The sequence below is a fragment of the Camellia sinensis genome, chromosome 12 (assembly GCF_055761805.1).
Source record: "Camellia sinensis isolate YWXY chromosome 12, ASM5576180v1, whole genome shotgun sequence".
Classification (NCBI taxonomy): Eukaryota; Viridiplantae; Streptophyta; class Magnoliopsida; order Ericales; family Theaceae; genus Camellia; species Camellia sinensis.
Genome location: NC_138972.1, coordinates 41,556,896 through 41,628,984, shown reverse-complemented (window position 1 = coordinate 41,628,984; position 72,089 = coordinate 41,556,896). Strand labels below are relative to the sequence as shown.

The 72,089-nt window shown below is 34.7% G+C and overlaps 1 protein-coding gene and 1 long non-coding RNA gene across 3 annotated transcripts; both read right to left on the bottom strand.

Moving 5' to 3' along the window:
• Window positions 1–13,693: 13,693 nt before the first annotated feature.
• On the bottom strand, window positions 13,694–21,485 carry LOC145804468 (uncharacterized). The gene is made up of 2 exons (XR_014346236.1): window positions 14,535–21,485; window positions 13,694–14,007 (listed from the first exon to the last, which is right to left on the bottom strand). It is a non-coding gene; the product is annotated as an uncharacterized LOC145804468 (long non-coding RNA).
• Window positions 21,486–22,989: 1,504 nt separating this feature from the next.
• SFGH (S-formylglutathione hydrolase) lies at window positions 22,990–40,001 on the bottom strand. Of its 2 annotated transcripts, XM_028215282.2 has the most exons (7): window positions 39,640–40,001; window positions 38,734–38,851; window positions 35,687–35,734; window positions 27,003–27,199; window positions 26,019–26,117; window positions 25,879–25,944; window positions 22,990–23,342 (listed from the first exon to the last, which is right to left on the bottom strand). In XM_028215282.2, the coding sequence occupies exons 1-7, from the start codon at window positions 39,781–39,783 to the stop codon at window positions 23,163–23,165; spliced, it is 852 nt and encodes a 283-aa protein (XP_028071083.2). In that variant the 5' UTR covers window positions 39,784–40,001; the 3' UTR covers window positions 22,990–23,162. The 2 variants fall into 2 exon arrangements, with proteins under 2 accessions (XP_028071083.2, XP_028071084.2); XM_028215283.2 differs by lacking the exon at window positions 26,019–26,117 and having other exon boundaries at window positions 39,640–39,970.
• Window positions 40,002–72,089: the final 32,088 nt, after the last annotated feature.

Sequence of the window (72,089 nt, the reverse complement as noted above, 5' to 3'; positions counted from 1 at the left end):
TCCTGGGCTGGATCTTCTAGTTCTTGACTATTAGTAACAGATTTCATGGATGTGTCATCACTGGAAATAGTCTGGAGGAATTGTTCTTTCATAAAATCCATACTTTTAATGACTAATTCTGTTTCTAACAAGTTCGGATATCTTTGGCGTAATTTTGTTTGAATTTGTAAAAAATGATTTTGAATAACTGGTTGACTAGGAATTGTTTTAGGAATAGTATCCCAGCAGGCTTGAGTATGGGTCTTAATTTTCTGGTAAAGTGGGATTCATCCCCTTATCCCACCATCTCATAAAGAAAACTCTTTTGAGATGTGGAATCTTATTCTGATAATCACACTGAAAATCTCATTTCCATATCCATGGAATACTGAAATGGATAGTAAAATGAACCAAAGATTTGGTCATAGAAATATCCTTTTGTCCTGGTAAATGAGAATAAGCAATTTGCCATTCATTAAAAGCTTCACGGATAAATACTGGTAAAACTTCAAGTTGTAACCCAAATTTATCCCACCAAACGAGAAACTAATTTGGTAAATCATTTTTGAGGACGTCGGGACAAATGCGGATAAATCAAGAATGATTACGGATAGGATTCTGGTAATAAAATGCATTGGTAAATGCATCGATATAGTCCCAATAACCGGTGTTTTGAAGGATAATATCTGAGTGTGCTCTCTCTGCCTTGTAAAATTTCTCAGTTTATGATATATAAATTAAGAGTTACAGAATTATGCTATTTTGAAGACTCTGATTGTAAGTATTTCCTTCTTTATTATGTATGCTTGTAAATTTACTTGTTGATTTGATTAATGTTTTAGAATTTTATCTTGATAGTAGAAATATATATTTACAACAGTTTCAAGCAAACGACCTGTATTTACAACCATATCTTTCTAACTAGTTAGAATTTTGTAATCAACAAATAATCAAGATCCAACAGCAGATCCAGGAGCAAATTTGCCAGTGGGCAGCCGCTGTCCGGTCTCCACCTCAATAGTAAATCATGAGACCATATATGTAAGAATTTAAATCTAATATAATAATAATATAAATGATAATGTTCTTGGGTTTGTGCATAATAAGGGTAGAACATATTAAGGGTAAGTGGGATGTCATCCAAGTCGCGTATAGGTTAGAAGACCATAGTTACAGTGATTATGTATAGGTCTGTTCCCTAGTAAAATGTTGACAGACGTGCTTAGCTCTAACCCTGTTCAAGCACCTTAAATGGAATCAGAGCCAAGTTTATTATCATTGGTATTATTATTATATTCTATTTAAATTATGCATATATGGTCACAGTACATTCATTATGTCTTCCACCGAACCTTCAGATATAACAACAATAGCCAATACAGTAGCTTTACTATTTGTCAAAAAATATTTTAAAAAATTAATAAATACACAAAAATATGGAAAACGTATTGAATTTTCATATATCTATATATATTTGTATTTTTAGTATTTAATGAATTGTTTAAAGATTTTTGCACAAATATTATATTTTTTAAGTATATTTATGCTAGGTGTGTCTAAAAATTAAAAAAATTGCTTAAAATATTAAAAAAATTTAATTGAAAAAAAAAAATACAGAGAATAAAAAAATAGAATTTTCTAAAAAATATTTTCTGAAAATCAAAACCAAACAAGCAAGTAATTAATCACACCAAATCTTGACTAGTGATTCTCCCATTTTCGTTTCTCTCACATGCTCTCATCTTCTTGTTGTAGTATCAAATAATGTTTCATATTACTCCTTAACTCTCTCTCTTTCTCTAAGACTCGTTGATCTCCACTTTTCGGATTCATTGATCACTTGCTCTCATCTCTCGGTGGTTTGGGTTGATCTTTCATGCTTTTTTTTTTTTTTTTTGGTGTTGTGTTTCGCTTTTATGTGTTTCATTTGTGGCATAAAATAATGTCTCATACTTAATTTTTAACTCTATCTATGATACTCTTTGATCTCTCATTAATAAATTATATCAATAATGTCAATAATTTCTTACGAATTCTAGTTTAGTTCTTCTAATTTTGCACATTTTATATTTCCTTCCAAAATATTAATGACAATTATAGAAAAACCATATTAACACCAAATTGAAAACGAGAGAGAAATGAATAAATTATATCAATAATCTCAATAACTTCTTGATCTCTCATTTTTCAGATTCTCATCTCCCGGTAATTCAGATTGATCTCCTTCACCAACCACTTCAGAAGCTGCTCTCTCGCTACCATTTTGGTGAGGGATTTTGTGTTTTTTCTTTGTTATGTGCCTTGTTTGTAGTCGAAAATAATGTCTCATATTTCTTAACTTTATCTCTCATTTTGTAGATTCTTATCTCTCAGCGGTTCGAATAGATCTCCTCCACTAACCACTTTAGAAGCAGTTTTCTCGCTTCCATTTTGGTGAGAGATTTGATGCTTTTTTAATTGTTACGTGCTTTGTTTGCAGTAGAAAATTGTTAGCTTTTGATAAAACTCTCTCTAGATTGAACTATTATTTTGTATTGAATTTAACTTGTATTGATCTTGAATTTTCCTCTTATTTGATTTCTTTGTCCATAGGCTTGGGGAAATGGCTTTAATATCAAATTCTATGAACCCAAGAGAAAATCCTATCCATTGTGTGGCATTGAACCTAAATCATCATGAACACAAACCTCTCCTAATAGGGAAAAACTAAGATATGAAGGCCATAGGGGTATGGCCATTGTTTCAATGTGAACCCAAAATGGTATAACTAGAAAGGTAGTGCAACCTAATAATGGTTTTCAAGATTTCTCCTTCTATAAACACTATTACCATATCCATACTAGAACTCAAATGGCAACATATTTGGAATAGTGGAATTTGCATTTGAAAATGGAATTTGATTTGGAGGGATTTGGAATTTATAAAATCTTATCTAGTCTTATTACCCAAACTACACTCCACATGTTTCGTTTTGATCTAATCTTATCTAGTCTGATTGCTTCTTGAAGTGAAGCAAAAGCAGGCACTGAGGAACAGGGAAGTGGGATGCAATAAAACTGACATGCAATAATAATCACGCATCATGATGGAATAGAGTGAATAAAAACTGACATAAAAAGAAATAATAACAATAATAATAATAATAATAATAATAATAATAATAATAATAATAATATTTGATTTTAGATTTTTGAATTCAGTTTTTTAAAAATTAATTTTTTATTTTTTTGTTTTTAATGAATATTTTTAAAATTTTAAACAATTTTTTTACTTTTTTAGATGCACCTTACTTAGATGTATGAAAATAGTAAAATATTTGTGGGCAAATTACATATACACCCCTCCAGGTTTGACAAAATTACAGATACCCCCCTGAGGTTTGAGAAATTACGAATTCCCCCCTGAATGCTATATTTGCATAAGAAATTAGGGGGTAATTTGTTATGAAATATAAACCTCAGGGGGTAAATTGTTATGAAAATACAAACCTCAGGGGGCGGGATGTAATTTCCGAAACCTCAGGGGGGTATCTGTAATTTAACCAAACCTGGAGGGGTGTATATGTAATTTGCCCAATATTTGTCAAAAAATATTTTAAAAAATTAATAAATACACAAAAATACGAAAAACGTATTGAATTTTCATTTTTTTTTTTTGTATTTTTAGTATTTAATGAATTGTTTAAAGATTTTTTCACAAATAACTTTTTAAGTATATTTATGTCAGTCACAAAGTACTAGATTGAGCAATTTCAACAAAGAATATGGCCTTTTGTTTTATGAATAACAGCCAGATTGTGCGACTTTTTAACTATTATGAACTGACCAAAATATGAGTATTGAATCAAGGGGTGCTATGATATTTATTTATAAGAAAAAAAGGACTTTTTTTTATTAGAACCACAAAATCTTTAATGAATTGAAGTGTGGGTCCTTGTAGTCGTAAGGTGTAAATTCCACAATTTACCATGATAAAGTTTGTAGCTGAGTCAAATTGTCAATGCTCAATCTGTTTCTATGTTATTTCACTTATATAAATACTGTATGTGGTGGGTTGTTGACCTACATCTTAGTTTTCTTTAAATGAAGCGTGGTTGCTCTAAAACTTTTTTCATTCCGATGCATATATACTATCGCTATTCAATTTACATTGCCTGTCTTTCTAATTCATGTGTCTCTTAGTATTCTATAGTAGTTGCTCTACATGTATTGCTGTGTCTAGTATTAATTTCTAATCCCAGTTGTTTTCATGACGGTCTTTTGCTGTTGTATTGATTGTTTGGAGGGGTTTTGTTTCCCCACTGATGTACTCAATTGAAGATTGTGCTACATCCACTACAGGAAATAAGGGTTTTTGCGGCGTTTTTTTAACGGCGTTTTTTAAATGTCATTTTTGTTAATATTTAACGGCGCTTTAAAAACGTCGTATATTTCTATAATTAAAACGGCACCGTTTTATAATAAAGGGCGTTTAAAAGCGCCTTCAATTGCGGTACCCCACACGCGCTATTTGGAATCTGAGAATATAAGCCTTTTGTAAACCCTCAAGCCTTCAGAGATAAACAAACATTGAATCTTCGCCTCGCCTCGCCTCTCTCTCTCTCAATCCTCTCTAAACCCTTATTTTGAATCTCACCTTCAAATCTCACAGATTCACCGATTTCGAAGCTCCACCGCCACCACCATCTTCACCCGTGACGTAGCGAGATTCACCGATTCAAATCTCATAGATATCTAACAAGGACAGATCAAATGCCATCATTAAAAATGAAGACCAAGTCAACCGTGGGGCATTTAAGAGAAAAAAATGGTACCCATGTATGCCAGAAGTTAAACATGATATGGAAGAATTCTTGCTTTAATGTCCAGATTTCTCATCAAACAACATAATTTGATTCTATTATTCAAAATAGTGAGAATGGTAAGTGATGTATCTTAGTAATTACATGAAAACTTTTAGATAAGATCTCTTGGTGGTGTCAATAAAGGCCATATATTTTTATTTTTCAGATTAGTTTTTATGGTTATGTGGTACAATTTGTGTCAAGTTTTTCATCTATTGTGAGATATCGCATATTAATCTCTAGTTTTTATGTATCATAGTCGTATGACAACAGACTTCAGATTTTTAAGCAAGTTTCTATAAAATGCACTGAAAATATTGTAATAGTCATAGCTTAAAATATATTGTAACTACTTGGATTTTTTAAACAAATATAAATAAAATGCATGGATAAATTAGAAGCTTAATAGTCACAGTTTGAAATATATAAACCACTGTTCAATTTCATGAAGTTTTCTAGTGAAAGACTGTCACTCTCTATTATATCTGAATTTGGATATCTGGTTTTAGATACAAGAATTCATTAAAACTATGTGTTTCTATTAGATATTCGGACTATGCTACTTCTATTTGTTTGGTCAATCACTCAAAGTTTGAACTCTAGTTTCTCCTTCTCAACTTCACGTGTTTATGTTTATTCAGACTTTGCTTTCAATGGGCATTTCTTGATTTCAAATTTTTCACATGGTTGCAGTTTTTTGGTGTGCAAAAAGAAAATCTGATCTTTTGGATTTCCAGGATACAGGAAAAAAACTCAGTTTCTTGATGTTTCCAAAAACTTATGTGTGGTTGGTCTCTATTTTTACATTGAAAAAGCTAAAAGTAAAAAAGTTTTGAATTTTTTGTGTAGTAGAAACAAATATTATTTTAGAAACCAATGATAATGAACCCTGAAAGCTCAAAACCTTTTAAAAAAGACAAACTGCGACATTATATATTTTCATAATCCTTGATTTACAATAAAATGCCTGTTAGAATTAAGGTATATATTACCTTCTTGTGTCTGCACAACCTGTTCAATGGTTTGTTTAATGATTGGTCTAGTTGGAACAACATTTGGAATATGCCATGTTTATGGAAAGGTAATGTTTAGCCAAGGAATCATTCTTGGAACAGCTACCTGGCTGCTGAAAAGATTAGTGTCAATTAGGAAAGTATGTCCCAATTCACTATGTTTTCGGGTATAAGGATTTAAGGTTGTGAGAACCTTAACCTTTAAGTGGATTCTAAAAATTGCAGATAAAGGAGGTGTTCCTGGTAAATACTGATAACCATGGATAAGAACTCATAGTTCTAATACTTCTGATAAATTTGGATCCATGAGTGCTACACTCAGGTTAGGATAAATGTTAAAATATATTGGTCCATGTGATAAACTGCTTTCAATAGCTCCTATAAGGGAAGCTTTCCAATCAAGACATCTACCATCTTGTAAGGTACACTGAATACTGGTATTTTTCCCTAATAAGGTCAAAGGTTTAAAAGCTATCTATACTAATCCTGTATGGATATATTTATATTTCCTGAAAAAAGGTGCTAAGTCCTGAACATTAAGTAGTTTAATTATTTCATCATTATTCCGTAGGGGAACTGCATGTTCAAATGTCTTTATTATCTTTTTACTGGAGAAATCAAATGTTCCAATTTTATAAATTGTATGTGGTTTTACATTTGGGATAGTCCATTTATCTAGGGCTTCCTTGACATCCTGATATGCAACAAGTTCTGCTGCTCTTGGTGTAGAAGTTACTGTATTGGCTACTGTTGTTATATCTAAAGGTTCGGTGGAAGACATAATGAATGTACTGTGACCATATATGCATAATTTAAATATAGTATAATAATAATACCAATGATAATAAACTTTGCTCTGATACCATTTAAGGTTCTTGAATAGGGTTAGAGCTAAGCATGTCTGTCAACGCTTTACTAGGGAACAGACCTATACGCAATCACTGTAACTACGGTCTTCTAACCTGTACGTGACTTAGATGACGTCCCATTTACCCTTACTCTGTTCTACCCTTATTAAGCGCAAACCCCGAAATATTATCATTTATATTATTATTATATTAGATTTAAATTCTTACATATATGGTCTCATGATTTACTGTTGAGGTGGAGGCCGGACAGTGGCCGCCCACTGGCAAATCTACTCCTAGATCTACTGTTGGATCTTGATTATTTGTTGATTACAAAACTCTAACTGGTTAGAAAGATATGGTTGTAAATATGGGTCGTTTGCTTGAAGCTGTTGTAAATATATATTTCTACTATCAAGATAAAATTCTAAAACATTAATCAAATCAACAAGTAAATTTACAGGCATACATAATAAAGAAGAAAACACTTACAATCGGAGTCTTCAAAACAACATAATTCTGTAACACTTAAGTTAAATATCATAAACTGAGAAATTTTACAAGGGAGAGAGAGCACACCCAGATATTATGCTTCAAAGAAAACACTCTTGAAATAAAACTTGAAAGAAAAACTCTACCTCAACAAGGGTGAGGACATCCCTTTTATAGACAGAGGAAAAGAAAAGATAAGATAAGGTGAAGACAGGTGGTGTGTCCTTGTTGGTTGGAGTTGATCGTCCTTATCCTCAAAGTTGAGTGGGAATCTTCTTTTTGACTCAGCATCCCTATCTGCTTTGGACAGGAGTGACAATAATCCGTCTCTGTACTGGACGGCAGACAAGGAATCTGCTTTTGCAGAAAATGGGTGTACTGTTAATTGTCGTTTTATGCCGACGCTTCAGATGAATGATGTTGGTAGAAGACATAAACTCATGCTTTGTCATTTCCTCTGTTTTTTTTTTTTTTAAAATCTTTTCAGCAATCATGCTAGTGAGTGAATCCCAAAAGTCACCAAAGTTGGGTTCATCTTCTGCTGGATCCTGTGATTCACCGGCTAAAACAACAAATTCATTTTCATCCTGGCCTTGACTGCTAGTAATGGATTTCATGGAGGTGTCATCACTGGAAATAGTCTGGAGGAATTGTTCCTTCATAAAATCCATACTTTTAATGACTAATTCTGTTTCTGACAAATTCGGATATTTTTGGTGTAATTCTGTTTGAATTTGCAAAAAAAGGATTTTGAATAACTGGTTGACTTGGAATTGTTTTAGGAATAGTATCCTAGCAAGCTTGACAGTTTCTGGTAAAGTGGGATTCATCTCCTTATCCCACTATCTCACAAAGAAAACTCTTTTGAGACGTGGAATCTTATACTGATAATCACACTGAAAATCCCATTTCCATATCCATGGAATACTGAAACGGATAGTAAAATGAACCAAAGATTTGGTCATAGAAATATCCTGTTGTCCTGGTAAATGAGAATAAGCAATTTGCCATTCATTAAAAGCTTCACAGACATATACTGGTAAAACTTCAAGTTGTAACCGAAATTTATCCTACCAAACGAGAAACCAATTTGGTAAATCATTTTTGAGGATGTTGGGACTAATGCGGATAAACCAGGAATGATTGCGAATAGGATTCTATTAATAAAATGCATAGGTAAATGCCTCGATATAGTCACAATAACCGTATCAAGTTTCTATGTTGCGAATGTCAAGTTGACGAGTAGTATGCGGATGAATGCCCCATGTAGCAATGGGCATAATATTGCAGATGGTAGTTTTACTGAATTGAATCAGACTGGCAGCCTTGGAGGGATCATGCAAAATATGCTTGATTTCCATGGCAGCAGCCTCAATGAGTATCTGTTTGTAAATATAACGGTATTGGTCAAAGTAGGGGGGAATTGTTGAGTTTGTAAGATAGCAACGTTTAATTTCCCATGGATCTGACATCCATTTTTCATTTACTGGTTCAATGTAAAGAACTGTTTCTTCAGTAATGCTGTTAGAAGTGTACTATTCAGGAGTAAGGAGGACATCTTTGGTGGATTGGCCAGAGGATTCCTCTTGATTACTGATGGAGGCTTGTAACGCCGGGAATTTTGTTATATATGGATTCTGGTAATAGTTGCCCCTGCCCCGGCCCCGGCCCCTACGACCCGGGCCACGACCACCTCTATTGTTCATGAGCCCTGCAAATATTCACGGGTGAGAAAGTCTGGTAAAGAATTCTATTCTCCTTTGATATAATCAATATCAAAGTCAAATGTAGATAAAGCACTTTGCCAACAGACAAATATCTGTTTGTGAGCAAGATTAAGAACATCTTTTTTAAATATCTATTTAGCTGCTGAACAATACGAATTACAATTTTTTGGTTTAGCAAATCATCCTAAAATTTTAAAACACATTTAACAATAGCTAAACACTCTTTTTTAATTGTTGGATAATTTAAAGTAGCTTTAGTCCAATTTCCTGATGTAAATCTTAATAATTCTTCTTGTTTACAGGTAGGATTAACCTATTTTAAAATACCTCCATAACCATAATTAGAGGCATCAATTTCTACAATTTTTTGCCATTCCGGATTTGGTAAAGCAAGACATGGCAGTTGTTTTACTTTAGTCTTAATTTTTGTACAACAGTTGTGTGTGCTTCGGTCTATAGAGACGGCTTTTTCAGTAATCTGGTATAAAGGATAGCAGCATCTTGTGATAACTGATGATAGTAATCCCTGATATAATTTAAACTACCAAGAAATCTCTGTAATTGAGTTTTATCTTTTATTTCATCGGGAAATCTAGAAACAAACTCAATACTTCTGTTAATTGGTATAACAGTACCGTTATGAATATTATGACCAAGAACACATACTATTGTTTGAAAGAGTCTCATTTTTGGTGCAGATATTATTAGACCATTTTTGATAATAACATGCTTAAATATATTAAGATGCTTTATATGCTGATCAATGGATGATGAAAAAATAAGAACATCATCAATATAACAAATAGCAAATTCTGTATAAGGAGTAAATATATCATTCATGATATGCTGGAATTTTGATGAAGTATTTTTTAGACCAAATGGCATAACATTCCATTCATAATGCCCAAAGGGTACTATAAAAGCAGTTTTATATCGATCTTGTTTAGCTATTTGTACCTGCCAATATCCCTGATTTTAAGTCAAACTTAGAAAATAAGACTGCTTCCTGTAATCGATCAAGTAAATTTTTTGTATTCAGGATTGGATATCTGATCCATTTCAACACATCATTAAGAGGTTTATAATTAAGGACTAATCTTGGCACAACTCTTTCTATTTTTTCATTTTTAATGTTGTACAACTCCATGGAGAATGACTAGTTCTGATTAACGTCTTTTGGAGAAGATTTTGAATTTCAGTTTTACACATTTCTAAATATTCTTTTTTTATTTGACTAGGGCGAGCTCTGGTTGGGATGAATTTCTCATCAAAGTCTGGTTTATAAGGAAGATAAACTATCTACTTATTTCTTTCCCAGAAAGCATTGCGAATATCACTACAAATTTATGTTTGAAATTCTTTTTCAATTATTTTAATTTTAGTCTGTAAAGATGACTGTTGTAATTTTTTCTCAATAATGAGAAAATTGATTTCTGTTTAAAGAAAATTGATTTGTTTTTCTTTAAAATTAACTAGATCTTTGATTTGATCTAATTGTTTAGTATAAGGTTCTGTTATGAATTCAAAAATAATTGGTTGATTGCTGATTGTTGTGTGAATGCCTATGGAATCTATTTTTGTAATAGGCATTAATAAGCATAAAAATGGAGTCCCTAAGATAATACTTTGAGACATGTTTCTGATAAGAACAAAATCTGTGAAAAATCATATACCTTGATTACAGATAAGAGCTTATGGCATTTTGTATTTAATTTTCGTAGAATTACCACTTGCACTGGTTAATGATTGAGTAGTTTTTTGGAAATATTTGGTAGGAATTAATCCTTCTTGAATACAGTTCATATCAGCATCGCTATCAATCAGGGTGATGGCATCTTTGATAATAAAATCAGATTTTATTATAAAAGTGATTCTAATATACCATTTCTGAAAAGTAATCTGGTTCATAAGCATTAAATATTGATCTTCTGATTTTTCTTGATTTTCCTTCTATTTAGAGGTTTGCCCTTTATCTTTAAGGTGACTGTTAATTTTCTTGATGTCATTAAAAATAGATTAGTTAGCTATTTGAAGATGTTTTACTTCTGTTTTGAGAACATTAATTTCCATTTTAAGATCTTGGATGGTTATGGTTTTTTCAAGTAAGGGTGGCGACTGTATTCTACTGGGGACTTCTTTCATATTGTAGTGCTCTAAAGGAATAGCTTCTTCAGTTTTCTGATTGTGATAACATAATTCTAAAAATTTTAATTTCATTTCTGGATCCTTAATTAGGTTTGCTAATTCTAGCATAGATTTCTGGTCATCAGTTAAGACATTGAGGCTGGGTCCTCCTAAGTCTAAACCATTCATTTCAACTATTGCTTTCCAATAATTTACTTCTGTAAGAGCATTAATATTACTGGTTTTACAAGAACATTGTTCTGGAGTATCTGAGTCAGAAGAAGGTTCAGATGGAGAATAAATTTCGGCTAGACCATCGTCATCTAAATTGGATATACTATCATCACTAGATAGGGTTTGTAAAATCTGTTGTTGAAGATGTTCATCCATAGACATCTCATTAAGTTTCTGTTTTAATTTAGCTTTGCATCTATTCGCATAATGTCCTATTTTTCCACATTTATAACAAGTGAGTTGTGATTTGTCTTTCTTCGGATAAGATTTCTATTTTCTTTTAACTGATTTCCTAGGCTTTGGGTAAGACTGTTGGAGATTATATTTATTCCTTTTGGAATATGATTTCCTAATATGATTTCCTAAAAAATCTTTTATATTGTCTCTGTTTCTTTGATTTAGAAGGATACTGAATTTTGGTGTCATAAGCAAATTGATCACAAAATTCGCCTAGTTCTTTTATGCCTGTTAAATTCTGTTTTTTCATGGGATATTGGAGTTTAAGGTCATTACAAAGAGAAAGATCTTCTATAATAATGCCAACAAGTTGGCCATAAGTATACTGGTCATAAGGAATTTGCAAGCCATTATGGCGGTCTCGAAGCTTTTTTCTGATTTTGTCGGCAAAAAGGTTGGGAAGACCATCAAGGAATTTGGCTTTCCAATGCTCACTGTTTGCATCACTACGTTGCATAACCTTAAGCAGGAAAACATTTTTGTGCCATCTAAAATGGGTTAAAGATGGACGTCTAAGATTCTATAAAAGCTCACGTTTACAATCGCTATTACCCATTTCGGGTCCAACAAAGTGGCGTAAGATAGTTTGAATGAGAGTATAAATAGCATCTTCATTCTGTCTAGCAGTATGGGGTGATGGGGTCAGTTTCAATCTTAAAAGAATTAAGTATTTCATTTTGTTGAGCGATAGTGAGAACATTATCCCACCATCCTCGAAGAATTCCGGTGAAGCCATTAGCAATAAAGCAGGTAACCAGATGATTAGTATTATCATTTTGTTTACAAATAGTACCACACATTAACATTTGATGTACAATTTCAAAAATTTAGTATTCAGTTTTCCCATCGATATTCCATTCATAAATGGTTTTGCCAGGGAAGGATTTATGGGTATGAAGAAAATCTTCCTTATATAAAATATCCTGAGGTGTAGGTCTGGAATAATAATACCTACTAAGTCCTATTAAAGCCATTTTGGAAGTCTGTTCAGGAAAATGGGTTTTATTTACAGACTGAATATCCTGAAAATTATTTTGTATTTCTAAAATGTGTGAAGGAGAAAGATCATCTTCCTCACCATTACGGTTGTCTGGTTGTTGAGCAAAAACCATATTTATTTGAGAGCTGGATGATTGTCCTATATTAATGTTTTTCATTTTTTGAATAAGAGCATCCATAAATTCATTATCCTGTTTAGTGGATCTAAGTTTAAAATTAGTCACCTCTAAGGGAGGTTTAACATTTACTGGTTGAATAGGAGGAGTTGATGTAGATCTTATCTTTTGATTGTGTACCAATTCTCTTATTGATTCTTCAATTCTGGTCAATTGTTGGCCTACATTTTGAAAATGAAGATTTGTATAATTATTTTGTTTAATTATCGAAATGAGATCTTTGACTTGGGCAAATTCTCGTTTTTCAGCTGAGGTGTCAAATGGTTTAACAAAAGCTATTATGACTGAAGGATTACTGGAGAAAGAGTCCACAATTGGAGATAATTCTAATGATTGTGGAGGCAGATGTATGGATTTAATACTTTGACCATCGGTTGCTAACCATGACTTCTGGAGGTCATCTAAAACATGAAGTTGAGATTCTGGAAGAATGTCCATAATAGTGTCAAATTCAAAATACCATTCTGGAAAAGACCTAAGAATCTTATGTTTGTTTAAATGAAAATAATTCTATTGCTTAAGCGTTTCTAGTTGTTGTGAGGTATGGTAGTTAAAATACCATATCCTAAATTCCTAGTATTGAGACTGCATGAAATCCTGGTTTAAATATTTTCTAAGTTCACTTCCTGGAGAAAAATTCATTAAACTTTAAAATTCATATCACTAGCTGTTGGGCTATAAGGCCTTCTAGTTTCATAAACTCCATGAGATATTTGGTTTTCTGATATGTGAATACCCTGAATGACTGGATCTGCAAGTGGATCACTAGGTGTCCTACTAGGTGGTCTGGAAGGCATTCCTTGTATTAATGATTCAATAGGATCTGAAATAGATCGTCGAGATGATTCTGGTAACTCTACTCGATAAGGAGAAGTAGTTCTAAAGCTGGTATTAGACATGCTTTGTCACGACCCGAACCCGCCTCTATAGGTTAAGGCCATAACCGGCCAGTAATCACGAGATTACCTACGGCCTCAAACCAGATCAGACATAACTCATCAGAGTAAAGGGGCCAAACGGAAGCAATTTCAAAAAACTGTCCATAGAGCTGTGCTTACATGGCACATCATAACAAACCATACATATGCATATTGATAACTCACAACAAAATATATACTACACAAGGTTCTGTACATACAAGATCATATAAGTCTAAGTCAACCCAAGAAAACTGTATACAACATATTCAAAGACTTCGCCCACATGACAAAATAAAACAGAATGACAAAAGGCGAAGACGGGTCTCGTGCATGAGACGCAAGGGCTGACTCTTCAAAACCTTTGTTGTTCCTCACAGACTTCACTGGGGCTGGGTTTGGACTTCTCTTGGCTCACCTACAAACATATGAATAAGCGTGAGCGAAAGCCCAGTGAATAATATCAAATAAAGGAGGTATACAAACGGTATGTAGAACAACATGCTTCAAACGGCCTTGGGCCCAATTCATATTTTCATTTATGTCAGACTGGCTTTTGGCCCATTCATTTATTCGTATCAACTGGCCTTTGGCCCATTCATTTATTCATGTCGAAACGGCCTCTGGCCCATTCATTCATTCGTGTCAAAATGGCCTCTGGCCCATCCATTCATGTCAAAACGGCCTCTGGCCCATCCATTCATGTCAAAACGGCCTCTGGCCCATTCATTCATGTCAAAACGGCCTTTGGCCCATCCATTCATTCTTGTCAAAACGGCCTCCGGCCCATTCACTCTATCGATCAGATCAAACTGGCCTCTGGCCCATTCATTTGGCATAGCAACATCGTCCACCAGTCGTATCAACGAACTTATAAAACTTACATAGAAGTAAGTAATTTGGACAACAACATATTTCAGATATCTTTGTTAAGATATTACTCACAGTGATCGGTTGGTTGGTTTGCCCTGGAGCTCGACCCTACACATTCCCTGAACACAAAAGGGTCACAAACAATTCAATCCGTTCTAAATTCACATTTTCCTCTTTAGGCTTCATTTTTATCTCTTTAACTCAATTACAATGCTCAATGCATGCCTAAGAGTACTTAGAAGTGAAAGAGGACGGAAAACGAAACTCAGAATGCCTTTTCAAAATTTCAGAAAATAGAGTCCCCGTTCGAGCGTGGACTTCCCTGCTCGAGCGGACCCAAGAGGCTTGCAAAAGTGCTGGATGCATCAAAATTACGCTCGAGCGTGAAGTCTGGCGCTCGAGCTGAAGGTCTGTCTACATAGCTCCCCGCTCAAGCGTGAACTTCCCCCCTCTAGCGGACATCCAAGTCTGCAAAAATACTGGGAGCATGAAATTCATGCTCGAGCGGCGGTTTCCTCACTCGAGCAGACATCAAATTTTCTGGGTTTTTCCAGAACATGTTCTTGAGCTCCAATTCGACATTCAATGGTTCTAGATGTATGCTTTTGGCCCAAACTTCACATAATCATATACTAACATGGTACCAACACCAAATTACAACACAATGGAGCTCAATTTCACAAATTAATCACATGCATGTCCCAATCTACACCAAATTCACTTTCAACATAACAATTTCATGCATTCAAGCTCATACTTCTTATGGATGGTACATGCATGTGAGATATAACTTCCATTTCAACTCAAATTGTACAAATGGTGGTCACAAGCATGGATTCTAGCCACAATTCTACATAGATCATATTTTTCATGCTCAACTATACAAATTCACGGCTATTATGCACATGCATGCATTCCATGACTTCAAATACAACAAAATCAACTCAATTTCCTTATAATGAAACTAATTCATGCTCTTGACCATTATTCAAACTTGAATTCAAGATCAATTACCTACCTAGAGGCTCAATTTCTCCAATCAATAGCAAATTCTTGAGTATAGCTTCAAAGTTTTCAAGCTTCAAGGCCAAAATTGCACAATTCTCCCCTCTCTCTCTCTCTCTCTATAGCCGGCCTTCTCACCCTCTCAAATATATATCTCAGATTTTGAGCTCAAAAAAAAACCATGAGAGTGTATATGGCCCTTTATATAAAGCCCCACTAATTCCAATTTAATAATAATAAATAATTGGGCACTAATTTATCAATTAAATCAATTAACTCTGATCTGAATCAATTTCCAATTAAATTTCACTGTAGGCTCTAAAAATTATGCCAATCGCAATGGCGTAGTCAATTTCAGTTTCTATGGCCGATAAGGCCTTCAATTTAATTTCCAAAGCAGACAATCAAACAGATATTCCTACGATGAACAGATAGAAATTCAAAACCACATATTTTCACATAATGGCATACAAAATCATAATAAACACATAATCACATTCATGTTAAGGACCAATTAACATATTACGGAACAGGGATATCACATGCTTCTAGATTGTGGCCTCCTAAAATTAAGCTATATATTACCTTCTTGTGTCTGCACAACCTGGTCAATGGGTTGTCTAATGACTGGTCTAGCTAGAACAACATTTGGAATATGCCATGTTTCTGGAAAGGTAATGTTTTGCCCAGAGATCATTCTTGGAACAGCTATCTGGTTCCTGAAAAGATTAGTGTTATAGACACCCCATTTTTGACCGACCTTAAGACTCAAACGTCACCAGTTGAGCGCTCGGTGATATTGCATATTGTGCTCATTCAGAAGTTTCAGAGTCCCGACTGCAAGCCTTGCCTCGGGACTTCCGGACTCTTTCGTGCCTTGCCTCGGTTTGCGAACCAGGCTCTGTTTTCTCCGTTTTCTCTTCCCAAAGGGAGGGAGAGGTCTCGTAGATCATCTCTCAGTGGCCGTAGGCTACGTTTCGTGGTCGTAGGCCATTTTTCCCGTTTGGAGCCCGGTTTCTGATTTTTCAGAGTCGACGGCCGTGTGCCTCGGTTCGGGACTGCCTAACCACCTCTGTTTGCTCTGGTTTTTGGCACACATCTTATTTCCTCCCTTTTGAGGAACATTGTGGCCTGAGAGACTAACTTCGTGGTCAAACGCCACCTCCGGTGCTTAATAGTCAGTTTTCAGGGCCCCAGGCCGCGCGTTTTGGCCCCCGAACCTCCGTTTTGCATCCGTTTTGGTTCATTTTTGGTGGAGACCTTATTTTCATTGTTAGGAAGCTTGTAGGAGGGTGAGAGGCCAGCAATTGTTCTGAAAAGCCAGCTTTATTTCTTCATCGCTCTCCGTCGCCCGTTTTCCTCACTAAAAAGCTAATGTTGACCATCCCGGGGCCACTTTCTTTAGCCCTAAACCCCATATTTGTGTTGTACACACCTGGGAGGCCACCAATATGTATAGGCCGGCCAGTAATTGTCCTTGACCCTTTTGAACTCCTCTAAAAAGTTGGATTTTCTCTCTCCTAGTTCACATTTTCTGGGTTTTAACCACATAGTTGTGCTGTGCACACATGGGAGGCCACCTTTTTGAGGTGGCCGGCTAGCAATTCTAGTTGACCCTTTTGACCTCTGGCCGGCCGGCCACCTGAACCTTTTGAACCTGGCCGGCCAGAATCTCCTCTCCAAATGCCTTCCAACTGTACCCTCTGTTTCCCCCCAGATTTTGTATCCGGGGGGGTGCCTTTTGGGGGGGAAATTTGAATTGGTTTTTCCCCCCCTTTTCCTCCACTCCTCCCTCTATAAAACCAGACCCCCCAGTTCCATTTTTGAGGGTTACAAATTCTTGTTTAGAGCCTTGCTTACATCTCTCCCTCTCCCTCTCTTCCAAGCCTCAAAACCCTAAAAGCCTTGCACCATTTACACACCAACCCATAGCTCCACACATCCACTCTCTTCTTGGTCCAAAGGCTGCTGGTTCATTGCTCTTCAAGGGTAAGCATACTTTTCCCCTAAACTAGTCTTTTCTTGCTTCATTCATAAGCCTTGCTTGCAAGCAATTTTGGGCTCCGACCCGAACTGTAAATAGTCATATTTTGTGCTCATCTCCATGTTTGATTAAGGGTCTTTCTCTGTTTGAGGTCTCCTCCTCACCCTTTATGCTTAAACTCTCTTTTAGGCCTATTTTTGCATGATATTTTAGGCTTATTTGTGAGCTGTTTCGGATTTGGTCATAAACTGTGAAATGTCTTGTTTTGAGCCCCTCTTCAACTTTGTTGAAGGGCTCTTTTCCATTTGAGGTCAGCTGCTACCACTTGTCTCTTTATCTCTCTTTTAGGCCTTTTTCTTGCATGATAGTTTAGCCCTATTTGTGATTATTTTCGAGACTTGATATAAACTATAAAGTGCTTCATTTTGAGCCCCTATTCAACTTTGTTGAAGGGCTCTTCACTGTTTGGGGCCAGCTGCTGTCCCTTGTTTCTATTCTCTCTTTTAGGGCCATTTTTGCATGATAGATTAGCCCTACTTTTGTTTGTTTTTGAGAGTTGTCATAAACTGAAAAATATCTTGTTTTAATCTCATCTTCAAGTTTGTTTAAGGTTCAATTTTTGTTTGAGGTCATATGCTTCCTTGTATGCTTGATTGTCTCCTATTTTGAGCCTTACACCTAAGCCCTTGTTGCATGATTTGTTTGGCCTTCTAGCCACTGAAATTCAGTGGATTTTCAGTGGCTAAGACACTATTTTGAGCTTCCAAATCAGAGGGGAGTGACCCCCTCTCACCTTGACTTATTTGGTGGTCATTTTGGCCTTCCAAAGAGACCCTATCTTGCATGCTTTGGAGTCACTTTCTAGGGTCAATTTGGTGGGTTTTGGGACTACCATATTTGATTTTCATAGTTGTTTATGCCATGCCAAATGTCTATCTTGCATGTGCTTAATGACACATTGCATGGCCCTCTAAAGTAACTCATCATTTTTGCATGTGTTGGCTTCATTTCAGTGGTTATTTGGGCCTATTTTCACATGTTTTGTTCACTAATTTTTGCTGGTTTGGTGAGATTCCATATGCTTCACACACTTGCCATGTAAACTATGTTTGCTAGTCAAAGTTGCATGCTACTTTAGTCCATCTTGCTAGCACTTTTTGGCCATGCTTTGAACTATAAATCTTCATGTTTTGGGACTGCCTTGGCTCTATCTTTATACTTCATGATCAAATAATGCATGCTTTGTATAGCTGTAAGTCATTCCATGTGCCTAGTTTCGAGTTTCGGGGGTCATCTCATGCATCGGGTGCCATTTTTCCATGTTTCGGGACTGTTTAGCATCATATTTCAGTGCTGAAATTTGCATGTTTGCATACCATGTTCCATGCCTTGCCATGCTTTGGTAGAGTGGCACTCGATGCATTAGGCTTAGTCCTCGGTTTGCGCACATGCGTGCACGCATTTCGAGAGTCTCATTTTCACCTAATGGCTACTAATGTGAGTGTGGCTGAGGTCCACTCATGTTAGTGTAAGTCCATTATGCATTGTGTATGCCATTTCATTTCGCAACATTGTGTATGCTAGGTTGTATGTTAGAGCATTGCGTATGCCTCGTTACATCATGCATTGTGTGTGCCATTTCATAGCATTGCGTATGTTAGGTTGCATGTTAGGATTGCATTCATGCATGTCATGCATATTGCATTGCGCTTGAGATAGGAGTTAGCCCAAGCACGGGAAACGAGGGACGTTTCGTACTCCGAGTGACGGAACGTGTCTCAATTCCCGGTCATCGACACTCCGGATTACCCATGATGGAGTCTCGGCCTTGTTGTGTCCATATGTGCATTCATTTCATATTGAGTCGTGCAAATCGACTCCTCGGCCATCATGCATCGAGATGTGTGATTGGTGGCACGAGGATCGAGGACTACACTCCCCGAAGAGTAGTCATGTATACATATGTGAAAATACTTTGCTATGCCCCTTTGTTGCTCTCTGTTGCAGCAAATCAGAAATCAGCAGCCTTCCGGAGCTTGGCACGCATTCCAAGAAAAATTACAAACAGAGGCAAACCAGGGCATCGCAAGGGATTTCCGCGCAAGGCAAATTCAAGCATGCATCATTCATCATCCGGAACAGAGTTGAGGCGGTCCACGGATTTGCGTGCAATTTATTGCTTTCCTAGATTAATGTGTTGTTTAATTAGGATTTTGTATTTATTCGGGACTGTATTATTTATTCATTGGGGACTGTATTATTCTTTCGGACCCTCTGCGCGAGGGCACAACTGTAATAAGTGTGCGTGTGTGTGATGTATGTCTTCCAACCCCACGTCTTTCTCCCTTTTATTTATCAGCTTATGATGGTTAGATTAGGGCATGTTTCAATTAGCATACAGTATGGTAGCATGTTTGCATTCATTCATCTGTATTGCATGCACTAGGCTCGACGCACCATACTAACTGCATTTGTATTTCAATTTCAAATTGAATACGTGTTAGCTGTAGCATCATCATATGCCATGTTTAGAATAACCGAGCCTATCTTAGTTGCATCTTGCATGTGTTGCATTAGGCATTTCTGTATAGTTAGGATCATGCATGGATTTCTAATTAGCTTCTGTTTTGGCTTGGAGTACTCGGTAAGTTTTATGCTTTAGCATCTTTGCATGTGTGTGAGTGACTGCCATGATAGCATGCTTACCATGAGGCTAATTACTTATGTGACATAACTGTCTGAATGCTTGTGGGTGAAGATTGGATTATTTGAATTGGAATAAATGCATTGACTGTGAGTTTTAAGCCCATTAGATAGTGGCAAAATCATATTTTTCTAAGCCCACCCGAGGGTGGCAAATCCACGTCTTAGCCTACTTGCGGGTAGCGCCATCAAACCAACTCTCAAACAAATAAACATGAAATGTTTTGTTCCAATTCAGGCGACCCAGTCTATGCTTGTATGCTGTGCGCATCACATAGTAAATCTAGGCTAATAACCGGAATAAGAACACATAATGTTTTCAAAACTAGATATCATGGTTAGTAGAGGCCGATCTTTGATTGGGAGAGCGGGGGTGCTCACGAAGTGACCTTCCCCAATCGTACCCAAGTTCCCGAGCCGAGGCAACTTTGGTGATGACGGACACGTGGCCTTAGACAACGAGTCAGGGTTTCCTAAATTTCCCCAAAATAAAACATTTAGGTGGCGACTCTGTATCTGGCAAAGCAGTCCATGTTTGGCACTTCTTTCAAAAAATCTGTTTTCTCAAAACGATTTGCCGGATTTGGACTCTTTGGTTCTGATTAAGAACCATGACAATTTGAGAGTCCGAACTTGTAGTGAGCCCAAATGAACAGAACGAGACTCATCCTCCCGGGGCGTTCGGGGGACGTCTACAAGTGTCAATTAGGACAGTATGTCTTAATTCACTTTGTTTTTGGGTATAAGGATTTAAGGTTGTGAGAACCTTTAAGTGGATTCTAAAAATTGCAAATAAATGAGGTGTTCCTGGTAAATACTGATAACCATGGGTAAGAACTCGTAGTACTAATACTTCTGATAAATTTGGATCCATGAGTGCTACACTCAGGTTAGGATAAATGTTAAAATATACTGGTCCATGTGATAAACTGGTTTCAATAGCTCCTATAAGAGAAGATTTCCAATCAAGACATCTACTATCTCGTAGGGTACATTGAATACTGGTATTTTGCCCTAATAAGGTGAAAGGTTTAAAAGCTATATGTACTAATCCTATATGGATATATTTATATTTCTTGAAAAAAGGTGTTGAGTCCTGAACATGAAGTAGTTTAATTATTTCATCATTATTCTGTAGGGGAACTGCATGTTCAAATGTCTTTATTATCTTTCTGCTGGAAAAATCAAATGTTCCAATTTTACAAATTGTATTTGGTTGTACATTTGGGATAGTCCATTTATCTAGGGCTTCCTTGACATCCTGATATATAACGAGCTCTGCTGCTCCTGGTGTAGAAACTACTGTATTGGCTACTATTGTTATATCTGAAGGTTCGATGGAAGACATAATGAATGTACTATGACCATATATGCATAATTTAAATAGAATATAATAATAATAATACCAATGATAATAAACTTGGCTCTGATACCATTTAAGGTTCTTAGCTCTAACCCTGTTCAATAAATTCAATACAGGATTTGGAAAAAAAAATCCAGAAATTAATATATTGAATATACATAAAAAAAAAGGGTAAATTACATTCACTTTCCTTGAAATTTGAAGAAAAAATATAATTAATCCCACAATTTTGACATAATTACACTACCTTTTTAGTATGATTAAAGTAATTGAAACTAAGTCAATGGTAAATAGACACTAAAATAAAAAAAGATATAAATATACATTTTAATATTGAAGAGATGCTCATATCATTTTTTTCATTCATATAGTTAACAAATTATTAATTAAAAAAAAAAAGAAAAGACACAAGTGTTATTTGAATTAAACTTTGAGAGAGATTAATATAATTATATAAAAAATATAGAACTAATTATATATTTTTTAAATAGTAAAACACTAATAAATCCCAAATAATAATCTTATAAACGGTTTGGTCCTCCAATTATTCTCTAGACTGAAAGGTCCCATTCTATGTGAATTATATAAAGGGCTAAGCATAAGTTGATGTGCTGAGTATACCTATTGGCTTAGCCAACCAAAAACTACCATGTCTTTCTACCAAAGTTACCATTATTGGATGCACGTTTGTCTAGATACTTGGTTTTTAATTGAGATATTTTGTAAATAAGAGATGGTTTGGCTTGTTTTCCGGGGAAAAAAAAAAAAATATATATATATATATATATTATTAAAAAAATTGAAACTAATTTGATAAAAATAAATATAAAAAACTATTTTAAAAAATTAATTTTGACTTCCCAAAAGATAAAATCATATAAAAGTGATAAGTATTTTTGATTTTTTATTTATTTTATCAAATTATTCTTTAGTTTAAAAAAAATTAAAAAAGCTTTTAAAAATCAAATCAAACATAGGCAAGGTGAATATGTATTGGCCATATTTATTTGGTTCTAATGTTGTTTTTGGTAGTTAACACAATGAAAAATTAGCAATTGCTCTGATTATACCCATTCAACCTAATCACTCAAGCAAACAAGCAATGAACAACAATGCTCAAACAAAGTTACATGTTTTTATGGTTAAGCCATATGTCAAACAAGACAGTCTAATATGTGATTTTTTGATTTACAATTTTTTTTTTTTTTCCCCCTACATTGAGATGACACCTAATTTGAATTCAAGGCTCCCAAACTAATCAGGTCTATTTGTTGATTGATATTACGACCTTAAAACTATCTAATTAAGTCTATTTGTTGATTGATATTACAACCTTAAAACTATCTAGAGGCACCTTAATAATACTATACATAGTATTGAATCTTATTCTCAGTCAATAACAGCGCGACCCCACACGCGACGCTCATGGGGGTCCAACTAGTATAAAATAAACAGGACACAACAACAAACCATATTCATTCGCATTTATTACATTACCTCAAAAGTTCAAGCAGCACCATATTTTATAGTCCACATATTCTATTTGTACCTTTTCCAGAGATAAAATAGTGAAAGTACCTAATAAAGAGTCACAATTCAGTAATAGTGTTTGAAACTCTCTCAACAAAACACAAGCTTGGAGGAATTACAGGTTAAGGGCTTGAGCATGGTGGCGGATGTGGTCCTCGACAAAGGTAGCAATGAAATAGTAGGAGTGATCGTAACCAGGCTGCATCCGCAAGAGGAGCGGCACATTGGCCTTCCTGCATGCCTCCTCAAACTTGTGTGGCATCAATTGATCCTGCAAGAATTTGTCATCCTCTCCCTACACAAATAAAAGATTAAATTAGGAAGGCAAAAATCCATGGATGTGTTGGATCTGAAACAATGCATGGTGGAGCACCAGAAAAACTTTAGAACTGGATAAGATATATCTATATATACCAAATCAAACCAAATTAAGTCTTGTGTCCTAATCAGATGGGGTTGGTTGTATGAATCTTTTTTGTCATTTTGCTCTATCAAAGGCCACACATGTAAGCACTAAGCTTTGTCCGATACCTTTTATCACTAAGCTCTCAGATTCTTCTATCTGCTTGAAGAGGAGAACAAAAAGTGCTCCTCTCATTTAGGCCTTACTCCTCAAAGATGGCTTTATCTGATCCTACAAGGCCGACCGTTCACTCTTTGTAAACAGAGCCATAATTCCATATTTTTTGATCAGCAAAGTGAAAATCTCATGAAAGACAAGAAATTAGAGGTACAAGAAGATAAAATGCATCGAGAGAGATTCGGAAAGTATAATCTACTCAACTACTACTGCTCACATTCACACAACCAACCCCTCGGCCTCACAATTTTTAATTTAAAAATAAGCAAAAACAAAAGATACAAAACAAAAAAAGTTAGGTAGATTGTAACCCAAAGCTATGAAACCCAACAAATCCCTTCATTTGTCTCCCATGCCTGTTTCCACATTTCCCGAAGTACAGCACTGCTCCCACACATCTTGTCACCCGTGCCCCCATTACCACGCCGAACCAGGACACCGCCGGCGCCGATCACACTGTTGGCCGAAATACAACATTGGCTGAAAACCCCTTCTCTTGCCAAAGCTCCCATGTCCCAGGCTGAAGCTGAGACTGAAACTCCCTTGGCCGAAGCTGAAATGAAACTCTTTGGCCAAAACACTAACTCGTCCATGGCCGAACACTAAACTCCTTCCATAGCCAAACACCTACTGATGAAAAAAGGCATGCCTGTTTGCTCTACCGATGACTGTTAGCTCTTTGGCTGAACACTAAACTCCCTCCATGGCCAAACACCTACTGAACACTTAAACTCCTTCCATAGCCTAACACCTCCACCCATGGCCGAACACCACTTCCATGGCTGAAACACCTCCATCCATAGCATCATCTCCCAAGTTGGTGACCCCCAAGAAACACCCCATGGCCGAACACCTACCAAAGCCGAACCCCGTCCATCCATGGCCGACCACCAACCGCAAAAATTCCATTCTTCTGTCCCTTAAAGCCCCCAACTACACCCAAACAACACCCAACTAGAAACAGCCACTGACCACCCCAACCAACAATGGGACCACCCAAAAGACCCCCAAACAACAGCCAAGGCCAAAACGCCACCCCTCCATGGCCTAACGACTCCCAAAGAAGTGCCCATATTCGAGCAACAAACACCACCGAAAATGAGAAGAAGATTGGAAAACAATAGCGTTCAAGCTTATTAATAAAAAATGTAAAAGCAAAAACAAAAAGAAAACGACGCCAGCCAACCACCATGGCCAAGGCGGCGACTGACCAGCCAACGGTGAGGCCCAGGGGGAAGATTTAGGGAGAAAGAGTATGTGTTTGTGTTTGTGTTGTACTAATAATGAGGTTCTATTTTGTAATCATGATCTAAAACATAAGAAGTATCAACACATCCGTCCGACACGGTACATGATAAGGAATATCATCAAAAGATGTGCATCCATGAATCAACCAAGTAATATTTAAACCCCATAATAAATTTTCACCACCAATCACCTAGCACTAGCAGCATTGACTCTTTCTTCTCTTCCAATTCTTAAAGATATAAAAAGAGGTCTTCTCACAATGTCAAGTCCAGACTCCACAAACCATCAATTTTACATCATTCTCCTCAAATAGCCATAGAAAATTTGAGAAACAAATAACACAATCTTCCCTGATTCACAAGTAACAAGGCATAAACAACCAACATGATTTTGATTACAACCCCATGCAAAGGTTGTTTTCTTTTATTTTTGAAGGGCGAATAACTAGCTTATTACTCTACATAGAGATCTTATTAAAAGAAATAAACTATGAACAAAGATTTTGGCTGCCAAAGTAACTTTGAAAACATCATGAGTGCGTTTGGTTTCGTTTTGGGAGATAAATTTCCAAAAAAAAATTTGAGGAGAGAGTTTAAAAATTTTTTTGGTTTGTTTGGTTGTATATTTTGGAAATAGTTTTAGAGCATGAGAGTTTGAGATGATTTAATATTTTGTTGTAGTTGAGTAGATGTGTGTGAGAGAAAAAGTGATTGAGAAGGAAAGAGGAGAGAGGAGAGAGGAGAAAAAAAAAAAAAAAGTGATTGATTGATGTGTAGGGGAGAAAGTGATTTTTGAAATTTTTTTTCCAAAATCACTAAACCAAACAAATTTTCTCCAGAATTACTCTACCAAAAGCAAATCAAACAAGGCCCATAAATCTAAAGCACAACTCAATACAATATATGAAATAAATTAAAGAAATTAATTCTAGCATTATAAGTTTTGGCATGGCCAAGATCCAATTCCATGAGAAACATATAAATGGAAGACATTGAGCTCTTACTTGATCAATTAGAATTGTAGCACGAACATCATTGCACTTTGTTATCAGGCAAGTGGCATCATACCCCTGCATAAAATTTAATGGTCACATACAAGTGTTCAACTTAAATTAAATGGGCCTTATTCACCTAATGATTTTACCTCCCATTCAGCTTTATTTCCACCCAAATAGTTAGTGAAAGCCTTCTGGCCCCAAGGACAGTTAATAGGATTGACTACAGGTGCAAAGGCTGACACCGACTGGACAAAAGGTGCAAAAAGAAAATAGTTAAAAGGAATAAAGCACTAAAATTTAACAATTGAAATTCAAACTCTGATAGCATAGAGCTCAAATTGTCCATAAGAAGTGCAGTTAAGACCATGATCTACACAGGACAAGATGGAAATGAAAAATTTAAATTTCTAAGTCTATGTTTACTGTTATAATACTGAAACTTTTATTGAAAACACTCTTTTTTTCTTTTGCCTTAAATAAGTTCATTGGAAAGCCATTTTTCTTTTTCCTTTTCTTTTTTGGGAATAAGAAAATTGCAAAACCTTTGAGATGTGTGTGTGTGTGTTTTTGGGGGGGGGGGGGGGGGGGGGTGCTGTTAATGAGGCGCAGCCTTGCGCTTCGAACAGGTCGAGGCAAGGGACAACTTAGGCGAGGCCTTTTTTTCAAGGCGAAAGGAGTGGGTTTCATGGGCTTTACCTATTTTTCTACTCTAATTGTTGATTAAGTGCTTTTTTTGTGGACATACCCATAGGGATTCAAAACTCTTCAATATAAAATAACCAAATATAGTCAAAAGAGAGCAGAAAGTGACAAAAGATTGAATGTTATGCTTTATATCTTTTGTTGGATATTATAATTCTAATTTTTAGAAGGTTGAATGTTATGTTTAGAGATTATCGAAAATGGTTATGATTTTTTAAATATTATATATATTTGTTATGTTGAAAATTTTGCCTATTTTATAATTTTGCTTTTCTTCTACTACTTGAGCTTCACTTGAGCTTCACTTTGGTGAGGAGCGAGCTTCACCTCGCGCTTAGGCTATAGGAGACCTTATCGCCTCGGTGCGCCTAGACCCTTCTAAAACATTGGGTGGGGGAGAAAAGGAGTTAGTACGACATAAAAATTACCTTGTACTTGTCCAAGTTTTTCAAGTAGATTGTCAGAGCTCCATGTCCACCCATAGAATGACCAAATATAGATGCCCGAGATGTATCAAGTTGTGGGAAGTTTTCACTCAGAAGTTTTGGCAGTTCCTTGACAACATAATCATACATCCGCCAATTCTTCCACTTCTCTTGTGTGGCATTGAGATAAAACCCAGCACCTGGTTCGAAAATACACAGAAGTCAGTAACAGCCAAGTTTGGATGCCTGTCACTTCACATTTTGTAGATTAAGTTTAATTTTGCTTTACATAAACTTGCATGTCTACTTCGCCAATTTTGTCAGCTCACAGTGACAAGCCAAAACTGAAGCCCAAGAATATATTTTACAGGTTGAAACCACCCCTAGATTTTTCAAAGGAAATGAAATCACAAACACACCTTTATACCTTCGACAATTTTTTGTTGGTACCCTCTAATGGAGCCAAATCAAGAAATGGATTTCATTAGAAAGAAAATCCCAAAATGGATATAAGAGCTCTCAAGCTCTAAAATTACAATCTTAAAATATCATAAACTGAATACTAGAGGGGCCTAACCACCTATTTATAGGATAAAAGACCCAACTAACTTTAATTAACTCTTATGGTACTAAAACAAAAGAACTATACTAATTCCAACTACATCACCCTCCTTTATCGAAGAAATTTTGTGGTATTGCCAGCATAATTTACTAAATTCTCTTTGGAGAAATATGGGGATTATGAAGGCCAACAGAAGACATCGTCAGTTACAGCCTTTTTGTACATGATTGAGGAAGGAAAGGAAAGAAAATATGGAAATTAAATACTTCTGAAGAATATATTTAAAACAAGTTTTCAAGTGATTCAGCTAATTTAGGTTGAAATAGCTTGGAATGAAGGCATGAAGCAAAAGATTTAAGTGTAAAGAAGCATAAAAGAATCAAAGTCTCTTATAATTTGAAAACTAAACATTGTTTCATGATGGAAGATGTGATCAAACACCTTCCCATAAAATGAAATTCTGCAACATAAATTGTTTATTGCATCAGATAAACCAATGTAGGTTGCAGAATTGTATACATTGTATACAATAATATGAAGTCCTCTAGTAAATATGAAAATATTCTATAAAAAATAAAAATCAAAATCAAAATCATAGCCATTCTCTGTTAATCCAAGGCAAGATGCTCTACTTGAAGTTATTCTCTCTTGTGCCCAATCACTTCTTGCTAAAAAATCATTTCTTCAGTGACAAAAATTACCCTTTGAAAACATCTTTCCTGATATTAATAAAATGAGAAAGGTTGCCATATGGTGCATATCTATGAAGCACAGACACCTCTCTGGAGGTCACGTACGAGTGTCCGACACATGTTGTACACGGACACATGCCGGACACGCTGGGACACTTGGGATACGCTGCGGACATGTAGGGACACACTGAGGACTATTTTTTTCAAAAAAAAATTAAAATTTTTAATTTTTTACTACAATAACATACATAAAGTTGATAAATTTGATAAAATTAAGTATTGGACATAAAATACATATTAAACATTAAAAAATATGACATAATAAATATATAAAATTATATTTTTTGCATGTGTGCCCAATGTGTCGGGTCCTGTATTTTTTGAAAATTTACGTGTCTGCATGTCCGTGTCGTGCCGTGTCATATCACGTGTCCTTATCCGTGCTTCTTAGGTGCATATGGTATGCACCTTATACAAAAAGTATAGATTTTACCACAGAAAGTATATTTTTTGCCCATCACAAAAAAGTAAATAACTTTTACCAAAAAAACTTTTCCATTCATAATTTTAGGGGTGCATGCCATAATTTCGCTATTCATAACTCTCACCACAAAAATTAGGGTTGAGCAAAAAAAACCAAAAAATTTGCTAACCGGTCCAATTTATACAAAACTACATAGTTTGGTTTGGTTTTTTCAATGCACAATTTAGTCTTGATTCTTAAAATAAATGAACCATACTTCATGGAACTTTACGGTTCGGTTAGTGGTTTTATAGTTATGATTCATATTTGGAACTGACCGGACTGTTCAGATACACACACACATATATATAATTTGTTACTTACTGTAGACACTCAAGGACCTAATTAGTATCTTACTTTCGTATATATAATTTGTTACTTACTGTAGACACTCAAGCGTGTTCTTGCATAGTAGTAGAACTACTTCTAAATAATTATCTAGATGAATCTTGTTTGTAAAATGATTGTACATTGCTTGACATTTGAGAAAGTTGTGAGCAATATTTTGTGATCATGTTGTGAATGATGATAAGGTTTCTAAAAACCATGAATTTAAAGCAAATTGAACCGTGTTTTACTAGTTCAGTCTAGTTTGGTTCCAAGATTTTCATGATTTGCTTTGGTTCCAAATTTCTTGGAACCACAGGTAGTGGTTTGGTCCTTGGTTTACTACTAAACCGAACCAAACCAAACCATGCTCACCCCTAACAAAAATCGTTACTTTTCGTACGATGTACACCTTTTAGCATTTCCCTAATAAAATCCTTATTTGGATATCATTTCTAATCCTTTAATTTTGCAAAATAATTGGCATGCTTAATTCACTATAAACTGGTATAGGCAACATTTGTGACATGATAAGGTAGACAGCACTACTAAAACTGACAGCCATCACAGAAATTTACAACCTCAAAGTAGAATTACTAATTAGAGGACCAGTAGAAGATATCACTTTCCAATAAACGTTCTCAAAATAAAAAATAAGGCGAGAAAAAAATGAAACAAAACAAGAAGAATGAGAAATCCAGAAAGGCAAAATGTTCATCCAAATATATATATTTACATTTTATATACATATATACACTTACGATTTGAACCACATTAAGGTTTTACATCCCTCAGGGACCACGATGCTCATCCCATTCAAGCATATAAATGCATACAACACGAAAGGACCTTGACAAAGGTTGATAGACATTATAAGATTTCAATTGTGTTTGGACATGGATTCTTGAATTTTGGATTCTCATAAAGAAAAGATGCAGCTTGTACAAGGTAGGTAGTAACAATGTAATTTCTCGTTTTTATTTATACAAGAAAGTGTATAAAAGAAACAAATAGATGCTGAGTACAGCACTAGTAATTTTATCGTAATGATTGGAAGAAATGAGTTTTATATTGGAAATGCCGAATTTATCGTCTATCACAAGGCATTTCGTCAATATGCAAAAGCATATTTGCAAACCTAAGAGCATCTCCAATGGTTTGCCATTGGAGCGACTAAAGCCAAAATTTGGCAAGAGTTGCAAAAAACACATCTCCAATGTCATGCCATAATGGCTGCCAAATTATAGCAATGCCAAAGCTTGTGCCAAATTTAGCACAAGTTTTGGAATGCAAAAGCTACCATATCATCATCCCAACTGCGATGAACTCTCCTGGCAAAAACCCAACAAGTAAAACACCCAACAAGCAAAACATCGATTGATTTGCAAACAATCTCAACAAAATTCATAAGAGCATGTCCAATGTTGATAACTCTTTTAGCATTGCCAAAGTTATAGTTTGGCATGCTACAATAGCAAAATGCCAAATTATAACAATGACACCACAATGATGACATGTCATTTTGACACAATGCCAACCAACTTTCCCTCCTTTTTCTTAAGTGGTGTTCGATTTTAGTTTTTTCAGTGATTTTTTTGTTTATTTTTTTTCGTCTTTTGTGATCTTTTCAAAACATTTTTCAAAAAAAAAAAATTATATGTTCACATTCTACAAAACTAGACAAATAAAAAAACATTAAAAAATTTGAAAAAAAAAAATTACATTCACCATTCACATGCCACTACAAAATTGAAAAAATATATATATTTTCTATATTTAAAAATTGAAGTCATACCTACAAAAAATATTACTACTATCCATATCTACCAACTATTCTTGAAGACATACCTACAATTCTAACCCACCATCCACCATTCTCACTCACTATCTATCTATCCACCATTCTTGAAGACCTAGTACCATACTCGCTCACCATCCATCTACCCACCATTCTTGAAAACGTACTTACAATTCTGACCCACCATCCACCTACCCACCATTCTTGAAGACTTACCATTCTCAACACCATTTATCTACCCACCATTCTTGAAGACATACCTACAATTCTCACCCACCATCCATCTACCATAAATACTTACTATTCTCACTCATTATTTAACCACGAACAACCATTTATCATTGAACAATTTCCTCTATAAATTATAATACAAATTTCATATATTCTACACTGCCATATTATCTATACTACTACCATGAACAATTTCAAGAAGGCAATTTTTAGTGAAGAATTTGATGAATCTTCATCATCTGATGAAGATATAATGATGATGCAATTGTTAATAGTGGAGTTTGAAATCAAGTGCAATAAGCAAACCAAACACGTTGGTTTCACAAGTAATTGACGACACATCAATCGTGACAAGATCAGGGGCGATGAACAAATACATAGAGATTAATTTGCAAATGATCCTGCCTACTCAATAGACATCTTTCGAAGACATTTTCGAATGAATCGATCAATTATTTGTTAGTATCTAAAATGATATTTAACAATGTAATGACTACTTCATCCCAAAAAATGATGCCGCTAGTGTTCTTGGTTTATCCGATGTACAAAAGATGATTTCTGCACTTCGGATCCTTCAATACAGCATTCCCGCTGATGCTGTGGATGTGTATGTGAGAATCGGCAAAAACACTGCAATTGAGTCCATGAAAACATTTTGCAGAACGATCGTTTCTATTTATGAATGCATATGTTCAAGATCCCAAATGAGGCAGACATATCCAGATTATTGCAAGAGGAAGAGCAACGTGGATTTCCTGGAATGTTAGAGAGTTTGGATTATATGCACTAGCATTGGGAGAATTATATAACCGCCCATCATTGTGCTTACATTAGACATGTGTACTAACTGTCAATTGTACTCGCGACAGTCGCCTCTTATGATTTGTGAATTTTGCATGCTTTCTTTGGCATGTTGGGATCTCTTAACGATATTAATATTCTTGACAGGTCGCTTTTATTTTCTGAACAAAATGAAAAACATGCCCCTACTGCCAACATTCATCAATACAACATGAGATATTATTTTGTTGATGGTATCTATCCTCGTTGGCAACTATTGTCAAAACAATATCTCAACATCAAGGTTTAAAAATACAACTACTTGCGAGGATGCAGGAGGCGTGTCAAAAGAATGTTGAAAGGGCATTTAGAGTGCTCCAAGTATGTTTCATTATTGTTATAGTTCCAGCAAGATATTGGAGTGAAGAGGATCTCTAATACATGAAACTGTGCATTATTTTACACAATATGATCATCAAATACGACCATGATTCCTGTGCAAAATCAATGCAATGCAGCACTAATACAAACAAATACCATTAACACCTCATTTCAAGTGTCACGCGACCTAAGCATAGAGTTTACTCAAATTATTGCTTGTCCTCAAAAAATTAGATCTATTGAAACCCATCACGCAATTCGTAATGATCTGATTGAACAATTGTGGTCTCGTCACGGAGAATTAGGTTAAGTTTGTATTTTTTTTTTTTTAATGACAATTTCATTGAAATGAAATGACATTAAATGCATCATCGCAAATAGTTGTCTCTTTAAACCTTGAAGTTGAGATATTGTTTGGACAATAGTTGCCCAACAAGGATAGATATCATCAGTAAGATAATATCCCAAGTTGTATTGGTGATTGTTGATGGTATAATTGATAGCAGAGGGACGTCCTTCAGTTAGTTCGGAAAATAGATACGACCTGTCAAGAACATTAATATCGTTAAAAGATCCCGGCAAACCAAAGAAAGCATGTCAAATCCACAAGTCATAGGAGGCGACTGTCTCGAGTACAATTGACAGTTTGTGCACATGCCTAGTGTAAGCACCATGATGGGCAGTTGGACAATTTTCCCAACACCAGTGCATACATCCAAGCTCCGTAACATTCCAAGAAACCCACATTGCTCTCCCTCTTGCGATTATCTAAATACATCTGCCTCATTTAGGTATCTTAAATATACGCCTTCATAAATAGCAACAATCGTTCTGCAAAATGTTTTCATGAACTCAATTGCAATGCTTTCGCCAATTCTCATGTACTCGTCCACAGGATCAACGGGTACGCCATATTGAAGGATCCGAAATACAGCAATCATCTTCTGTACATCTAATAATCCAAGAACATTGGTGACATTCACTTTTTTGGATGAAATGATCATTATATTATTGAATATCATTTAAGATACTAACAAATAATTGACCGATTCATTTGAAAACGCTTTGAAAGATCTCTAACTAGGTAGACAAGATCCTCTATAAAGTAATCTATATATTTTTTTGTCCCATCTAATCCTATCACGATTGATATATCATCGACCACTTGTGAAAACATGTTTGGTTTGTTGGTTTGCTCGTTGCGCATGTTTTCTTTCAAACTCCATTGTTAACAATTGTATCATCATTATATCTTCATCAGATGATGAAGATCGATCAAATTCTCCACTAAAAATTGCCATATGAAAATTGATTATATTTTATAGAATAAATTACTCAATGGTAAATGGTTGTTAGTGGGTGAATAATGTGTGAGAATGGTAAGTATTTATGATAGGTGGATGGTATGTGAAAATTATAAGTATGTCTTCCAGAATGACAGATAGATAAATGGTGACTTATAATGGTAATTCTTCAAGAATAGTGGATAGGTGGATGATGGGTCAGAATGGTAGGTATGCCTTCAAGAATAGTGGATAAATGGATAGTAAATAGGTGAATTGTGGATAGGTGAATGGTGGGTCAGGATTGTAAGTGTGTTCAAGAATGGTGGGTAAATGCAGTGTTATTAAAGGCGCGCCTAGGCCAAAGTTCTATCCAGGCCCAAGGTTTGCGCCTTATACTGTTCCAGGCCAGGCAACTTTGATAGCACCTGACTAGCCCAAGGCTTGCGTCTTGAGGACTTTTTTTATTGTTGCTTTAATTAGTTTTGTTTAAAATCTGACCATCGATCTAATATGGTGTAGCTATAAAAGATCCCTACTCGTGTTACAGATGCCAATACATTAAGCATTCAACCACAAATCAATGATAGGAGCAAAATTAGTCCTAATTCCTAGTCTCCAAAACACACTAAATGTTTAACATTTCATTTTGTTTATGTTAAACCCTAAATTATTTACTTATATTAAATTTTTTTTTTTTTTCCGTACAAGGGGCGCCTCGCCTTGCGCCTTGAGCTTAGGCCCTAGGATACCTTGGCACCCCTATCACCTTTAATACCATTGGGTAAATGGATGGTGGTAGTATTTTTTTTTGTAGGTATGTCTTCAATGTTTTAAAGTAAATAGTGTTTTTTTTTTTTTCTTCAATTTTGTAAAGAATGTGAATGGCGAGTGAATTAAAAGAATGTAAATTTTTTTTTCCCAATTTTATTTTTTATTTTTTATTTGTCTAGTTGTGTAGATCATTAAATATATAATTTTTTTCAAATTTTTTAAAAAAATCACAAACGACAAAATTAAACAAAAAAATCACCCAAAAAACTAAACCCAAACACCACCTAAAAAAAAGGAAAGTTTTTTGGCATTGTGCCAAAATGACATGTCACCGTTGTATCACCATTGCTATAATTTGGCATTTTGCTACTATAGCATGCCAAATTATCTAGCTTTGGCAATACTAAAATAGCTATCACCATTGGAGATGCTCTAATGTGAAAAGTTCTCTTCTACAATAGCTTCAACATGCAAAGAAAGTTAGCTGGTTCCAAAGGAGAAAAACTGAACTCTAGAAAAATAGTAAGTGAAAAGAGGCCACTTTACTATCGCATAATCTTATTATTAAACCTAACATTCATACTCAATAACAGGCTTAACATCCATTTATAGATGTCATTTGTCTGTAACAAAAATAGCCCTTAACAATCTTGCCTTTTATTAAACTACTACGCTAATTTATAGATCTCATTGGAAACAAAATGAAAAAGGCATTAGTACATCATTTAAATTCATTTGTGTATTGTTACGTGTAATGAGTGCAAAGGGTATACATCTCCTATATAGTCATGATTTCTTGGACTTTATGTTCCTTCCGTCCAAATTGTTTGTCTATTTCACTATTCCAGACATCCCAAAAACTCATCTATATTTTTAAATTTATTCTCTTCTCAACAATTTTGAAGACTTTACCTACAAGAACTAATTGAGATATTTAATTTGTGGGAGAAAAAATTTAATTTTTTTAAAAAAAATATTAGTTATTGACCCGATTAAAGGGCACAAATGCCAAAAATAGACAAACAATTTGGGATGGAGGGAGTAAGATAGAAAGCAACATTTCCATAAACTTGAGGATTTATAAAAAGATATGCATGCAACAATAGCAAGATTGTAACACCTTATTTAGCAAGTAAACAAAATAATTGTTATCTTCTCTTGCATGAAAGTGGGGGCTGTGTGGATGTGATCACAAGTCAAACATGTGATGAACCTCTCATGGGTCTTAAATTACTAACACAATAACTTATTCAAAATTTTACTGGGATCAAACCCAACACATGATGGCCAATCATACGCACTAAAATATTAAAGTTCCCTGTTGCATAGTACATACCTACACCAAAATCCCAGTTGTCTGCCTCCCCTTCCACATTCAGGCCTCCTATAATTAAAAATTACAAGCAAGAGATAGTCAGCACTGCAACTTCCAGAACCACAGCCACCACAGTAAAGCAATTTAAAAAGGAAAATTATATCTATATAATGATATCCAAGACAATATGAAGCAGCAAAAGTCAATGTTGATGCAAGGAGAAATGAGAGATTGGTTACCAATTGAACAAAATATGCTTCCATGCCTATTGACTGTCGTACATTTGTCCATCGAAATTTCATAGCAAGTTTCTAAATGATTTACCCCAAAATCACCATCTTATTCCTTTGATTTACTTTTCCAAAATAACAAGAGACTAAAAACTCCATATAGTGGTTTTGCTATATTGATCAAATGACTGACCGCAAAAATTGAGTTTACGTGGTCACCAAAATCTTACTGCGGCAAAACACTATAGAAAGTTTTCCATACAACATGGCTTGTTCAGTTCATAAATCCTAAATGAAGAATGCTAACCTTGCCAACCTTCCAGTGAGAAGCTCAACATGGAACATAAATTAGTTTAACAAGTCTGAATAGTTTTTCCAAAAAAGAAATTTGTGGGATAGACAGTTTGTTTGCTTGTTAATAAGTGCCTACTAAATTTGTTACATATTACATGGTTCCCACGATTAGGTAATGTAAACCAAGTATCAGCCACAACCACTTTATATAATGATATTGAGATAAATTGAGCTCAACAAAGCATTCCAAAAATTTTAGGAAGACAAGATGGTCATTAGGAAATTTAAAACGCAGAATACTCATGCTCATGCATAATATAAGAATGATGTGATCTAAGAAGCACGGACATGGACACGGGACACGATATGAATACTACACGGACAAACCGACACGTTAATTTTAAAAAAATGCAAGATACCACACGTGGAGGACACACATGAAATATATAACTTTATATATTTATTATATGTTATATATATGAATATATCATTCAAAGATAATAAAAAATGCAATATGACATTAATTTCTATAAATTTATATGATTTTTGTTTTATTATTGTATCTTGAGTTGTTTTGTTCAATCTTATAATTAGTTTTACATTTGTTTAACCGATGGACACGTGTGTCCTCCAAATGCCTAAAGAGTGTACGGGTCTTTAAAAAAATTTTAAAATAGGACACGTTTTGAAGAGTGTCGGACACGTGTCCAAAGAGTGTCCAAAGAGTATAGGTATCCGACAAGGACACGACACGGATACGTCACTTTCTTAGCAGTGTCCGTGCTTCTTAGGATGTGATGCATTTCTCCATTGTTTTGAAGCCAATGCATAACAGTTTGACTGCAATATAGCATCATGTGTAATGACTATATAAACCTTTTCACCATGTTGACACATGACACAGTCATTTGCACACTAAATAGATGTAATCTTTCAAAGCTGATAAATATTTGATTTACAAATTATATGGGGGGAAATACAAATAAATTTTGACAAATATTTAGTATATCCAGAACTCAGCATCCAAAGGCACTTAGAAAAGTATGATATACATCATGGTCATATGATAAAATCGGAGTGTTCACTTTTCAAGAGAAGTGAATTTTTTATCCTTTTTTAACTATACTTTTTTCTTCTTTGATAAATAAATAGAAGTTCCATTAGATAGAGTGTTGAGGGGACATAGTCAGCAAATGCGAAGAAAAAAGAAGAAGCCCAAAAGAGAAAGCTTCCATAGAATCAAAAGAATAAAATAGAAGGAAAAGAACTGACCACTCTGACCTATGCGATCATACCATGAATACCAACTCAGATAAAGGTGAATAGGAAAAGGATTTCTCAAGCTGTAGTCAAAGTAACATACTCAACAATGCTATATGCCATCTTACAATATCATCATCAATCCATCATTAATGACTGGCTGGTCCTTATTTATTAATTGTAGTCTAACATGCCAAATCCTAGTCTTCTATGTTAGTCATCAAATCCTACAGTTTATGAAGCATGGATGCTTCGACAAACATGCCATACTCGTATCAAGTGATTACCGGGTACTGCTGCTTTGCATACTTCTACATATGTATCGGGTACATGAACCAATTTTTTTCTTCATAATTTTTGTCGTACCCCAAAAGTACCAAGTATATACCCAAGCCGCACCTGTATTTTTTTCTATACAAAAGTGAAGTTAGTTTCATTGCACCCTTTTTTTTTTTTTTCTTTTTTTTTTTCATGCTTAGCATGATTTTAAAATTAACCTTTGGTTTGTAAGTTATTCAACATAGTGACATTTAATTTTGGTTTACACCTTACATTTGGCATTAAAATATGAATTGTAGGTTGGATCTCAAACAACTAATCCATTTAACTAATTTTTGAATTACTTCCAATTAAAAATAAACATCTTTTTACAAATGTAACAAGCCGTACTCATACCATACTTGTTTTAGATTCTACCGTATCAACTTACTCATATTAGTACATGTACACGTGCTTCATAGCCCACAGTTCAAGTTTATAAAAAAAAATGAGATAATCAATTTATCATTGATTATATTCACGTGCTGCCACTACTTTCTCCCTCCAACTTAGCATCAGATTATTCACCAACCCTCACATTTTAAGTGACAGTACTTTTAGCCTTCATTAAACAAATTTAAGACATCCAATCACCATGCTCAGGTTTCATAGCCCATTGGGTATCCTCTGAATATTGAAATGCTGTATGCCTCATCATATTTATTACAGAATCTAAATTACTACCCCGGCATTCTCCTCCTACACCAAAGCTCATGTAGTAAAATAATGTTAAGATACCAGAAAATGATACAAAAACTTAACTGTGCAATTTCTCATTAAGTTTATCCAATAGATCATGAACAAGGAAACAATAGTAACTAGTAATCATATAAAAGATCCCGGTAAAATATAACGAGCAGCTTCCAACAGTAACTAGAAAGCAGGAAGCTGCTAGGACATCTACCATGCAAATTAAGAGAACTTAAAATATGCTTGCTTCGACCGGTAACTAGAATTGCAACTTACTTGGAGATGTATCTGGTGCAACCAGAGCGATACCCTCACTCGAAGCAATACGTTGGGCACCAGACTTAGCTATAAAATTCTCATCTGTGCAAGTAAGGCCAGAGAGCCAATAGAGTACCTGCTTAGTAATGAAAGGAGACCAATATAATTGGTTAGTAGTTTACAAATTAATGAATTCAGCACCAATGTTATTCAGTATGTAGGAGTACAATATTTGATGAATAAATCAGTGAACAACTAAACTTAAATATTTAAAAAAGAGCAACAACTAGAGTCTTCAAAAATTTTTTGATTAAAATGCAATTACAAAATTCTTGTAGTTCCATAATTCATTGGAGAGAACACATGGTCAAGAGTGGTGTTTTACATCAGAAATTGAAAAATAAAAACTAAACTAATAAAAATAGAAATCAAACAGAATTAATTGAGTAAATTGAAAATAGAAAAGAAAACGAGACTATGATTGAAGATAGCTGAAAGAATTTGTAATCACAACAACTTATATTGCAAATGCCCCAATAATCTCAACAACTTATATTGCAAATTCCCCAAAAATCTCAACATATTATAGAATTAAGATCATATAAAACAACAATCCTCACTGCAAATGAAGTGCAAAACGAGGTATGAAAATCATCCAAACCCATTTCGCACATTGATGTGTAGAGGACAAGCATTAACAATTTGATGAATAAAGGCAAAAACTTTGTAAGATCAGTGGTTGATTACAAGTATATGCTATCATAAACCCGACATTTATTGTAAAATTACAACAAACCCTAAACAAAAATGATACAAATATACATTTATGACATATTACTTTGATTGTTGGGTTCAGTTTTGAGAGGAAATGAGAAAAGGGTTGTTATTGAGAGAGCGAGAGAGAGAGAGAGAGAGAGGACTTACAGGGAATTTGGGGGAATTGGAAGGAGGAGGGAAGTAAATGTGGAAATTCATGGAGCAGCCTAGGGTTGGGCTGTAATGCTTGTATCTCTTGTTGTACCCTCCATACATCTTTGAGCTGCTGATTTCTGTCGGTTTGGTCTCCATCTCCGATCTCTCTCAAACACACACTATCCACTTCTCACCAATCACACTATATATCCCAGGGAGAGTGAGCAAGTGGAGTGGATAGAGGTAAATCAGTAAATTCCATAAGCATAATTACATAATTTCTTATAAGATTTTGATGAGCTCTCTTTTTATCAAAAAAATTCGTTAATTGAATATTTATATTAAAATATATATTTTACGTGATGTATTTTTATATTTTCATATCATTTACATTAGTTTTAAATTTTTTAATCTTACCACAAAGAATGTCAATATAATTATATCAAAACTATAAGAATTACGATATTTTTTCAAACCTTAAGGGAGGTCAATATAATTTATTTTAATTAAAAATATATAATGCTAATAATAATAGGGGTAAATTATACTAAAAATATAGTAAACTCTAAATTTTTAATATAATTATATTAATTTTTTGAAGATTTTAATTCATATCACACTAACTCTTTTTTCAAGAAAATTATTGGGTATTCTTGGAGTATTCATGTTCATTCTTCTTCACTAATCATCATTCATCATACTTCTTCAATCACTCAATACAAAATCATAAATAGCATCTTCTCTACTAATTATAATACCATAGAGCACGACGTGATCGTACTCCAAGAGTACCCAATACCTTGTCTTCAGCCTCGTGTCTTTACACAATCTATATTAATTTTGATCCATTTAGTTTTTACCAAAAGGAAGGTCTATGTAATTATACCAAAATTATAGAATTTATTGTATTTCATTAAAATCTCAAGAAAAGTGTAATTTACCTTAATAATAATAAACAGCTTTTATATACAATTTTGTGTGAACAAACCAAATCATCTTTTAATATTAGGATAAATTACAAATACACTCTTGATGTTCGCTTAAAATACGATTTATCCCATGTAATTTTGGAAATTACATCATGCCTCTTGAAATTTCTAATTTCATAACAAATATCCCCTTTATTAACAAACCATCAAGTCAATTAACAATTTTAATAATGTCAGAAATTTATTTTAATTAATATTTCAGATAATTTTATCATTTTATAAGAGAGTAATTGGAAATCTTATTTTTAGTTAATTTTATTAAATAAAAAATTCTATTTATAAATTTCCAAACCGAAAAGAGTAATCTGTATTTTAAGTAAAACTCAATAAGTGAATTTGTAATTTACCATTTGTATTTTAGATGTATAGAAAAAAGAGAATAAAGTAACTGAAAAAAAGTTAAATCTTTTATTTTATGTGGTTGGATTAAGAAGACTAAAAAATGAATAGATAATTGTAAAAAACCATTTTTTATTATTATATGAAAGTAATTTTAGTTCAATTCCAATTTTTTTTTATTTTTATTGAAACATAGTCAAAAAAATCATATGAAAAAATGGGAACTTTTTCATTTGATGAAAAAAATATATATATTGTAGCAAAAGTCAAGACTATCTTGGTAATAGAATTACTTTTCATTTTTTTTTTAATTTCTTTTTGTGGTGAAAGTGTTGGGACGAGTTTTTCTTAGAGAAAATTGATTAAAAAAAAAAGAGTATATTCTAAGGAGGTATAAGGATTAGATCCAAGGTAAGATACGCTGGAAAAGTTGTCAGTGGTCAGCGACAATAGATGGTGGTGATAAGATAGAGAAATGTGTGATATTTAATGGATGCGGTGTTGAATAAGTGACTTGCATCATATTTCAACAGATAGGTCGTTGAATAAGTGACATGGGTCACATTCCAATAAATAGTTAGTTTGATAAATTTCAAAATATAGAGAGATAGAATGATTTCAACAGATAGGTTGATTTCAAAATATAGATAGATGTCATTTTGGACAAATTGTGTTCTTTTGGCCCAAAAGATTCAAAAATAGACTTGAGGGTCTTTTTTTTGGTTGACTTTTGAATTATTCCCCGACACCAATTAGACTCAATTGGTGTAAAACTTTTACGAAAAAATCTAAATACATTCCTCTATATATTTGTGTTAGAATTTTAGGATATTAAAAGTTTGCGGCTAATAAAAATCCTTAGGATTTCTTAAAAAAAAATAAGAAAGAAAAAACATAAATGATCCAAAATGACCTTGTAACCATAAAAGCCCTAGAGTTCTTGAATTTATTGCCATCTCATTTCTTTCTCTATCTCCTTCTTCATTTCTCTTCTCTACCTTTCTACGTCTGGTGCCGCTTTTACTATGTCTAATAGCACTGAAGGTATCATAGTTTTGCATCAAAGATAGTGTATTACAATGATAGATGTAGCGTATTATCACTTTAATCTCATTCACTGATCTCACCTAAATCTGGATTGTCATTTATCGTTCACAGCTATTGATATTCATGGTTCAATGTTTTTATAGAAATATACATAAATATGTATATACATGTTGTCTAAAATATTTTGATTATTTATTTTCTTTGTGGTGAGACATATTTGCTTTTTAAGAATTGAATAATATGTGTTCATGGTTGCGAATTATTTTATTTGTCTTTGTTTTCTCTTATCACTATTTCCCCATCTCTCAATGAAGTTCCTCTAATGTTGTACAATTTTGTTGGTTTTGATCATTGAAATTTCTTTGACCACAGTTAGTGAAATTTCATTTACCATATACAGTTTTACTAGTTTTGGTTAGTGAATTCTTTTTTTTACTTTAAATAAAGTTCAATGAAAGCTAGTGAAATTTCACTTACTATATACAATTTCACTAGTTTTGGTCAGTGAACTTTTTTTTTTTTTTTTTTTTTAACTAGAACTAAAGTTCAATGAAAGCTAGTGAAATTTTATTGACTTTTAGTCCAAGTCAAATAAATTTCCCTAATCAATTCACTCACTTTAGCCAGTAAAATTTTACTTTGCTAATACACTAAAAATACAATTCAACAGAGAGGCATGGAGAGATTGTTGGGCATCGCCATAGGTGAAATTTCACTATGCTAAATCAATGAGATTTAAGTGTAGTATATCAGACAAATTTCTCTGAGTTTCTAATTTCTTTTACTTAGTTTTTTTTTTTTTTTCATACGTTACAACTCATATAAACTATGAAATTTCACTTCGCCGAAGCTTCACTAGAAAATTGTCACTGAAAAGTTTGATAACCAAATCTCATTGATTTAGCAAAAATGGAATAATTCTTGAGAAAAATTGTCAATTTCATTAAAAGTCCTCGAAATAAATAAAAATTGTTCAGACGCCGTGATTGTTGAAATCGCGTACCAGACGCGACATTCAAAGAAGATAAAGGAGGGAGAGAGAGACACGAATAGGGAAGAGGTATAGGTATATATGTATATGTATACCTGTAGACACCATTTTTGACCACCCTTAAGACTTGGGGATTTTATTCTGAACAGCCGATGATGAAAATTATACTGTCTAATCTTTTGAATTCTCAGCGAAGAAATTTGGATTCAAGCTCTAATCCCAAACCTTACACCCCATTTTGGCCAAACTATTTTAGACCTTAAAACCCTCTATTTTAGAATATTTTTTCAAATATTTTTACGATGTTCCGAGACTCGCATTTCGTTTAAAATATTGTACTTTTTGGTAAACCGAGTAAGGACAAAGTGGAGATACATGGAAGGGAGGTGAATTCCTTGAAAATATTTAAAAACATCTTATTCATAGGTTTAGAGTTGAAGGAAATATGAGGGGATAGAAGAAAACTAGTTGGGGAAGAAATTGAGCATCAAATCGTTGAGAAAGAATGAGTAGCCTTCACTAAATTAGGCATATCTCTTTTCACACTTAGAATTTATATGTGAGGTCACCACCATTGGAAATTAGACTTTCGAGGCTTCAATTTAGACTCAAGAATCACCTAAAACCGGATCTGAATGAGGGAGATATGTCCGTTTGAAGTTGGGCCTAAAATGTAGATTTTTGGACCCAGCCGAGTCTCAATGAAAACTTCCAGACTTGCTTTTTAGGCCTGACCGTGTGTTTTGGGGCCCGACTGGGTCTCAATGGTGAGAAACAGGACAATTGGCTGGAATTTACCAGTTGTTTTTTGAAGATATTTTCGACAATTTTGGCTCAAATTCTATAAATAAACCCCCTGCATTCAGATTTTAAGGTTAAAAGATTTTCCTAAGGGCTTTGAGGGAGATTGAGAGCTAAAACCATCCTCCTTGCTTCCTTTGACCTTCAAACCTTCTTTAGCTATATATACACAATACATACACCATCAGAGCTTATTCTTGAAGCTTTTTGCTAGAGTTTCAAGCCATATTTCATAAACTTGAGGGTGTTTGGAATCAAGTTTGATAACCAAATCTTCAAGAGGTATTAGCTTGTCACCTTTTTCCTTTCTTTCATTTTAATCTTTTTTCTATCTTTTTCTTGTGTTTTCCTACTGCTTTGGATTCATTCCAAGTGTTGGAACTTGGGGTTGAAAAGCTACCAAAGATAGAAACGCTTAACACCCTTTCTTGCACCTTATCCCATAGCTCGTACCCTTTGTTTTTGCACTCTTTTCTTTGGTTTTTACACTGATTTTCAAAGTTTCAAAAGTCAGGAAAAAATGGTTTAGAAGTCCAAAAAGTGAAGGGGTTAGCTACCCCTCCTTAGTCTTGCTTACTAGCTTTATATTTCTTGCTTTTGTATATCTTTATGTGCTCTTTAAACACACTTTTAGCCACTGTTTTTGGGCTGTTGTGGGGCATAAACATGTGATTTAAAATTGCAAAAAGTGGAGGGGTTAGCCACCCCTCCTTAGGATTTGGTCGATAGCTTTTTCCCTACTCTTTTCACTTACTTTCTCTTGTTGTTAGCTATTTTTTTTTTTCTTTTTTTCTTTTTTTACATTTTAGGGGCTGTTATGGGTTGTTGAATTCATTTAAATAATTTATGCTTTGAGTATTATACTTGTTGTGTTGTAAGTCCTCATGGCTTCGGTTGTTTAGGCCTTAGACACCGAGTCATTTGAGTTGATTGCTTTTCTTTATTTAGTTTTCATATCAAGAATCTCATCTTAATAATCAATTTTGCATAAGTCATTTATGCCATCTCCCTCTTTTCTTCTTTTCTTTTGTTTAAGAATGAGTGATTTCAACCGATTGATTGTTATTCAAGGCATGAGGAAGAGACCTATGCTCAATGGCTTAATCTCTACGGAGGTTCATCGTCAATGTGTAGTCTCTCTTTCATGCTATGGATCACTTCTCGTTTGACATTTCTTCTCATTTAGTGGACTTAAATATCACTTTGGACAAAATGATTAAGTAATAGAAAGATAAGTCAAAAGGGATTAATAAAATTGGCTTAAAATCAATTAAACTAACCTAAAGAAAATGTTTAGAATTGGTTGGATTCGGCCGGATGTTATGCCGGATCCATCGCTTCGAGAATTGTCACTTATTAGTCCATGATATTTTGACGAAACTTGAGGCGTGTCTATCTCCCTCTTTGAGCCTCCATGATGAGAGGGAGGGGTGGTCGTCTTTATTGCATTTATTAATTGTTTTGTTTAAATTGTGTTAGAAATCGTCAAGCCATCAACTTGTGCCTATTGACGGTTTCAGACTCAAATTCACTATTCTCTTGAGTTTCATAATAGAGGGGAGCAGAAGGGACAAATGTAACGTCCTCAAAATTAACCCATTATATATATATATCATAAACATGCATTATTTAAAGAAGACAATTAATTAATTCATTCATCAGAGTATTACTAAATAAAGCATTACATGTAACATCGAATAAAATGCCCTACAGGCCTACATCTTTCCAAGCCAACACTTGGATTCAAAAATATGAGTTCTAATCTCAATATAAGAAAAGCCCTAGGCTTGAATGTTTACATGTACAAATAAACATCAACTATTAACTAAAGATAATCTTCTTCAATCCAGATGCCAAACCCTCCCAAGCTAAGTCCTTGGAGGTAGTTTATCGCCTGAACCTGAAAATGATGTTCCCATAAAGGGTGAGCCACAGCCCAGTAGAAATATACTAAACCACATATAAGCAATGAATAAAGCAATGGCATTCAACAGATGGTTAACCAAGATAGTCCATTACTTCATTTTACAGTCTTATAACACTATTGTCTAAAACTCATTTTACCTTCCAATTTTATCAACATGGCTCAGAACCTGGCCAAACTTACAACAGTGAATTACATATATCATATTCACATCCTTCCATTATCAACAAACAAATGAGACTCAAGCTCAAATCAAAACACTTCATACTTCCAGATTGATACACATTTTAGTGCTGTATCAATAAAACACTTCTATAAATAAGCACACATAAAAGTGATGCTAATGGAGTCCATCCCCTATCTCCTCCCAAACAAAAATCCGGTTTAGAGGTCCATCCCCTATCTTCCCCTAAACCGTGGAGTACATCCCCTATCTCCTCCCACACAAAAACAATGTATGCAAATGCAATGCTCAACCAATACACGTATTTTCTGAATCAATGCAACAATCAAAATTAATGACTTAACCAATATGATTAGTTTCAGTTATTCCTAATCCACATGCAATGTCTACAACAATCACGACTATCCTCCACCGATAGCCCAAAACAGTTATTTCTAAACTGGAAATAACTATGTCAACAATTCAATAGACAAATGATATCAATTACCCAATTACGCCATTTAATCAATAAATTCCCCAATTCCGTGAATTTAACCCTCTTCTCCCAATTCCATGAATTACTTATACAAATTAATTCAATAATACAACTAGGGTTTTTCCCAAAATTTACCCAAGTATTCCCAACATATCAAAATACCAAAACTTAGAACAAAACCTATAAAATGGAGTAGGAAATCCCTACCTCAAAGAAAACAACCCAAAAAGTGAAGAAAGAGATGAGTGCCCAAATACCAAAGTGCTCCAAATCGCCAAATGCTCAGATTAAATGGAAGCCCTTGCCTCACTCTATCTTTTTAATGAAGGATCTAGGGTAGAAACACTCCCTAAATGGATCAAATCTAAGAGAGAAGGTGAGTAGGGAGAGAGAAAAGTCGAACCTAGGGTTTGAAATCAAAAGAATATGAAAGAGACTGATCAAATCCCGCTGCTGTGTATATAAACTGGACAGGCTCGCTCGAGCGAAGACTTGGTCGCTCGAGCGACAAGACACAGAGAAACTACGCTCGAGCCAAGGAAGCCTTGCTCGAGCCAACAAGCCAAAAGCTCGCTCGAGCGAAAGAAAGCTCGATCGAGCGAAGAACTCAAACCCTCAGGTCTGTAATCAGACACACGCTCGAGCGAAGGAACTATTGCTCGAGCGAAGAACAAACTAACTCGCTCGAGCCAAGAATGCAAAGCTACAGGTCCCAAACCAGACACAAACCCTCGCTCGAGCTATCAAACTCGGCTCGAGCGAAGAACCAAAAACAACAGCTCGCTCGAGCGACAAACGCCTCGCTCGAGCGAAGAACCAAAATACTGGACAGCAACACTTGATTTCTAAACCCAACCAACCTGAAACAAACCTGCCCAACACATCCTATAATTCCAAATGAGAAAATAAAGGACAACAACAACCATTATACAATGACAGAATCTACGGAACCTAAGTCCGGATACAATAATCAAATGGAAAAAGACCGGGGTCGCTATAACAAAAATGGTTTAAAGTTGCTCTATCTGTACTGTTTTCACCCCAGAGCGAAAAAATAGATTTTTACAAGAAACTAGGGCACGACCGGCCTCATTTGGACCCGGTCGGGCCTCACTAGGGGCCGAGCGGGCTCCAATGTTTGGTAAACAGAGTGTTTTGTAGAAACAGAGGGCAGTGGCTGAAGGTGAAACAGGGCAAATTCCAAGGAAGGCAGACAGAGTTGCTTCTGAAAATCATCACATGCATGCCATCCTTGTGCTTTTTGGCTCTATCAAATGTTGTAAATTAATGCTCTCATTATCGTTGTAATTAAATACAATTAGCATTATTGTAATTATTATGAATGTTTATTGTTAAGCAACTTAGACAGTTAGTTTTATTGTTCATCCTTGTTGTACTAAATTAGGTAGCTAGCTTATTACTTATTATTAGTCTTTGTTGTAATAGCTTAGCTAATTAGTTGTTTATTCATTCATTTGGTTTTGTAATAGTTAGTTTAATCTGGACAATTGGACACTCATTCGAACCCTCTCGCATGAGGGAAAAATATGTAATAATTGTGTATGTCTTCTAACCCCCATTTCTTTCTCCCTTTTATTTGCCCGCTTATAATGGTAGCATCACATTTTCTTAGCATTTTCCACGACTAGCATACATTCGTCTTACACACATAAGGGTTCAGTTCATCATTCTAACCAATGTCAATTTCAAAATTCTTTGCTCAAATACGTGCTTCATCGCATGCTTTGAATTGGCTCATATGCCATGCTAGTAGCCGAACTTGTTATTTACATAATGCGTGTGTCGTATTAGTCATATTGTATTGCTTAGGAGCATGCATTTTTTCTAATTATTTTGCTTTATTTGGCTTGTGTTGGAGTACTAGGTGAGCATTTATTGTTTTAGCATATTGCATTGCGTGTTAGTGTTGCCATATCGAGCATATTCCATAAGGCTAAGTACTTAAGTGATATATATGTTTGAATGCCTGTGGATGAAGGCCTTTTGCTTAAATTGGGATAAATTGATTAATGTACAAAACGAGCTCGCTTTTTCCAAGTGACATGTATTCAAAACACTTTTTCAAAACAAACATAAAATCAGTGCATTCCAAATTTTGCGAATTGGTCTATACTTATGTACATCATCTAGTATAAATAGCATAATAACCGGAACCAGAGCATATAATGTAAATAAGAATCACATCATGATTAGTAGAGGCTGATCTTTGATCGGGCGAGTGGGGTGCTCAATTCATGACCTTCCCCTCTCGTACCTAAGTTTCCCGAGCCGAGACACTTTGGTGATGACGGATAAGTGACCTTTAGCACGAGTCACAGGTTTCCTAAATTTTCCAGAATTATTTAGGTAGCGACTCTGTAATCTGGTAAAGTCGTCTATTTTTGGCATTTTGATTCAAAATCGATTTTCCAAAAGGTTTGTTAGATTTGGACTCTTTTGTGTTTATCTATTTCATATTGCACTTGTGAGATCAGATTCAGAATCACAAGAGTCCGCACTGTAGGGCTGTTCATATCTGAAAGGAGCACGAAAAGCAAGCTACAATACCGTATGTATGTGTGTATCTGTATGCATGTGTTTGTGTGTATATGTATATGTATATTGTATATGTATATACCGTATGTATATAATATGTATATGTGTATCTGTATGACTGTATGTATCTGTATATGTCTATGTATATATATCTTTTCTATGTATATGTATATGTATGTAATACGTATTTTGTATATCATTTGTGTCCGTATACGTATATATGGTATGTATCAAAAAACAAATTCAAAAAAACAAAAAAAGCAAAAACAAAAAAGAGAAAATTTTGAAAACCAAAAAAAAAAAAAAAAAAAAAAAAAGAAGAAAAGGAAAAACAAATAAAGAAAAAATCATTTGTGTATTCATCTATTTTTGCATCATATCATCATTTTGCATATTGCATGCCACCATCACATCCTTCATGTTTTTCTATTCACTGTCATACTTGCACTATCTATTACATCTATCATGCATGGTTTCAATTGTCACATTGTTACATCTCTTGGTTACAATCCATTCACACCACTTGGCTCTATTTGTCCCGACTTTTGGTTACAACTTTTTCTTATTTACTCGATTGAAACCCATCTCCTATTTCATATTGAGATACGGTCTAGGCCTCGCATATTGGTTAAGACCTATTTCTCCTTTATCCGATTGAAACCCATTCCTTATTTCATATTAAGGTACGGTCTATGTCTCGCATGGTGGTTAAGACCCTATTTCCTTTTTACCCAGTTAAAACCCATCCTCTATTTTGTATTAAGGTACAGTCTAGGTCTCATTTTTCAGTTAAGACCCTCTTTTCCTTTACCTGGTTGAAACCCATTCCCTATTTCATATTAAGGTACGGTCTAGGTCTTTTTTGTTGGTTAAGTCCCTTTTGTCCTTTACTCTGTTGAAATCAATCCCCTATGTCGTATTGAGGTATGGCTTGGGTATTGCTTGTTGACTAAAACTCTCTTTTCTCCTCATATGAGTGTGTTTGGATTGTACATATCATTTGCACAAAGCTTGCCTCGCACTTTACTTGCTGTATTGCATTGCATAAATTATGAAGTTTAAAAAAAAAAAAAAAAAAATAGGCTAGCGAAGCATGTAAGTCCAACTTCGAGCATATCATTTGCATCTTGCCCCTGAGTTACACTGGTTTGATTCCTTGCAAAGAGATACGTAGGCAATCCTCAGGTTCAACCAACTGCATCTTGTTTGTTCGCCCAAGTCTTATGGCCTTGTGAAAAGGGTCGTCTTCGAGCTTTGACATTCACTTATGTCATGAAATGGCTTTGAGTTTTGTCAAAGAGGGGCAACTATAGACACACTATTTTAACCGGCCCTAAGACGTAGGTACTTTTTTTTGATTACCCAATGATGAAAATAAGAATGTGTCTTTCACAAAATCCTCAGTAAAAAAGATAGAATTTGAGCTTTACTCACTACCCTAAGCCTATTTTAGCCAAGTGTTTAAGACCTGTCGAGCACCAGAGCAAAGCTGGTCTGAATTGGAGCAAAATAGCCAACTTCTTCTTTGTCTAGTCGACCGTCCGGTCGTCTAGTTGGTTAACCGGCCGATCGATTGCCCAAGGATAGTGCAGTTCAGTCCAGATTTTTGTTTAGTTCGTGTGGGGCATTCTATTATCCCATTTTTTTAATATATTCATACATTGAATGTATATATACTCAGCCTCCATTGCCTATTATTGATCCATTGAAGGGAATGCTCCACTTTTGTCTTCTATTAGCTCCATTAGTGCTCTATTGCTCCATTATCTTCATTAATACTTTATTCATGTCTTCCACATTTTCTCTACTTGCATTGCCTATAAACACATCAAATTGTTTAGAGAAAGAGGACTAAAGACTAGAGAGAGAAGATGAATTTCAGAGAAGAAGTGTAGAAAGAATGATGAGTTTGAATTAAAGAAAAGAAAGCTTTAAAAACAAGAGAGTTGTCTTGCCAAATAGAGAAGTTACCTAGCCTCTATACATCTCATTTTCCCTTGCAAAAACCACTCAAGAACCAAGTCCTAAAGTTTTGATCAAAGAGAGAATAATCCTTGCCAACGTTGAAGAAGATTAAAGAGTGATCATACACTTGTTCAAAGACACCAATCTAGCTCAGATTCCAAGCTTTTGAATTGAGGATGGAGGACACAATTCACAACCTTAGGGTGATCAAAATGAAGTTTGGAAATCAAGAAGTTCATTTTTTCTTTAGAAGGTGAATTTTTAATTTCTTTCATTTTCTTGTATTTTTTATCTTATATTTGTTTTCTTGCTTTCATTTCATATTAGCTTTGTTGTAATCTAACCGGAAGTAGTTAGTTGAGCTGCCTATATATTCTTTGTTTGTTTTTTTTTTGGTGTTGCAACAAGACAGGTTTTGTTAAGTCTAGTTGGTCAACTGGCTAATTATTTGGCCAGCTGACTAACTTCTTCTGGATGAAACAAAGTAGTCTTTCGGTGTTGAGCATACTAGTTTCCAGCAATCCTCAAGACCTACGTCTTTTATTTTCTTTTCATTTGAGAGTTTTGTGAGGTTTTTTATTATGTTGTAATATTTTCTTCCTCTTCCTCTCATTTGGTTGGTTATTATTTATTCAAGTGTTGTAATAATTTCCCGTTCTGCTTCTGTCTATCCTGTTCTTTTACTTGCTTTCTTTATTTGTACATAAACATCATATTTTATCTTTTCATCATATCCATGCTTTGTATCCAAATTTCATGCATCTAGATTCAACTAAGTTTGCATTTATGGATTTAATCAATTCTTATGTGATTATGTACGCTACCTCATGTTCTTGAGATGATTCACATGTCATATATTAGAAGTCGAATCTTTAGTTGCATTTCATGAGTGAATTGCATTAGGATTTTGTATATAAGATCATGCATGTTTTACTAACTTTGTTTTGTAGCTGTTCTTGAGACATCAGTAAATATGTAAATTTTTTTGATTTAGCTTCCCGCTTGTGCATTTTTCTTACTATGTTTAAGCATCCTACCATGTGGCTATTTGCTTACTTGATACAACTGTATGAATGCTAGTGAATGGAGGTTGTGTCGCTTAATTTGGAATGTTGTTGATTTTCATGGTTATAAACTCAATTTCTTTGAGTTGTACATCTTCAAAACTCTTTCAAAACACATAAAATTAAATTGTTCAAAACTAAATGACATAGTTTATATTTATATGCTTCACATAGTAAATTTTAGGATTTATTAAATAATTCATAATGTGAACATATAAAGTTAACAAAATTCATATCATAGTTTAGTAGAAGCTGATCTTTGATCAGGTGAGTGGGGGTGCTCAATTAAAGACCTTCCCCTCTCATATTTAAGGTTCCGAGCCAAGAATCGTTGGTTATGACGAATAGTGGCCTTGGTACGAGTCACGGGTTTCCTAATTTTTCCAAAATATTATGTGGCAACTCTAAGATCTGGTGATGCAGTCCATTTTTGGCAAATGTTTTTGCAATAAAATGCATTTTTTATACAAGTTGCCAAATTTGGACTCTCATCTATGTTTCACATTGCACTCATGATACTAGATCAAAAAGATCAAGGGTCTGAATTGTTTAACGTGCACGGGTACCCCCGGGCATGTTATAATGAGGTAGTTGCTGGAGGTAGTAGTAGCAGTTGGAGATGGTAAAGTAATGAAACTAAACTAAGAACAGTTTGCCTAGAAAAAAATGTTCATCTTTTAACTGATATATATTTTAGTGGTTCTTAAACTAATACAAACTATATTCAAGGGAGTCTCTTTTTTTTTTATATTTTTATTTTAGAACGTGAAAATCAATTGTATTAAAATAAAGTAAATAACATACAAGAAAAGAAAACAATAAGACCCTAAAAGGCCAAATAACAAACTACAAATAACTAAAAACAACAAATTCATAAAAAATACCAACTACGATTCAGGAAAAACCACTGATCTTCTCATAGATGTGGTTTGGAAAGCTTGATTTGTATCAAACCACGCAAGATCTACATCAACGCCCGTTGTCGAGATCAACGTTGTCACCGTTGCCTAACTCTACCATCACCACCATCGTATTTTGAATACTGTCAGAAGCTAGAGTTGAAGAGGAAGAACACTCATAATGGTATGGGAAAAGGCTTAAGATAATAGTTTGTTGGTATCAAAAATACAAAAATCTATGCCAAAACTAGGGGGAATACTTAAAACCCCTATTTCAGACATAAAAAGCTCAGATCTACACTCTAGAAGTGTATATCTATACTTTAAAAGTGTAAAAGAGGTTGCCGTAGCATCACCGGTGTGGAGGGATAAAATATTGACCCAAGCCCCGAAGCAATTAGGCAAAGTAGCCCAAAAGAAAATGAAGGCCCAAATAAGTCTTCTATAGAGCCTATTAGAGACAATTGGTGGTAGACTGAAACGTGGCTAAGAGCGTGAGGAGCAATGAAGAGTAAATATTTCCTTTTAGAAGGAATATCCGCAAAATGTAAGAGGAACATCGGATTCATCTTCATCCAAAGGTGGAAACATCAAAGTAGCAAATACAGGAACATAGATCAGGCCTACTAGATGGTAAAACCGTCTGATCAACTTGATCTGACAAACATAGCACTTGGCAAGTTAGCCACTAGCATCTAATATAATCTAAGTCGTTCATAATGAGATGATCCAATGATCAAAGGCAAAAGCAACTTGGCCACTTGCCTAACTAGAACTGGATGCAAACAGTACCCTTGGATCAAATATTGATCCAATGGATGGGATTCAAGTTAGGAAAACTATAAAATGGTGAAGCAAGAAAAACAAAGAGGACAGACCACAGGTAATCCAAGAACCTTGTATTAAATACAAATATTCATGGCTAAACAATATTCTGACTTGACCGTCAGGGGGTCTTCCCAACCAACCCTGGTCGGAGGTGATCACTGACGTTTTGGTTTCTCTTGACAGAGTAAAGGAAGGGACATGTCATCCCGCTTTCCCTATGGAGAATAATTTTACCTTCTACAATTGGTGCCGTCTGTGGGAATGATGAGAAGATGAATGCCCATCCCTCTCTAGAAGAGATACCTAGTGATCACCAAAATACCTTAGTCAGTAATACGCTCGGCCAAAATTTTGGCCACGACTCAGAAATGGCACCAGTGGATTCAAAGAGAGTAACTTCCCCACCAGATGACAATAACCAACAAACTCAGCTTATAGATTGACTTGTAGCTCAAGTTGAAGCCCTTAAGGAAGAGCTACGAATAGCTCAGAGGGAACTAGAAGCCCAAAAGAAGGCAATTGAAATACACAGCAACCGACAGAAGAAATTCGATCTCTCTCAAACACACACTATCCACTTCTCACCAATCACACTATATATCCCAGGGAGAGTGAGCAAGTGGAGTGGATAGAGGTAAATCAGTAAATTCCATAAGCATAATTACATAATTTCTTATAAGATTTTGATGAGCTCTCTTTTTATCAAAAAAATTCGTTAATTGAATATTTATATTAAAATATATATTTTACGTGATGTATTTTTATATTTTCATATCATTTACATTAGTTTTAAATTTTTTAATCTTACCACAAAGAATGTCAATATAATTATATCAAAACTATAAGAATTACGATATTTTTTCAAACCTTAAGGGAGGTCAATATAATTTATTCTAATTAAAAATATATAATGCTAATAATAATAGGGGTAAATTATACTAAAAATATAGTAAACTCTAAATTTTTAATATAATTATATTAATTTTTTGAAGATTTTAATTCATATCACACTAACTTTTTTTTCAAGAAAATTATTGGGTATTCTTGGAATATTCATGTTCATTCTTCTTCACTAATCATCATTCATCATACTTCTTCAATCACTCAATACAAAATCATAAATAGCATCTTCTCTACTAATTATAATACCATAGAGCACGACGTGATCGTACTCCAAGAGTACCCAATACCTTGTCTTCAGTCTTGTGTCTTTACACAATCTATATTAATTTTGATCCATTTAGTTTTTACCAAAAGGAAGGCCTATGTAATTATACCAAAATTATAGAATTTATTGTATTTCATTAAAATCTCAAGAAAAGTGTAATTTACCTTAATAATAATAAACAGCTTTTATATACAATTTTGTGTGAACAAACCAAATCATCTTTTAATATTAGGATAAATTACAAATACACTCCTGATGTTCGCTTAAAATACGATTTATCCCATGTAATTTTGGAAATTACATCATGCCCCTTGAAATTTCTAATTTCATAACAAATATCCCCTTTATTAACAAACCATCAAGTCAATTAACAATTTTAATAATGTCAGAAATTTATTTTAATTAATATTTCAGATAATTTTATCATTTTATAAGAGAGCAATTGGAAATCTTATTTTTTAGTTAATTTTATTAAATAAAAAATTCTACTTGTAAATTTCCAAACCGGAAAGAGTAATCTGTATTTTAAGTAAAACTCAATAGGTGAATTTGTAATTTACCATTTGTATTTTAGATGTATAGAAAAAAGAGAATAAAGTATTTTAGATATATAGAAAAAAGAGAATAAAGTAACTGAAAAAAAGTTAAATTTTTTGTTTTATTTGGTTGGATTAAGAAGACTAAAAAATGAATAGATAATTGTAAAAAACCATTTTTTATTAATATATGAAAGTAATTTTAGTTCAATTTCAATTTTTTTTTTTATTGAAACATAGTCAAAAAAATCATATGAAAAAATGGTAACTTTTTCATTTGATGAAAAAAAAAAAATGTTGTAGCAAAAGTCAAGACTATTTTTGTAATAGAATTACTTTTCATTTTTTTTTTTAATTTCTTTCTGTGGTGAAAGTGTTGGGACGAGTTTTTCTTAGAGAAAATTGATGAATAAAAAAAAAGTATATTCTAAGGAGGTATAAGGATTTGATCTAAGGTAAGATACGCTGGAAAAGTTGTCAGTGGTCGGCGACAATAAATGGTGGTGATAAGATAGAAAAATGTGTGATATTCAATGGATAGGGTGTTGAATAAGTGACTTGCATCATATTTCAAGAGATAGGTCGTTGAATAAGTGACATGGGTCACATTTCAATAAATAGTTAGTTTGATAAATTTCAAAATATAGGGAGATAGAATGATTTCAAAATATAGATAGATCTCCTTTTGGACAAATTGTGTTCTTTTGGCCCAAAAGATTCAAAAATAGACTTGAGTGTCCTTTTTTTGGTTGGCTTTTGAATTATTCCTCGACACCAATTAGACTTAATTGGTGTAAAACTTTTACGAAAAAATCTAAATACATTCCTCTATATATTTGTGTTAGAATTTTAGGATATTAAAAGTTTGCGGCTAATAAAAATCCTTAGGATTTCTAAAAAAAAATAAGAAAGAAAAAACATAAATGATCCAAAATGACCTTGTAACCATAAAAGCCCTAGAGTTCTTGAATTTATTGCCATCTCATTTCTTTCTCTATCTCCCTTTTCCTTTCCCTTCTCTACGTTTCTACGTCTGGTGCCACTTTTACTATGTCTAATAGCGCTGAAGGCATCACAGTTTTGCATCAAAGATAGTGTATCACAATGATAGATGTAGCGTATTATCACTTTAATCTCATTCACTGATCTCACCTAAATCTGGACTGTCATTCATCGTTCACAGCTATTGACATTCATGGTTCAATGTTTTTATAGAAATATACATAAATATGTATATACATGTTGTCTAAAATATTTTGATTATTTATTTTCTTTGTGGTGAGACATATTTGCTTTTTAAGAATTGAATAATATGTGTTCATGGCTGCGAATTATTTTATTTGTCTTTGTTTCCTCTTATCACTATTTCTCCATCTCTCAATGAAGTTCCTCTAATGTTGTACAATTTTGTTGGTTTTGATCATTGAAATTTCTTTGACCACAGTTAGTGAAATTTCATTTACCATATACAATTTTACTAGTTTTGGTTAGTGAATTCTTTTTTTTACTTTAAATAAAGTTCAATGAAAGCTAGTGAAATTTCACTTACTATATACAATTTCACTAGTTTTGGTTAGTGAATTTTTTTATTTTTTATTTTTTAACTTGAACTAAAGTTCAATGAAAGCTAGTGAAATTTTATTGACTTTTAGTCCAAGTCAAATAAATTTCCCTAATCAATTCACTCACTTTAGCGAGCAAAATTTTACTTTTCTAATACACTAAAAATACAATTCAATAGAGAGGCATGGAGAGATTGTTGGGCATCGCCATAGGTGAAATTTCACTATGCTAAATCAATGAGATTTAAGTGTAGTATATCAGACAAATTTCTCTAAGTTTCTAATTTCTTTTACTTAGTTTTTTTTTTTTTCATACGTTACAACTCATATAAACTATGAAATTTCACTTCGCCGAAGCTTCACTAGAAAATTGTCACTGAAAAGTGGTCATGGGCAACCAACAATGGTCATGGTAAAATTGCCACTAGTGGCTAGAGGTGGTCACCGGTGGCATGATTGTAGACATCTCATTTTGACCGGCCCTAAGATTTGGACGCTTTCTTTTGATTACCTAATGATGAAAATAGGAATGTGTCTTTCACAAAATTCTCAGTAAAAAAAATGAAATTTCAGCTTTACACTCTACTCTACGCCTATTTTGGCCATGTGTTTAAGACCCTTCAGGCACTGGAGCAAAGCTGGATTGAACCGGAGTAAAATAGCCAACTTCTTCTCTATTCGGTTGACCGTCCGGTCGTCCAGTCGTTCGTCCGGCCGATCGACTGCCCAAGGACAGTGCAGTCTAGATTTTTGTTCAGTTCATGTGAGGCATTCTATTATCCCATTTTCTAATATATTTATACATTGAATGCATATATATTCAGCCTCTATTGCCTATTACTTGATCCATTGAAGGGAACGCTTCACTTTTGTCTTCCATTAGCTCCATTAGTACTCCATTTGCTCCATTATCTTCATTAATACTCCATTCATGTATTCCACCACTTTCTTCACTTGCATTACCTATAAATACATTAGATTGTTTAGAGAAAGAGAACTAGAGACTAGAGAGAGGAAATGAATTTGAGAGAAGAAGTGTAGAAAGAATGATGAGTTTGAATTAAAGAAAAGAAAGCTTTGAAAACAAGAGAGTTGTCTTGCCAAAATAGAAAAGTTACCTAGCCTCTATACATCTCATATTTCCTTGCAAAAACCAATCAAGAACCAAGTCCTGAAGTTTTTATCAAAGAGAGAGTAATCCTTGCCAAAGTTGAAAAAGATTAAAGAGTGATCATAAACTTGTTCAAAGACACCAACCTAGCTCAAATTCCAAGCTTTTGAATTAAGGATTGAGGACACAATTCACAACCTTAAGGTGATCAAAATGAAATTTGGAAATCAAGAAGTTCATTTTTTTCTTTAGAAGGTGAATTTTCAATTTCTTTCATTTTCTTGTATTTTTTTTTTATCTTATATTTGTTTTCTTGCTTTAATTTCATATTAGTTTTGTTGTAATCTAACCAGAAGTGGTTAGTTTAGCCACCTACATTTTCCTTGTTTCTTCTTTTTTCGGTGTTACGACAAGACAGGTTTTGTTAGGCCTAGTTGGCCAGTTGGCTAATTATTTGGTTGGCCGGCTAACTTCTTATGGACGGAACAACGTAGTCTTCCGGCGTTGGGCATACTAGTTTCTAATAATCCTCAAGACTTACATTTTCTATTTTCTTTTCATTTGAGAGTTTTGTAAGGTTTTTATTTTGTTGTAATATTTTCTTCCTCTTCTTCTCATTTGGTTTGTAATTATTTATTCAAGTGTTGTAATAATTCTCCGCTCCACTTCTGTCTTTCTCGTTCTTTTACTTGCTTTATTTTTTTGTACATAAACATCATGTTTTGTCTTTTCATCATATCCTTGCTTTGCATCCAAATTTCATGCATCTTGATTCAGCTAAGTTTGCATTTATGGATTTAATAAATTCTTATGTGATTATATATGGAAATCTGTATAGAGGTTCTCAAATTCAAATTAGTGGTTTAGGCATCTCAGTTTGTGAGGTTGAGTTCAGTTTTTCGGTGGGGCATACAATGATCAGTTGTGCGAATTGAGCTGAAGTACTGTCAGAATTCTGAGTAGGGTTTTGTTTTTGGTTTTGTTTTTGCAAGTTGTTGTAGCACCATAGCTTTAGAAAAGTCTAATATCCCACAAAGTCGACTAGCAAATCTCATATTTATATTTATATTTATTTCGAGGACTTTTAATGAAATTGGCAATTTTTCTCAAGAATTATTCCATTTTTGCAAAACCCATATCATTTTTTAGACGAAAAAGGGAAAATTTTCAATGCTCACAGCTTGACTTACATGATTTCAAAACAGAGAGTGGAACGAGTATGTTAATCTAACTCTTATGTTGGTCAAAATCTTTTTAGTAGAAAACCAAAAGAAAAAAAGTCAAATCGATGAACTAAAGGCACATTCAAGTCAGGTTTTCTGTCATTTCCCCACACTCTCAAGTCCTTGTCACCAAAGTCACATTACTTGTACTTTTTCTTAAATTCGAGCACTCACCGAAAAATGTACAATAGTTGTCTCCGACGATGTTCTTCAGTCGGATGGTCGACCGGGCAGTCGACCGGGCGGTCAACCGGTGATGTTTTGTTTTGTGTCCATTTTATTCCGGCAAGCATAAAAGGGTGTGTTTAGGATGGTTTTTGCTTTGTTTTCCTTTCATTGAGTTATATTTTGTGTTTTGGTTAGTTATAGGCTCAACATTCAGTTCAAAACTCATTGAAATGCAACCATTCTCAATTTTAAAATTCAAAACAAAATGGTTTTCATGCTCAAGTGCCATTCATGCCATTCGGATTTGTAAAACAAAACTCTTTTTATTAAATGTCAGGGATCAAATCTCGATCAAAGTTGTACAAAAGAGAGTTGAAGCTATAAGTGCCCACTCCTAAGCAAATATATATATATATATATATACACACAAAACAAATTGCAAAAATACAAAAAAAAATACAAAAAAAGAAAAACAAAAAATGCAAGCATTGTTCTCAGTTTTTAGTGATTTGTATTTCCGGCGGCAAAGGGGTACAGGCTGACGCCTTAGTTTTACTATCCACTTCCATTGATGATTGCCTTGCCACATCTTCACTCCTTGGAAGGCCTTAAAGACTTTGCCTCAACATTGGTAGCGCTTCCAAAAGAGATTACTCCTTGTCGGCTATTAAATGAAGAGCACCAAGGAGCTTCGAATCGGGCCACAAAGGTCACATGTCATTTTAGCTCTTTGTTTTGCTTTTTCAAGTTGCTAATTTCTTCTCGAGCATCCTTATACATACGCTGGAGCAGGGAGAGTTGGGCGTTTAATCGATGTGCTTCACTTGTTCTACCCTGCAACCGACGAGACAAATTGGAGACCCCGGTCATGGTCTTCACGCAGGATTTCAAAGTGTAAGAGTTGGCCTTGATGTCAGGCTGCACTGCCATCAGTTTCTTGACTGACAGCATAGGAAAACTGAAAATAGGGGTAGGGACAGGGGCACTTTGTTGAGACTCAGAGGAGTTGGTATCAACAATCAATATCGAAGAGTCATTAAGGTCTGGGAAGAGGGCAAGAGTATGGCGGGATAAGGCTATGATAGAGGAGAGTAATACCCAAAGAGAGAGTTGATAATGATTTTGCAATTGTTGGTTTTGCTCTGCCTCTCCCTCACAGATTGTTCTTAAGAAGAGGAGGGAGAAAACGAAGGAGAAAAAGAAATCAAAGGAGAGGGATTACTAAGGCAATCATTGAAAATCAAGGCCGGTCCAGTTGCTGTTGGTCAGACGCCGTGATTGTTGAAATCGCGTACCAAACGCGACATTCAAAGGAGATAAAGGAGGGAAAGAGAGACAAGAATAGGGAAGAGGTATGTGTATATATGTATATGTATACATGTAGACACCATTTTTGACCACCCTTAAGACTTGGGGGTTTTATTCTGAATAGCCGATGATGAAAATTACACTGTCTAATCTTTTGAATTCTTAGCGAAGAAATTTGGATTCAAGCTCTAATCCCAAACCTTACACCCCATTTTGGCCAAACTATTTTAAACCTTAAAACCCTCCATTTTAGAATATTTTTTCAAATGTTCTTACGATATTCCGAGACTCACATTTCGTTTAAAATATTACACTTTTTGGTAAACCGAGTAAGGACAAAGTGGAGATACATGGAAGGGAGGTGAATTCCTTGAAAATATTTAAAAACATCTTATTCATAGGTTTAGAGTTGAAGGAAATATGAGGGTATGGAAGAAAACTAGTTGGGGAAGAAATTGAGCATCAAATCGTTGAGAAAGAATGAGTAGCCTTCACTAAATTAGGCATATCTCTTTGTACACTTAGAATTTCTATGTGAGGCCACCACCATTAGAAATTAGACTTTCGAGGCTTCAATTTAGACTCAAGAATCACCTAAAACCGGATCCGAATGAGGGAGATATGCCCGTTTGAAGTTGGGCCTAAAATGTAGATTTTTTGACCCAGCCGGGTCTCAATGAAAACTTCCAGACTTGCTTTTTAGGCCTGGCCGTGTGTTTTGGGGCCCGACTGGGTCTCAATGGCGAGAAACAGGACAATTGGCTGGAATTCACCAGTTGTTGTTTTTTGAAGATATTTTCGACCATTTTGGCTCAAATTCTATAAATAAACCCCCTGCATTCAGATTTTAAGGTTAAAAGATTTTCCTAAGGGCTTTGAGGGAGATTGAGAGCTAAAACCATCCTCCTTGCTTCCTTTGACCTTCAAACCTTCTTTAGCTATATATATACAATACATACACCATCAGAGCTTATTCTTGAAGCTTTTTGCTAGAGTTTCAAGCCATATTTCATAAACTTGAGGGTGTTTGGAATCAAGTTTGATAACCAAATCTTCAAGAGGTATAAGCTTGTCACCTTTTTCCTTTCTTTCATTTTAATCTTTTTTTTTTTTTTTATCTTTTTCTTGTGTTTTCCTACTGCTTTGGATCTATTCCAAGTGTTGGAACTTGGGATTGAAAAGCTACCAAAGGTAGAAAGGCTTAACACCCTTTCTTGCACCTTATCCCATAGCTCGTACCCTTTGTTTTTGCACTCTTTTCTTTGGTTTTTACACTAATTTTCAGAGTTTCAAAAGGCAGGAAAAAATGGTTTAGAAGTCCAAAAAGTGAAGGGGTTAACTACCCCTCCTTAGTCTTGCTTACTAGCTTTATATCTCTTGCTTTTGTATATCTTTATGTGCTCTTTAAACACACTTTTAGCCACTATTTTTGGGCTGTTGTGGGGCATAAACATGTGATTTAAAATTGCAAAAAAGTGGAGGGGTTAGCCACCCCTCCTTAGGATTTGGTCGATAGCTTTTTCCCTACTCTTTTCACTTACTTTCTCTTGCTGTTAGTTACTTTTTTTTTTTTTTTAACATTTTAGGGGCTGTTATGGGTTGTTGAATTCATTTAAATAATTTATGCTTTGAGTATTATACTTGTTGTGTTGTAAGTCCTCATGGCTTCGGTTGGTTAGGCCTTAGACACCGAGTCATTTGAGTTGATTACTTTTCTTTATTTAGTTTTCATATCAAGAATCTCATCTTAATAATCAATTTTGCATAAGTCATTTATGCCATCTCCCTCTTTTCTTCTTTTCTTTTGTTTGAGAATGAGTGATTTCAACCGATTGATTGTTATTCAAGGCATGAGAAAGAGACCTATGCTCAATGGCTTAATCTCTACGGAGGTTCATCGTCAATGTGTAGTCTCTCTTTCATGCTATGGATCACTTCTCGTTTGACATTTCTTCTCATTTAGTGGACTTAAATATCACTTTGGACAAAATGATTAAGTAATAGAAAGGTAAGTCAAAAGGGATTAATAAAATTGGCTTAAGTCAATTAAACTAACCTAAAGAAAATGTTTAGAATTGGTTGGATTCGGCCGGATGTTATGCCGGATCCATCGCTTCGAGAATTGTCACTTATTAGTCCATGATATTTTGACGAAACTTGAGGCGTGTCTATCTCCCTCTTTGAGCCTCCATGATGAGAGGGAGGGGTGGTCGTCTTCATTGCATTTATTAATTGTTTTGTTTAAATTGTGTTAGAAATCGTCAAGCCATCAACTTGTGCCTATTGACGGTTTCGGACTCAAATTCACTATTCTCTTAAGTTTCATGATAGAGGGGAGCAGAAGGGACAAAAATGGTTTAAAGTTGCTCTATTTGTACTATTTTCACCCCAGAGCAAAAAAACAGATTTTTACAAGAAACTAAGGCACGACCGGCCTCATTTGGACCCGGTCGGGCCTTACTAGGGGCCGGGCGGGCTCCAATGTTTGGTAAACAGAGTGTTTTGTAGAAACAGAGGGCAGTGGCTGAAGGTGAAACAGGGCAAATTCCAAGGAAGGCAGACAGAGTTGCTTCTGAAAATCATCACATGCATGCCATCCTTGTGCTTTTTGGCTCTATCAAATGTTGTAAATTAATGCTCTCATTATCGTTGTAATTAAATACAATTAGCACTATTGTAATTATTATGAATATTTATTGTTAAACTACTTAGACAGTTAGTTTTATTGTTCATCCTTGTTGTACTAAATTAGGTAGCTAGCTTATTACTTATTATTAGTCTTTGTTGTAATAGCTTAGCTAATTAGTTGTTTATTCATTCATTTGGTTTTGTAATAGTTAGTTTAATCCGGACAATTGGACACTCATTCGAACCCTCTCCCATGAGGGAAAAATATGTAATAATTGTGTATGTCTTCCAACCCCCATTTCTTTCTCCCTTTTATTTGCCCGCTTATAATGGTAGCATCACATTTTCTTAGCATTTTCCATGACTTGCATCCATTCGTCTTACACACATAAGGGTTCGGTTCATCATTTTAACCAATGTCAATTTCAAAATTCTTTGCTCAAATACGTGCTTCATCGCATGCTTTGAATTGGTTCATATGCCATGCTAGTAGCCGAACTTGTTATTTACATAATGCGTGTGTCCATTAGTCATATTGTATTGCTTTGGAGCATGCATTTTTTCTAATTATTTTTCTTTATTTGGCTTGTCTTGGAGTACTAGGTGAACATTTATTGTTTTAGCATATTGCATTGCGTGTTAGTGTTGCCATATCGAGCATATTCCATAAGGCTAAGTGCTTAAGTGATATATATGTTTGAATGCCTGTGGATGAAGGCCTTTTGCTTAAATTGGGATAAATTGATTAATGTACAAAACAAGCTCACTTTTTCCAAGTGACATGTATTCAAAACACTTTTTCAAAACAAATATAAAATCAATGCATTCCAAATTTTGCGAATTGGTCTATACTTATGTGCATCATCTAGTATAAATAGCATAATAACCGGAACCAGAGCATATAATGTAAATAAGAATCACATCATGATTAGTAGAGGCTGATCTTTGATCGGGCGAGTGGGGTGCTCAATTCATGATCTTCCCCTCTCTTACCTAAGTTTCCCGAGCCAAGACACTTTGGTGATGACGGATAAGTGACCTTTAGCACGAGTCACGGGTTTCCTAAATTTTCCAGAATTATTTAGGTGGCGACTCTGTAATCTGGTAAAGCCGTCTATTTTTGGCATTTTCAATTTTCCAAAAGATTTGTTAGATTTGGACTCTTTTGTGTTTATCTATTTCACATTGCACTTGTGAGATCAAATTTAGAATCACGGGAGTCCGCACTGTAGGGCTAGTCATATCTGAAAGGGGCACGAAAAGCAAGCTACAATACCATATGTATGTGTGTATCTGTATGCATGTGTTTGTGTGTATATGTATATGTATATTGTATATGTATATACCGTATGTATATAATATGTATATGTGTATCTGTATGACTGTATGTATCTGTATATGTCTATGTATATATATCTTTTGTATGTATATATATATATGTATGTAATACGTATTTTGTATATCATTTGTGTCCGTATACGTATATATGGTATGTATCAAAAAAAAATTCAAAAAAACAAAACAAGGAAAAACAAAAAAGAGAAAATTTTGAAAACCAAAAAAAAAAAAAAAAAAAAAAGAAAAGAAAAAACAAATAGAGAAAAAATCATTTGTGTATTCATCTATTTTTGCATCATATCATCATTTTGCATATTGCATGCCACCATCACATCCTTCATGTGTTTCTATTCACTGTCATACTTGCACTATTTATTACATCTATCATGCATGGTTTTAATTGTCACATTGTTACATCTCTTGGTTACAATCCATTGACACCATTTGGCTCCATTTGTCCCGACTTTTGGTTACAACTTTTTCTCATTTACTCGATTGAAACCCATCCCCTATTTCATATTAAGTTACGGTCTAGGTCTCGCATATTGGTTAAGACCTATTTCTCCTTTATGCGATTGAAACCCATTCTTTATTTCATATTAAGGTACGGTCTATGTCTCGCATGTTGGTTAAGACCCTCTTTCCTTTTTACCCAGTTAAAACCCATCCTCTATTTTGTATTGAGGTACAGTCTAGGTCTCATTTTTCGGTTAAGACCCTCTTTTCCTTTACCTGGTTGAAACCCATTCCCTATTTCATATTAAGGTACGGTCTAGGTCTTTTTTGTTGGTTAAGTCCCTTTTCTCCTTTACTCTGTTGAAATCAATCCCCTATTTCGTATTGAGGTATGGCTTAGGTATTGCTTGTGGACTAAAACTCTCTTTTCTCCTCTTATGAGTGTGTTTGGATTGTACATACCATTTGCACGAAGCTTGCCTCACACTTTACTTGTTGTATTGCATTGCATAAATTATGAAGTTTAAAAAATAAAAATAAAAATAGGCTAGCGAAGCATGTAAGTCCAACTTCGAGCATATCATTTGCATCTTGCCCCTGAGTTACACTGGTTTGATTCCTTGCAAAGAGATACGTAGGCAATCCTCAGGTTCAACCAACTGCATCTTGTTTGTTCGCCCAAGTCTTATGGCCTTGTGAAAAGGGTCGTCTTCGAGCTTTGACATTCACTTATGTCATGAAATGGCTTCAAGTTTTGTCAAAGAGGGGCAACTATAGACACACTATTTTGACCGGCCCTAAGACTTAGGTACTTTTTTTTGATTACCCAATGATGAAAATAAGAATGTGTTTTTCACAAAATCCTCAGTAAAAAAGATAGAATTTGAGCTTTACTCACTACCCTAAGCCTATTTTAGCCAAGTGTTTAAGACCTGTCGGGCACCAGAGCAAAGCTGGTCTGAATTGGAGCAAAATAGCCAACTTCTTCTTTGTCTGATCGACCGTCCGGTCGTCTAGTTGGTTGACCGGCCGATCGATTGCCCAAGGATAGTGCAGTTCAGTCTAGATTTTTGTTTAGTTCGTATGGGGCATTCTATTATCCCATTTTTTGATATATTCATACATTGAATGTATATATACTCAGCCTCCATTGCCTATTATTGATCCATTGAAGGGAATGCTCCACTTCTGTCTTCTATTAGCTCCATTAGTGCTCCATTTGCTCCATTATCTTCATTAATACTTTATTCATGTCTTCCACATTTTCTCTACTTGCATTGCATATAAACACATCAAATTGTTTAGAGAAAGAGGACTAAAGACTAGAGAGAGAAGATGAATTTCAGAGAAGAAGTGTAGAAAGAATGATGAGTTTGAATTAAAGAAAAGAAAGCTTTAAAAACAAGAGAGTTGTCTTGCCAAATAGAGAAGTTACCTAGCCTCTATACATCTCATCTTCCCTTGCAAAAACCACTCAAGAACCAAGTCCTAAAGTTTTGATCAAAGAGAGAATAATCCTTGCCAAAGTTGAAGAAGATTAAAGAGTGATCATACACTTGTTCAAAGACACGAATCTAGCTTAAATTCCAAGCTTTTGAATTGAGGATGGAGGACACAATTCACAACCTTAGGGTGATCAAAATGAAGTTTGGAAATCAAGAAGTTCATTTTTTCTTTAGAAGGTGAATTTTTAATTTCTTTCATTTTCTTGTATTTTTTATCTTATATTTGTTTTCTTGCTTTCATTTCATATTAGCTTTGTTGTAATCTAACCAGAAGTAGTTAGTTGAGCTGCCTACATATTCTTTGTTTGTTTTTTTTTTGGTGTTGCAACAAGACAGGTTTTGTTAAGTCTAGTTGGTCAGCTGGCTAATTATTTGGCCAACTGACTAACTTCTTATGGATGAAACAGTGTAGTCTTTCGGCATTGAGCATACTAGTTTCCAGCAATCCTTAAGACCTACGTCTTTTATTTTCTTTTCATTTGAGAGTTTTGTGAGGTTTTTATTTTGTTGTAATATTTTCTTCCTCTTCCTCTCATTTGGTTGGTAATTATTTATTCAAGTGTTGTAATAATTTCTCGTTCCGCTTCTGTCTATCCTGTTCTTTTACTTGCTTTCTTTATTTGTACATAAACATCATATTTTATCTTTTCATCATATCCATGCTTTGTATCCAAATTTCATGCACCTAGAGTCAACTAAGTTTGCATTTATGGATTTAATCAATTCTTATGTGATTATGTACGCTACCTCATGCTCTTAAGATGATTCACATGTCATATATTAGAAGTCGAATCTTTAGTTGCATTTCATGAGTGAATTGCATTAGGATTTTGTATATAAGATCATGCATGTTTTACTAACTTTGTTTTGTAGCTATTCTTGAGACATTAGTAAACATGTAAGTTTTTATGATTTAGCATCCCGTTTGTGCGCTTTTCTTACTATGTTTAAGCATCCTATCATGTGGCTATTTGCTTACTTGATATAACTGTATGAATGCTAGTGAATGGAGGTTGTGTCGCTTAATTTGGAATGATGTTGATTTTCATGGTTATAAACTCAATTTCTTTGAGTTGTACATCTTCAAAACTCTTTCAAAACACATAAAATCAAACTGTTCAAAAATAAATGACATAGTTTATACTTATATGCTTCACATAGTAAATTTTAGGATTTATTACATAAATCATAATATGAACATATAAAGTTAACAAAACTCATATCATAGTTTAGTAGAAGCTGATCTTTGATCAGGTGAGTGGGGGTGCTCAATTAAAGACCTTCCCCTCTCATATTTAAGGTTCCGAACCAAGCATCGTTGGTTATGACGAATAGTGGCCTTGGTACGAGTCACGGGTTTCCTAATTTTTCCAAAATATTATGTGGCAACTCTAAGATCTGGTGATGCAGTCCATTTTTGGCAAATGTTTTTGCAATAAAATGCATTTTTTATACAAGTTGCCAAATTTGGACTCTCATCTATGTTTCACATTGCACTCATGATACTAGATCAAAAAGATCAAGGGTCTGAATTGTTTAACGTGCACGGGTACCCCCGGGCATGTTATGATGAGGTAGTTGCTGGAGGTAGTAGTAGTAGTTGGAGATGGTAAAGTAATGAAACTAAACTAAGAGCAGTTTGCCTAGAAAAAAATGTTCGTCTTTTAACTGATATATATTTTAGTAGTTCTTAAACTAATACAAACTATATTCAAGGGAGTCTCTTTTTTTTATATATTTTTATTTTAGAACGTGAAAATCAATTGTATTAAAATAAAGTAGATAACATACAAGAAAAGAAAACAACAAGACCCTAAAAGGCCAAATAACAAACTACAAATAACTAAAAACAACAAATTCGTAAAAAATACCAATTACGATTCAGGAAAAACCACTGATCTTCTCATAGATGTGGTTTGGAAAGCTTGATTTGTACCAAACCACGCAAGATCTACATCAATGCCCGTTGTCGCGATCAACATTGTCGCCGTTGCCTAACTCTACCATCACCACCATCGTATTTCGAACACTGTCAGAAGCTAGAGTTGAAGAGGAAGAACACTCATAATGGTATGGGAAAAGGCTTAAGATAATAGTTTGTTGGTATCAAAAATACAAAAATCTATGCCAAAACTAGGGGGGAATACTTAAAACCCCTATTTCAGACATAAAAAGCTCAGATCTACACTCTAGAAGTGTAGATCTATACTTTAAAAGTGTAAAAGAGGTTGCCGTAGCATCACCGGTGTGGAGGGATAAAATATTGACCCAAGCCCCGAAGCAATTAGGCAAAGTAGCCCAAAAGAAAATGAAGGCCCAAATAAGTCTTCTATAGAGCCTATCAGAGACAATTGGTGGTAGATTGAAATGTGGCTAAGAGCGTGAGGAGCAATGAAGTGTAAATGTTTCCTTTTAGAAGGAATATTCGCAAAATGTAAGAGGAACATCGGATTCATCTTCATCCAAAGGTGGAAACATCAAAGTAGCAAATACAGGAACATAGATCAGGCCTACTAGATGGTAAAACCGTCTGATCAACTTGATCTGACAAACATAGCACTTGGCAAGTTGGCCACTAGCATCTAATATAATCTAAGTCGTTCATAATGAGATGATCCAATGATCAAAGGCAAAAGCAACTTGGCCACTTGCCCAACTAGAACCGGATACAAACAAAACCCTTGGATCAAATATTTATCCAATAGATAGGATTCAAGTTAGGAAAACTATAAAATGGTGAAGCAAGAAAAACAAAGAGGACAGACCACAGGTAATCCAAGAACCTTGTATTAAATACAAATATTCATGGCTAAACAATATTCTGACTTGACCGTCAGGGGGTCTTCCCAACCAACCCTGGTCGGAGGTGATCACTGACGTTTTGGTTTCTCTTGACAGAGTAAAGAAAGGGACATGTCATCCCGCTTTCCCTATGGAGAAGAATTTTACCTTCTACAATTGGTGCCGTCTGTGGGAATGATGAGAAGATGAATGCCCATCCCTCTCTAGAAGAGATACCTAGTGATCACCAAAATACCTTAGCCGGTAATACGCTCGGCCAAAATTTTGGCCACAACTCAGAAATGGCACCAGTGGATTCAAAGAGAGTAACTTCCCCACCAGATGACAATAACCAACAAACTCTGCTTGTAGATTAACTTGTAGCTCAAGTTGAAGCCCTTAAGGAAGAGCTACGAATAGCTCAGAGGGAATTAGAAGCCCAAAAGAAGGCAATTGAAATATGTAGCAACCGACAGAAGAAGGCTATCTCCTAGGAGGCCGCCAACCAAATTTATGACGATTCTGGTTTAGATACGACCCATTTATTGTTTTGGACTCGAGATTCCTATTCTTAAATGGTTGTTCATATCCTTATTCATCGTTATTGAGTTTGGTTGTTTAGATGTCGTTGTTACGTTTGGAATAGGTTGGGAGTTGGTTTTTCAAAACTGTTGCTGCCCAAATTTTAGCTTGTTCGCTCGAGAGAACTTTATTGTGCTCAAGCGAACTTTGAGAACTTCCAGCACTTTTGTAGGTCTGCAAAATTACTAGGAGTATTGCATTCTTCACTCGGGAAGTGTTTCTTGCGCTTTAGAGGTCTTAGCTTGTGCTCGAGCGGTCTTTTGGAACTCTCAATACTTTTGCAGGTTTGCAAAAGTACTGAGAGGGTGGCGTTCTTCGCTCGAGCGGTACTTTGTTCGCTTAAGCGGTCTCTCTTTTTGTGTCTGGTTGCTTAAGTGGTGTTTTTCTCGCTCGAGCGGTCTGTGCGTATATCAGTTCGTAAAAGTCACTTTTTGAATCACTTTTTCATTTCTCTCTCTCTTTCTAAACATTTCAAAAACATGGATCTACCCTCTCTCTCTCTAAAACTTGTCTTTAAACCTCAGATACACCATCATCCATCGATTTCTCCACCATTGTGCTTTGGGGAAAAAGGTAGAGGGCACCTAGAGCTTCATTTTAATCTGAAAAGTTCGTGTTTTCGTCGACGTTGAGTTTTGGGGCTTTTGGGCTTTCTTCTCTTTAGGATTTGAGGTAGGGATTTTCTTAACGGTGTGCATGTTGTTTAGCTTCGTTATATGTAATTTTTGTTAGTTTATGGATTTTCAAAAAATGGATTTGGATATATATTTATTAATGCACAAATTTGGGGAAAAATACTTATTTTTATTTATGGTTTGGGATTGGTAACCTCGTGGTTGTTGTGTTATGTATTTTTGAAGAAAAGATTTGGTTTTAATGTATTTTCAAAAGTTAATAAAAAACTAGGGTTTTGGATGTTTTTATGGAAAATGATGGAATTAGAATGGTTGTGAGATTTTGGTTGAAATGAGGTTTGGTTGAGAAAAGTTTTGGAATTATTAGAAAATACCGAGTATTATTTACTCTTTTGAAATGCTAGTTTTGTTGGAAACGAAAAGAACGATTTTGAGAAAATTGTGTATTTTCGGTGGAGATTCACAAGACTTGTGAGGAGTGTGAATGTTGTTTTGGAAATAATAAGATTTTGTATAAATCATTGGGATTCCTATTTGGTTATGATTTTGGAATATTATCATTGTTGATTAGAGATAATTGTTGTTGGCAACCGGTTGAGGGTTGTATTTATTGTTGTAGAAACTGCATGTGGATTAAGGAATGGAAGCATTTGCAAATCATTCATTGCATTGTGCATATCATGAATTTCTAACTAGAGATTTCAATGTTTCGGGAAATGTATTATTGTTTTGAGATGCGTGTATTGTATTATTGAAAGGGTAAATAAAATGGTGAAACCATGAGAGGGTGTTAAAGCAGAATTAAGTTGGCCTGTGTGTCCTTGATGTAAGACCTAAAACCCGCGCAGTAGGTACTGAGCCTTCATGTTAATACCAGTAAAAATGGCATAGTGACTTGTATAGTTACTATTATGAACACTAGCTCTGGGGATTTATTCATTATATTTACCACTTGTATGTTTTGAAAGAATATCGTTGATTTGGAACGATCTTTTGAAAATCTCGCATTGCATTGTTTCAAAGAGGGAAAAATGCATGTTTTATCATGACATTTCATGTGCATACATCATATGAAATTGTTAAGCTACATACATGTCTTTAAGTTTATTTCTACTGGGTTTTATGCTCACCCTATGAGGGAAACCACTTTTAGGTGAACTGGTGTGCCTCCGCCCAAGGTGATGACTTGGAAGGATCTTGGAGCTTGAGGCTCGTATTCATTGATTTCTTGGTTATTGTTGTAAATTAAGCCATGGGCTTCTTTGTATTGAGTTGTGACTCATTAGCTGTAACTGGGCAAGGCCCTGGAAATTTGTAGCCTTTAAGGCATTAACTTGTAATAAATTAATTTTATTCATTTTAGATGCAATTCATGTTGTAGAACCAAAAGAATATACTG

Excerpts from the sequence above, each read along its gene's own strand:
- SFGH (XM_028215282.2), bottom strand. The coding sequence starts at position 39,783 with ATGGAGACCAAACCGACAGAAATCAGCAGCTCAAAGATGTATGGAGGG. Across the intron at positions 38,852-39,639 it reads CCAATTCCCCCAAATTCCCT|GTACTCTATTGGCTCTCTGG; the intron begins GTAAGTCCTCTC and ends ATTACTAAGCAG. Across the intron at positions 23,343-25,878 it reads CTACAATTCTAATTGATCAA|GGAGAGGATGACAAATTCTT; the intron begins GTAAGAGCTCAA and ends TTATTTGTGTAG.